Source organism: Emys orbicularis, chromosome 1, assembly GCF_028017835.1.
Source record: "Emys orbicularis isolate rEmyOrb1 chromosome 1, rEmyOrb1.hap1, whole genome shotgun sequence".
NCBI lineage: Eukaryota > Metazoa > Chordata > Testudines > Emydidae > Emys > Emys orbicularis.
The window spans coordinates 96,751,907-96,812,993 of NC_088683.1; the positions used below are offsets into that span (position 1 = coordinate 96,751,907).

General features: G+C 45.0%; 1 protein-coding gene across 1 annotated transcript; it reads right to left on the reverse strand.

Moving 5' to 3' along the window:
• Positions 1-8,385: 8,385 nt before the first annotated feature.
• Positions 8,386-53,513, reverse strand: ADSL (adenylosuccinate lyase). The gene is made up of 13 exons (XM_065408252.1): positions 53,294-53,513; positions 38,555-38,758; positions 37,173-37,217; positions 36,507-36,586; positions 16,445-16,616; positions 16,075-16,121; positions 15,474-15,564; positions 14,416-14,485; positions 13,091-13,238; positions 12,139-12,229; positions 11,488-11,577; positions 8,890-9,066; positions 8,386-8,518 (listed from the first exon to the last, which is right to left on the reverse strand). The coding sequence occupies exons 1-13, from the start codon at positions 53,447-53,449 to the stop codon at positions 8,432-8,434; spliced, it is 1,458 nt and encodes a 485-aa protein (XP_065264324.1). The 5' UTR covers positions 53,450-53,513; the 3' UTR covers positions 8,386-8,431.
• Between the last annotated feature and the right edge of the window lie 7,574 nt (positions 53,514-61,087).

Below are 61,087 nucleotides of genomic sequence, written 5' to 3' on the forward strand. Positions count from 1 at the left end.
TTGCTGTAAATACAGTATAAGGACAGGAATGATGCAATGACAGTGGATTAGCCCTCTGACTTTATCTCTAGTGACCAAGTGATTTAGAGCAACAGTTAAAGGAGTTTAAATGGCTTCATCCTCGTTCCCCCTACGCATCACATCAGACCTCACAAAAGTCTGCTGATGATCGGGTAGTTACTGCTCCAAAGGGATCCTTGGACTGGAATAGCAGGAGGTGTGCCAGGTCAAAATTGGGGTTTCATGGCAGAGCTATGTGGGTGAGTGGGCACAGCAGGATGGTGGCTTGCCAGGATCTAGAATGTAGGGAAAACACTCAGTACTTAAATGGTCCCCAATCACTGAAATCATTGTGAATTAAGGAGACTGATTGTATGTTTGCCGCAGGAGGAAAGTAAAGAGAAGACAAGACCTCTCCTTTGCCTCTTGCAGTGTCTCCTATCACACAAATCCAGAGCTCTATAGCTGGTACAATGAATCAAGATCTAGAATTAACAACCAAAGAAAAGCAAACTGGAACTCCCTGTCTCTTCCCAGCATGAGTCTACTATAGAAGTTTGCAAGAGACTTTTATGCACCTCTTTGAAAGTGTAATTATGGTCAGAAATGTAATTAATTTAAAATGCCATCTTCTTATGCAACAAATCTGCTCCCTATGTGCAGCAGTTGTCTCATTATAACAGCAAGAAAAATAAAGGTTTTATGAGCCCTGCAGGCTCATCACTCAGCCCATCCTGGCTCATGCAAAAGCAACAGAATGATTAATTACATTTCTAATTGCAAGGCCACATTCAAACTTCTGATTCACTTTGAAGATAACGCACGAGAGGACAGAATCTTGTTGCCTGGTGATAATGAATAAGCCAGGAAGAACCTAGCTTGACTTTCAGATCACAGTTTGACATGGTAGGGCTGGCACAGAAAAAAAAAAATTATACACTGTGCACATCTGATTATGGATCCATTGAGATGGAATGAACATGGAAGTCCAGGATGCCAACATAGAGTCATTTTTCAGAGCAGAACTGCACTTTAACATTCATTTTAAAATACAAAAAAAGGAGTGATATTTTATCTACTGGGCTCCAAAGCAGACAAATGACTCTGTGCAGGAGAGACATGCTGGCCAGGTAGAATCATGAGAGGCTCTAGCATCTGCCTAAATCATTTATTACACCCTAAACCTGGAGATTGAAAAGCCCACCCATTCATCACAATGACAGCTCTGCGAAAGGAAACCTCAGGCCAGGGATTTGCAGACTACAAGATTTTTTCTTCTGCCAGCCCTGCAAACTCACCCTGAGACACCAGGGTCAAGCTGTGTTTTATTTTGCTCACCCAACATCACCAGTAATAAAAAGCCCTGCAAGTCAAATTACGGCCTTAGTGACACTTGTACCTTCCAAGGCCTCTGATGGATTTGAACAGATTTAACTGACTGGACCTGTAAGTCTGTTGACAACGCACAAGGAAGAACAGATTCCAGTTCACTCTCTCGTAGCTTTGTTGGCTCTGTGGGGCTAACAAGAGCAAAAGGCAGCACTAGATTCAGCAGATGTGACTCTGAATAAACCCAGGCAGCAGATCTGCTGAACATCACTCTGCTGAGTGGAGCTGCAATTTAAGAGATGTATTCAGGGCCACAGTCAGATGACTCCTTTCAGAACTCTGCTTTTCTAAAATCTAAAAACATGACATCCCTCACTATAAGGTTAGTCCCACCCAGACCACTGTCCAGGATCTGCTAGAAATGCTCCTTTATAACACATGCCACATGTTAAACTACTTAGGCCCAGAACTTTATATGCATGTTCTCAAAGAAGCTGGACTATATTAGGACTATTAACAGCTATCGTGGTATGAGATAAGAATGATGTAAGAGTGATCATATTTCATGCCTGTGGGAATGAGAAAGGATCTTTTTCCTTACTACAACTTTGTACGTTTGGCCTGCTACATTCTCATTGTTTTCTCCACTCATTTTTCAAGCATCAGGAACTAGACGCTGCCAAGGGGAAGACTTGGGATTGACTGACCCAATAATGCTGTCGTAGGAAGTGATGAACCAGACCAGTTATACTCATGGTATCTCCTTTGTTTGTAAGTCTCAGAAGTCAAGTCTATTTTCACCTTTCCTAGGGGTATTGTTGGCAAACCCTACTCTCTAAATAGCCAGATTGCTGCATTACCAACATCAACTGCTGTGTTTCCATTTTGAATGAGCAGACAAGCCACTTCAGAGGGTTTGCATTACACCCATTCATGCCCAAAACCTGGAGGCTATTGCCATGTTGCTGGTCTTCCTCTTCCCTCACCCCCCAGCTTTACACCAGACAGAACAGGAGTCAGTCTCTCCTCTCAGCATATCTGAACAGAAACTGAGAACAAGGGGAAATATAAGGCAGGCAAGCTCTGATTAGTGGCAAAAAGGCCAAGAAATTGACCAATGGGGATTAGCGACAACCAAGGGAAAAGTAATTCATGAGCAGCCTCTAGGCAAGTCTGAATAAAATCAAATAGAAGAGGGACAAGGGCACCGAGGGGGAGCAAGAAAGGACCAAAAGAAAAGATGGACAGAGAGAAGGCAGGAGAAGATGCCCCATCAAACCTAATTAAATCCAGTCATGAATCATTGTATAAAATGAGTCAGAAAGTTGCAGTGCAGCCCCTGAGTCACCAGATCAGGTGAAATGGAACCTTCCTAGGGACTTTAGAGGAGGGACCACCCTGAAGTCACCTCAGTGGCGAGGGAAGGGATATGAATACAGAGGCAGGACAGAAGCCTACCCTACCAGCAGACCAGGATCCAGCCCTCCCCTTGCTGCTAGAAATTATAAGTATGGTTTTGGTCATCCAGAAACATAGGACGGGAGCTATTTTGTTAACATTTCCGCTCCTGGCAAGGTGGCTGTATTCAAACAGACCCATTTGGTAGGATTCGTACCTTCCGGGTCCAATTCTCTTAACTGCGAACCACAGCTGAAATCTGGAGGAAGCATACCGAAGTGGAATGTGGGTGTGTACGAAAAGGAAAACACCCCTGTATATGAAGGGTGCCCATCTGAGCCAAGAGACACACAGGTCTCTGTGAATAAGCCACCTCTGTGTGTGGAGGGCTCCCAGATAAGAGGGTATTCCTGCCCACTGCCCAGCCCTCAGGGTTACAGGCATTAGGGGACAAGCTGCGGAGCAGCAGCGTGGCTAGAGGGAGAGACTACGTGCCCCATTCCCAGAGGGCTCCTTATCGAGGCTGCGTGGCCCATCTGGCCCCTCTTTCCCCGGCCCACGCCAGAGAACCGCTTTCTATGCGACTGGGCGCTCTCAGCCAGGCATCCCCGCCGGGCCCGTGGTGCCTGGCCAGCCGCGCTGCTCTCAGTCCCTCAGGCGCCGGCCCCGCTCACAGAGCCCAGGGCGCTGCCCGGTCCCTCTGTGCCCGGCGCTGCCCTTCCCCGGCTGCCCCCGCCCCTGGCTGGGCTGTTCTCGAGGTCCAGCCCGCCCTGCTCCGCGGCCGGTCCCTCGCCTGCTGCCCCCCGTCCCGCTCCGCGCGTTCCTCCCGCTCTCCTGTCCGTCCGTCTGTCCGCCCCTCGGACCTCGCCTCAGGCACCTCTGTCTCGATCGGTCGGTCTGTCTGTCCATCTGCCTCCCCCCCCCTCCGGCTCACCTGCTCCGCGTGCCGCTCCCCCCGGCCGGGAGGGGGGCGCCCCCCAGTCCGCAGCCGCCTCAGCCCCCTCCCTGCGGCAGCCGCCAGAGACCGACCGCTTCAATCGCCGACAGCAGCACCGAGTCTCCCCGCCGCTGCGCATGCGCGGCATCCGGGCGGCGCCATGGGGCATTGTGGGGAATGTAGTCTTTGATGGCGGCGCGCCGGAGCTCTCCCTCCGGCGGCGCGCCATGTCGCCCGTCACAGCCCCAGCGCTTCCCCCATCGCCGGCACGCGCGAGACTGCAGAGCCTGTCCCTGCAGCGCGCTCTGCTGCTGAGCTTCCTGAGGGTGGCAGGGGGAGCCCCCTTTGGCATACGTGCCTGCACCCCCTCTCCCCAGCCCCCAAAGGCAGGGTACCCCACCATGACTGAAACTAGGGCCCGATTCGCCCCCTGCCGACTTAGGTCACTCAGGCATGTGAATGTAAAAACCCCCCACTGAATCTTCACCCACTGGTAAACCGATGTTTTGGGAGACAGGTGGTTACCTCTTCCCTCTGCTTGACAGTAATTAGGTACATTGCGCTAGTTCTGTTTCTTTGCAGAGCTAAGAGATAAATCTTGGAAAAAATGCTGTCCATCCTGGTGTAGCTACTGTCAACAAATTATACATATGCAAGCAAAGACAGCCTTACAAAGGGGGGGACCAAGGGATAGAGATTGGGTGATAACAGAGTGAAGGACAAGAAGATAGAGAGGAGCCAGAGAGCAGCACAGTTGCAGGAACACACACTCCTTTTCAGGAGTCAATGGTGGCCATTTGCAGGGGGTCAGTGCGCTCCAGAGCATGGTGATGGGCGGTAAATCGCTCTCTACTGTTGTCACACTCCAGCCAGCCAGTGAATGGAGTCAGGTATAAAGGTCATATGGAGAGAGAATAGTGAACAGTATGCACGAAGAACAAACATTTTACATTTATACAAAAACAACAAGGAGTCTGGTGGCACCTTAAAGACTAACAGATTTATTTGGGCATAAGTTTTTGTGGGTAAAAACCTCACTTCTTCGGATGCACCGAAGTGCAGGTTTTTACCCACAAAAGCTTATGCCCAAATAAATCTGTTAGTCTTCAAGGTGCCACCAGACTCCTTGTTGTTTTTGTAGATACAGACTAACACGGCTACCCCAATACTTGACTACATTTATACAGCACCTTTCATCTGAAAATCCTTTTAATCTGTGTTTGACACACACCAGTCACTTTACCCCACTACTAATATGCAGCCTTCACCTCCTCTACACAACAGTACCAAACAATATGAAACTGAACACTAGCCCCAGTTTTAGGTCTGCAGCATGTAATTTACCCACATTGGAAATTGAGGCTAATATGTCCCCTCCATTCCTACCCTTAGCTATTGTGAAAAGTACCATGACTCCTTTAATGGCCCCCATAACACAACTTAGCACTTTAATCTTCCAAGCACTGCAGAAATACTAATTAAGTCTCATACCACCTGTAAGGTACATATTAAGCCAGTTTTTACAGGTGGGTAAAATGAGGAACATAGTGGACAAGACCTGGACTGGGTCACACAGAAAGTGGCAGAACCAGGATTAAAACACACGATTTCCTGGTACCCAGTCCCACATGAACAGCATTGTCTCTCTACAAGATGTCAGGCCCCTGGCTTTATGCTTCATCCGAAAATATATGATTTTGTTAAGTATCACAGGGAGTTATCTTAAACCTCAAATATATTGACTTTCACCCCCTATTGCTTGGACTATGGAACTGGGTATATTTTGTCCATTCACACAGAGACTTCAGATGACTGTAACTGTGGCCATCTTATGTTTAGGTCCATCATCATTTAAACATGGTCTACCTAGGTGAAACACAACAGTATACAGTATTTTCAAGGTATGCAGCTCCAAGGAGTCTGACTATTGAAAAACACTAAAAGATAACAGTTTCCAATATCTGACATAAAAGAACTATACTGGAAAGCTGGCCGTGTGTCGACTAGTCTTGCATGTGTATATAAAGGGTAAGAGGGGAGATGGTGGGTTCAGGCAAGCAGAGGTGAATTGGAGGACAGCCTGTAGTTATGTCAAAGTCAACTACACAATGGATAGGTGGTACATTTCTAGTACTGTATTGGACAATCTGGTATTCACTCTATAAGCCTCATGCCCCTCTCCCCTGCCAAGCCCATGATGCATAGTCATAAAGTGGCTTAATTTTGAAAGGTAAATTGGCAAGGATAGAAAGGCAGAATTAAGGGTGTGTTAAGTTTTGCATTTCTATAATTGCAATTTTTTGTTTGAAAGAGCAAAGCTCCAACAGATTTTCCTTATTGTAGTAATGTGCATTTACACACATTACTACAGTAATATCAGTTACTTTGTTTAGTTTAATCCTAATAGCAATAGGATGAAATTAAGAAAATAAAAATATAGGCTGAATAGTCTCTCAAACAAAGTATTAGAAGACTCATTGCTCAGGACATTTAAAGTTAGATTGGACAAACCAACAGTCAGGGAAGAATGAATAATCCAGTATTTGTAATTGTAACAGATTAGTTGAGCTAATAAGTCTTTTCTACCTTTCATTTCTGTGATTATTCTGGTTACATATAGTGATCAGACCCATCCCTGCTTAGCTTGGGATATCTGCTGAATATAGATTATCGAGATGTAACAGGATAAATCCCTCCAAAATATAATTCATTTTATGAGCTGTTGGAAGAGCTGCTTCTGCAGCACTGTATTGGACCTACTGCTATAATGGCCAAGGGGTATAATTCCCTGACAGGTATAGCAGAGCCACATAATGCAGAGGACTCTGTTAATTTAGTTGGGTAAAGGAGAAAAATCTTGAACCAGGTTCTTCTAAACTCTGTAATAGATTCAAGTAGAAGCCCCAGGTGAGACCCAGAAAAAGATTTGTGTGTATCACACAAAGCTTCCAAGGAGGGTGGCTTTGTTCCGTGTGTTGTATTTGTTTTCCAGAAAAAATACAATAGGATTTAATCGGAGACCCATTCAAACATCCCACAGCTGGGTTTCCCCAACTGGCATCAAATCTAGTTTCCAGATAAGGACAAATCTGTGCGCTCTCTCTTCCCTTTCTCTTTGAGGGATTCTTTCCACTAACACTCTCCCCTCATCTCTGGAGGAAATACATTTGAAAACTCCAAATCTACATGTGCTCTTAGGCATCCATTTGAATAAACAGTCTGAAAGTTACTGATGTTCAAATTAAACTTCTTCTAAACAGATGGCCAATTAAAGTTTAATATAGTAGGAGCAGGAAAAATATATAACACCACAAAATCACAACTGTTTGAGAGAGATTCTGCATCTCAGCCCAGCAGCAAAGTAATTAGAGGAGTGGTGGGGTCATGGCCTGAGATTTCCAATTTCCCGGAATACATAATATAGTAGTATCCAATTAAACACTAGATCTTATGTTGGGAAGTCTAGAAAGTCCTTTAAATCACAAAGACCTCCAGGAGAACAGGTTGTTTCTTAAAATAGCCGTGCCTCCACCTCTCACATGAGACTGCCAGGACACAATCAGATTCCCAAATAAAAACAAAAAAAATCTGAGCTCTCCTGATCACGTCTTCTGTGGGACTGCATATATTAGAGAAAAAGGGGAGGCTTTCCCTGTGCTGAAAGATAAGACTAGGAATGAAGTGGCAGAGAAAGGAGAGGGCTGCAGAATCATGTTTCAGGAATTGGTGGAGGGTCAGACAGCTTTTCTGAAATCAAGGAGAGTTTAGTTTATAAAAAACACACACGTTACAAACAGGAAAACATACAGATTCAGAAAAAACTAGCAAACCCCTGAAATTCTTTTGCATCTATGAGCTCTATGAGAATCCCTACCCTCTCTTTCCTCACCATAAGGGAACACAATCTTGGTAGACAAATGATTTTTGTATCCTTGTATGTTCCCTTGGCTGCATTTCAACAACAGCTCCTATCTATAACCAGTGATTCTAAGCAGCATTGCTCAGCCTTAAAGCCAATAGCCACTGGGCCTGGAAGTAAGGATCACCTTGGTTGGTCCCACTCCACATCTTTCACGTATGATTATTGTGCACTACAGCCAGAGATTTTGGTACAGCACAGACATGTTATGGCTGGGTTGTATCACAGGTATTGTCAAGGACTGCTAGCTATGATGAAAAGTAATCAGGCCCAGGCTCTCTCTCTTCACTACTCCTAATCATCTGGCCAAAGCAGGTGTTAAGTGTGATTAAATCATAATCATAGTCCTCCCACAGCCATTTTCAAGGAAACAGCTCCTACCAACACTTTGGCACCACTATGGACAATAGTTTAACAGCAGACAAATGGGACAACAAAGCTGGTTTCCCTTTGCCCATGCCCTTCAACTGATGATCAATTTGTAGATGCAACCGAGTCCCTAGGGCTGCCTACTTAATCCGCTTGAAACATATCATAAGAGGAGAGGAGAATGTGTGTGATGGAATTGTCACCCTAGTTTGGTCATTGCAAAACCAGAACAAATGTGGGCATTATGCCAACCTCCTCCCAGCAACCCCAGCACAAAGGAGAGGGAGGCTGTCTGGCTGGCTATACAGCAGACCCAGAACAAGCAGTGCCACCACACATCTGGGGAGCGCGAGTGTGAGCCCTGGGATGGCTATGTCACACCGAGGGTACAGACACCGACAAGTATAGACACAGTAAATAGATTTGGTTTATTAAGGCTTTTAATATCACTCACACCCCTATACATCCACAAGCCCAGCCTAAAGTGCCAGCTCCATTTTCACACCCATCTTGCTTTGGTACGGGGTCAGCATTGGGCGAGCTTCCTCCTTCAGGAACCTCGCCACCTGCTCAAGGGGAAAGAGGAAGGGAAGGTTAGAAAAATAAATGGGTTCCTCTCTGTGCTTCATTCAGCTCCAACTTGTGGCCCCAGGGTCTCAGTCTCACAGATGCACCCAGTCACCCAGCACATCAAGGATCAAAGACTATGGGGGAGATAGAAGGCAATTGAGATGGACAGAAAAGGGAAGGAATGCCTTATGTAGCTAAGAAAATGGTAACCCTTCCTTCCTTTAGAAGAATGGGCAGAGATCCAATCCTGTAATGGAAAGGGCAGAGATACAGAAAGCGGATTGTCTCAGACACATAAAGGGACATGGTTTGGATAATTTATGGCATGATGCCCCATAACATCTTAAGCTGCTTCCCGCAACCTCACCTGCTGGGAAGCACGTCCAGTGAAGGAGGTGGGCTCCAAGAGGCTCTCCAGTTGTCCCTGGATGGGGCTGAAGTAGGGGTCAGCACGGATCCGAGCAATGAGGTCATTATCCCCCCCTTCCTGTTTCACAACAGCAGCTGCCTGCTGGGAAAGAATGCGTATCTTCTCATGGCAATCCTAGGGGGAAGAGAGGCATCATCACATTACTGACAGCACACCTCAAGCCAGCTGACTCACTGGTGCATGGAGGGTAGAGGTGGGTCAAAGGCTGTTGTATCGCATAGCATAGGAATGAAACAGCTAAAGTTTGTATCATAGCTATTTGAGGCCAATCACCATATCATCACAGCACAGTGTGCGCACGCATGCGCTGCATGGTGCATCCTTTAAATTTTCCCCCCTGAGGTTAAGGGTCTGAATTATAAATACATTCCTTGTTTAATTACACTACACCCACAAAATAAGATGGTGGAACTCTTTCCACTTCCTCAAGCCCTTCCTTGGGGACACACTGTGGGATACTTTTAGTAATTCTAACCCATCTATGGTCTGTTGCTGGAAAATCATCATGACTGTTCCCAAAGCATTCTATAAACTGGGCATGCAGGAATTCCTTATCCACCACTAATTGCCCCTGAGGTGCAGGGTACATTGCAGGAGTTGAACAGCACAAAACATTCACAAGTTTGGAAAGGAAGAGAAGAAAACTGTCCGTCTTAGCAAGCAGGGAGAACGTAGTTACCCGAAGTGAGTTAAGGTTTATTTGGAAAAAAACAAGGGCCCAAAATATCCCCTCCCAAGGAAAATCCTACAGGATTGGGCACTGGGGGAGGTAACAGCCATAAGGATTTCCTTAAAGAGATGCCCCTGAATGGAAAAGGCTGTGCCAGCCAGTCTCCAAACCTAGGGAAACCAATGGCAGGCAGGGGTGTCTGCATAAAGACCCTGTACCTCCACACTGATCCCTGATCCCCACCCATGTAGCTCCACTGGAGCCATGTCAACAGAGACTCCACCGGCTGTGCTTTCCCAGAACCCTAAAATGCATTATTTTTTATTAATGCCCTTCCCACCCCCATGCTGCCAATGGCCCACTTGCTCCTCCAGTGGACCGCTCAGTTCCCCACCGCAGATCTATAGAGCACTCTCTATGGGGTCCAGAGGTGAGGGTGATGTTGCCAGCACCATGTAAGCAAATGAGTCCCCATCCCCTAGCTTGGAAAGAGAAGATCACCCTTGGTAGGATCTGTGGGAGACCATTTGGATTAAAGATAGCACAAAAGCAGAACAAGTTAAAGTTAGTCAAAGGAGTTAATGGGAACAACAGGAGATTTTATTATAACTGTATCTAACTATAACTAACTAAATAGTACTAGAGAGAAGGAAGGCTCACTAATAAATAAGAATAAAGTTAACTCCAAGGGTATGTCTACACTGCAATTAAAAACCCAGGGCTGGCTCATGTCAGTTGACTCAGGCTTGCAGGGCTGTCTAATTGCAGTGTAGATGTTTGGACTTCGCCTGGAACCTGGGTTCTAGGACCCTGCCGGGAGGGAGGGTCCCAGAGCCCGGGTTCTAGCCAGAGCCCAGACGTCTACATTGCAATTAAACAGCCTCTTAAGGGAATTAAGTTACCAAATTTAAGTTACAAAAAGCAAGTACACTGGCCCAAGCTATACTGGAGGGGAGGAGTGTTCAGGAGTGTCTAAGTGAGTTAGGAACACAAGTTCCATTGAAAGCTCCGAACTCACTTAAACAACCTGAAAATCCCACCCATTGTTACCAACCTGCAAGTCTAATTTCTGTCAATAATAAAACGATGAAACTAATATTTAGGGGGAAATTACTGTCTATAGGCAAGTGGAAATATAGGCAGCATGAATTTATTAAGAATGAATCCTGCCAAGCAAGCTGATTACCTGATTTAGACTGAACTACCAAAGCTAGTGATGATGGGAATACACAGTCCTGGTGCTTGGATTGTATTAGAATATTCAGTAACACTCGCTGTGAGACAGAGACTCAAATCAAATGGGTCTGATATGAAGCCTGTCTCCTAGATTAAAACTGGAGGAAGGATCATAATGAGTAATGAAAAAAGCACATATTGATTTTGTGGGGCAGGTAGCTAGTGAGGTGTCACCTGGATGGGCATTCAGTACAGCCTTATTTAGCATCTTCATTATAGCAGTGATTTCCCCCAGTGTTTTCATATACAAAAGATATTCAATTTGTCAAACTTGTTCCATTAACAATCATCCATCCTGCACTAGGTGCCTTTGCAACAAACAATTAAGAATTACAATCTGCTGTCATAATCTAATGTAATAAATAATGGACAGCTCGCTATATCGTAGGTGGATAGATATCTCCCCCACAGAGCTTCTAACAATGAATAAGAATTCCCCCAAGCTGCTCCCTTCCCAAACGACTGGGAGAAGACTGGCCCTGCAGCATAATCATAAGATTAACAGCTCTGGTAGACCAAGGAGTTGACAAGGGAGAGAGGGAAAATAATTCCGAACTTTTATATACCCCCATTCCTCAAGAGTATGATGCCTGGCAGTGAGCATCAGACCCTCCTAATTGGATACATACCTGGCGATTACCCCCTGCTTTCACCATGGCCATGATGATATTCTCTGTGGCCATGAAGGGCAGCTCCTGTCGTATCCGCCTCTCAATCACCTAAAAAAACGAAAAGAAACAGGCACTACCACACTGGAGTGGACAATCAGTAGATCTGATCAGGTATTTCCTGCCGTACCCCTGCCCCATGATGCCCCAAATTGTACAATGGGGAAAAACAAAACAAAAGCCACCTTTTCCAGACCCAGTCTAGAAATAAACATAGTAAGACTGAAATGTTGAAATTTTATCCTAGCTAATGTTACTGCAGGTGTGAGTCACATTCATGTAATTGCCTACACTTTCTTGAATCTTAGTAAGGGCTGGTTCAACCATATCCCGTGGCAGCAAGTTCCACAAGTTAGTCGTATACCTCAGAAAACAGTATTTTCTTTGATCTGTTTTAAGTTTGTGGCATTTTAATTTCTTCAAGAGCCCTCTGATTTTTGTATTGCAAAGAAAAGTGCCATGGTGAGAAACTGGACAGCTTGGCTCTGCAGCCCTTAGGAATATTCACTGAGCCCGCAGATAAGAATTCAATGCTCTGAGTGGGATGGCTTCTTCTGCAGGCCCGCAGTGCTAACGGGGATTCAGGACTGCATGCAAGTTCTGTTACTTTACCTTGGGATACACCACAAATCCTTCGGAGATATTCTGCAGCGTGCTCAGTATGATGTCAGCTGTGAGGAAAGCCTCAGCCAGACACACACGCCTGTGAAACAGATGTAACCAGGGTGTCTGGGTGAGCAAAAAAGGATGAGGCAGCCTAACTCAACCCCTAGTACCTGCACATGTCTCTCTAGATGGCAACTCCCCTTCCCAACAGCCAGAACTATTCCTTATAGGCACTTCCTGCTGGGATAGGCCAGAACTGGGGAAGCTAGGAGCAACCTACAGCATGTGCTGCTGGGACAGGCCAGGACAAGAAGAGCAGTGTGTTACCCTTACCCATGGCTACTGCACCATTCCCAAGTACTGCTGTTCTCCTTTTCAGAGGACCTTTACTGTGTAAAACTTTGATTATTGCAGGTTTCAGAGTAGCAGCCGTGATAGTCTGTATCCGCAAAAAGAACAGGAGTACTTGTGGCACCTTAGAGACTAACAAATTTATTAGAGCATAAGCTTTCGTGGGCTACAGCCCACTTCTTCGGATGCATCCGAAGAAGTGGGCTGTAGCCCACAAAAGCTTATGCTCTAATAAATTTGTTAGTCTCTAAGGTGCCACAAGTACTCCTGTTCTTTCTGATTATTGCCTCACTCAAAGAGAGAAGCCAGTCTACAGCCTCTGTTGCTGGGCTCCCAATGTCCTCTAATGATGTTGTTTTTCATAAAGTGGTGTCTGCCAGCATGAGATTCAGAATTGAGGGGTGTAAATTAAAAATACCATATTCTAAATATGTCAGTGTGCTGTTCCCTACAAGCACTTTCTAACCACTGCATTGAGTGAGAGGAGAACATTTACCCCAAACCAGTTTAACCCTCTAGAGTCAGCCTCTTCCTTTATTTCATCAATAACTAGGGTTTCTCTGCTCACTACCCTCCCCCTGGCCAGCTGTGGAGCACGTGAATGGACCTGTTTGCGCTGTCATCCAAGGTGCGCTCAAACCACTGCACGGAGGCTGTATGGAGTGGATTCAGGACCAGAGTCATCAGGTGGCGAGCCAGGCTGCAGCAGCGCTCTGAACGCATTGGATTCCTCTTGTAAGGCATGGCGCTGGAACCTGCAGGCAAGAAAAATATGGGGTGGTAAAAGAGAAGATGATAAAAAGAGGGCAGGAGACAAAACACACAGAAGAGGAGAAATCAAAGATACTGGCCTTCCCAAGAGAGAAAAAAATCCATTGTTCACTTTTCAGACTGATTCATACTATGCAGAGACACAAGGTGGGAGAGGTAATATCTTTTATTGGACCAATTTGTGTGGTGAAAGAGAGACGCTTTCGAGCTTATACTGAGCTCTTCAAGCTCAAAAACTTGTCTCTCTCTCACCAATAGAAGTTGGTCCAATAAAAGATATTGCTTCACCCACCTTGTCTCTCTAATATTCTGGGACCAGCACTGCATCATACTATGCAGGTCTTTTCGAAACCACCTCCCCGCCCACCGAACCAGAACTATATCTGTACTTGCAGGGAAGAAAGTGGGGGCCTTAACTCCTAACTCTGCAAGATTACTTTATCAATATAAAAGAAAGAAATGAGGCTGAGCTACTTTAGTGTGCTGTATTTCGCACTTCTGCTCAATGGCCTACCCATGAAAGTTAGCAACCTGCAGCGACAGTGACTGAAAGTCTGAGGGTTCAATATTTAAAAAGTGACCTGTCAATATTTAAAAAGCCTGTCACTCTAGTATGGCTGAGGTAACTGACATGGGTGAGGATCAAAAATGCTGACTCATCCTACAACACCAACTTGGGTGACTGGGCCTTCTCAGTTCTGGCTTCACAGGTCTGGAATTCTCTCCCCTTCTCTATATACATCACAGCTACATCAGGGACCTCTTTCAGTACAAGGCTCCAGCCTGGTTTTACTCTTCCAAGTTTGTTAATATACAAATGACAGCAATACTGAGCCAATTAACTTTAATGGGAGTGGACAGTGCACCACTCCTTTCAGAATCAGTCCCTTATCTATGCTGGGGTGGGGAGCAAGGGCATTATTATTTCTGCACTTTGACTTATTTGGGACAAAATTGGATTTTGTTTGTTAATGAATCGTTAGACCTAAAGTGTGCAGGCAAAGATAGATTAAAAAAATTAAACTTTTTAATTAAAAGCAATTTATGCCAGTGACATCACTATTGTTGCTGGGAAGAAGGTGCTGGTGAGGCGATCACAAGGCCAATGAAAAGATAAGCTAACTGGAACACGCATCATGAACCAATGTCTGCCACCCTTACCAATCTGGTCTGTCTCGAAAGGCTCCTCTATCTCCTTGAGGTTGGCCAGAAGGCGGATGTCAGTACAGATCTAAGAAAAAGCAACAAGAGCAAATGAACAAAGCTGTTCTCACAGGTACTAGGTAGTGTGCCTGGGGACACTGTGTGTCTATGTCCATGGAGTAGCTTGGGGGAAGAGAGAATAATTCCCTTCAAAAAGTGAGCAACTCCAAAATTAAGGCTTTAGCCTTCTTATGAAAAAATTAAGGTTCAATCTATATTACAAATTAATCACATCTGTATCCACATTACACAACCAGAGAGCTGCAATCAGGTTTCTGGACAGGGTAGCACCTCAGAAATGATAGAGGCCAATTTCCACAGGGGTTGCAATTTTTCTGAAACTTCCTAATTTATACTTAAAAAGCTCAAGTCAAAAGAATGGGGAAGAGGGAAGGGATGTTTGTCCTACTGAGATATGACAGGATTCCATGAACAGCCAAGGGAGAGAAGATAAATTAGTAAACTTTGATACACCATTTAAGTCTACATTGTGCTTAAACACTGAAACGTTCACTGACCAGAGAACATACAGTCTAAATAAGACCACAGGTTGGAAGTGCAGGCAAGGGAGGGTGTGGGGATAATCAAAGAAAGGAAAAATCCCACAAGGACTTATCTTCATGAGGAACGTACTGGGGGAGGAAATGGTGAGATTTTAAAATATGTTCCATTAGGGAGGGCATTTATTCTAACTGGATTAGCTTTAACACAAATTTGATTGCTATCTTGCTTGGGATCTCCCCCCATAGGGTCTTTCTACGTGAATTCATTTTAATCGCCCTTTGCACCACCCTCAAGTAAGAAATCAGGTATGGGATCTCTCCTGGTGCTCTGATATCTGAGACAAAACATCCAGTGAAGAATTAGTCTGGTAGAGCAGAGAACAGTTAAGCACTCAACTCCAACTCATGTTTCCTGCGGAAAGTGTTCTGCACCAGGATCTCCCTCCCCAACCTCCTCAGATTGACAATGTTTCCCTTCCCCTTCCATACTGAGTTTGGAGACAGGGACCTCACCTTGTGTATGGATGCCCCTAGACTGGCTAGCACAGATAGGACTTCAACATCCACTTTGCGGCTGTAGGTCTGCCCTGTGACAAGATAAGCTCTGGAAACAAAAACAAAGATAAAGCCCTCCAGACACAAGCACCATTAAAATAGGACTGAGTGAGTATGCGCTCTGCAGGGGCACCATGCTGCAGAGCTCTGCCTGGCTAACACCTGCAATACTTCACTTGACTTCCTGGCTTCTCATTCACACTAGTGGGACACTTGATTCACGCTCCTGTGCTCCTTGGGCTGGCATGCAGGCAGGTAGAGACAGGGGAGGAAGAACAGTAGCCCATACTTTGACAGAGTGAAAAAAGTGTAAGGGAGAGAAGTAGAAACAGAGACCTAGCCGAGAGGTGGAGTTTCCTTCACAGAGCTGCATTGTGGAGTGTGGGTTGGAAAGGAACAGAACCAGGTGAAAGTGCTTTCTAAATGTGAGCCCAACTGAATGGAAATTAGTTAGCTGGATAGAAGAACTTGTGTTGCTGCGGACAGTGGGAGAAGGTGTCAGGCTATTAATTCTCCTCAGCATATTTTAGAGTTCAAGGTAAGCAAGCTTTTTACTTACCGCTTAAATCCCGCCTTCACAGTCACCAGCCTGTCCAGCTCCTCCACCTCAGGAGAAAACAGATAGGAACCTCAGAACGTAGTGACTGAAGTGTCAAACATGCAGGGCTAAGGGATACTGACAGAGGACCAAAATGTAAAGGCTTCAACTCCCCCTCCCTTCTGAACACACTAAGAGCTCTGCAAGCACACCTCAACCCTGTCCTGAAGCACCCCCACTATTACAATTCTGCTCTCCCAGAGCTCTGCCAATGAACCTTCATAGTGACCCACAGTGTCCATGCTTATTCGACCCCAGACCCTCTCCTCCCCCACAAGTCATCTTCTCAACCCGCTTACTGGGAATTTTGATCACTGGATTGATGACTCACTTTATCATGATCTCCCTCAAACAGCTGCAAGAAGCTGGCCTGGGTGCCAGTGGTGCCTTTCACACCACGAAATCGCAAGTCGTCTCGAGCCCGCTCCAGGTTCCGCAGGTCCATGCACAGGTCCTGGATCCACAGGCAGCAGCGTTTCCCCACTGTGGTTAGCTGTGCAGGCCTGAGAGTAAGCAAGGCAGATTGTCATTGTGTCACCACCTGCACACAGACTTTGCACAGCCTCGCTAGGAAGGCAGGCACTCAAGATACCACTGTAACGAGAACCATCATGACTCCTTCCTTTCGAATCTGAAGGGTCGGAGAGAAGAGACGGTAACGAAGGAGCTGAAAGGCCCAGTTTATGGAGAAGAGATTTAAAAGCTAAATATACGGACATCTGGGAGCCACTAGGGGAAAGGAGCTGCAAAACTATGCCACACCATGCCCCACCTCCTGAAACACACAACCATCAGCAAGTGAATAGCTTCTTTAAATCTAATATTCATTAGATCTTTTTTTAAATTAATGGAGATATTCTATCTCCTAGAACTGGAAGGGACCTTGAGAGGTCATCAAGTCCAGCCCCCTGCCTTCACTAGCAGGACCAAGTACTGATTTTGCCCCAGATCCCTAAGTGGCCCCCTCAAGGATTGAACTCACAACCCTGGGTTTAGCAGGCCAATGCTCAAACCACTGAGCTATCCCTCCCCCTCCCTTATTCCACAACTCTTTAAATTTAATACCATTAAGGATGCTGGTCCACCTCCAGACTTCCTGTAACATCCTAAAAAGCAGAAGTGGTCAGACAGTCCTCTTGCAGCCAAAATGGCTGACCAGGGAGAGACCACCCCTCTGAGACAAGATGAAATTGTGGACTAGCTAAAACAAATTGAGTGAACAGACTATTTTAAGAAACCTATCTGAAGATATAAGTGAGATCAAATATGTTACTAGCACACATCAAGCTAATTTGCAAAGCTTGGCATTAAGACTAGAGGAAGCTAGAATCTCCTTGCTAGAAGACACAGTCTGCACAACTATAACCCAAAGCAACAGGAAAAAACTATTAACACACTGCAAGTAAGGTTAATTATCTCAAGGGAAGATCAAGGAGAAAATCCTGAGAATTGTAGGTTTCCCACAAGGGCTGGAAAAGGGAGACCTGTGGAATTTTTACCCACCATGATGCCAGTGCTTCTCTCTCTTCTCCCTGATCAGAACTTAGATACTGAGAGCCCACCTCTCCTTTGCATCCAAACCCTCTCCAAATGCAAAGCCCCAAGCCAGAATTGTAAGATTTTAAACATGCAATATTAAGGAACTCATTCTTAAAAAAGCCTCTGAACTGAAAAACCTAATATGAAAGTGACACAGGCTGATGATCTTCCTGGATTACACCAAGGACATGGTGGAAAAGAGGACTACATTCAATAGATCAAGGGCACTAGCCAAAGGATTGGGTTTGGACTACTTCATCTTCTTCCAGGCTACTTTCAACATTAAAAGGGAAGATAAGATAAGATGCTTAGTTTTGTGACAGCAGAAGCAGCTGACAGGTATCTGATCCCACTATACGCCATAGAAGATACAGCCAGGATGCAATAAAACAACATTACCAGATCAGTTACTGCAGTGGTGGAATTCAGTTCTCAATCTAACAAACTGTACAGGGCAAATCCACCATTTTATCTCCTCCTTCCCTGGTGTCACTTCTTTGATGTTCCCTGGTTTCACAGGGAAACAGCTGGGGAGCAAGATGGTGCGAACAAGGATCTCATCTTTGACTGAATTATGCCCCTGCTGGCCCTCCAGCTGGATTCAGGAAGCAGCTGGGTTCCAGCTGCTGCTGTTGGGAAGTTGGAGTGCTACAATAGGGACACACCTGTTTTGCCTGCATCTACCCTACCCCCCTGTCCCTCATGATTCCAGTGCACTGGGGTACACCCACCTTTGAGACCCTGACTCCAAGTAAACGACTTCACCAGATGCAGGGACTCTTTACACTTGTGGATTGGCAAGGCTCAACAGAGACATGTGATTTTGTTTCCCTCCCCCTGGAACTTTTTCCAACCCCCGCCTTCCCTCAACGATTTTACTTTCTTTCATCCCCATCTAATTTTCTGTATTTCAAGTTTATAGTAAATCTGGAAATATTCAATCCATTTCCCCTAAACCTACACTTGTGAGAGATTCCAGATCTAAACAATGTAATGAAGATTTCAGTTTAATGATGAATCTTTTCAATTCCCCTACTATAAAGAAATGTGATCTTCTAAAATGCTATCCAAGAATAGTTATTATTGCTGGGTATGATTTACCAAATTATTGATAATGTGTTAGTATGAGTGTCAGTTTTTTCAGTAATATTAGTTCAGGTTCTTTTCTTTAGTTTTTATTTTTGGAAAATGAGTTGAAATACATGTTATGCTGATTTACATTGCTGATGTAATTAACTATTGGGCAATGGAATTCACACTATAATCCAACATGGACAAAGCTATAGTGGGAAAAGCTTAAGCAGAACTGTCCTGCTACTGAACTCATGTGCAGATAATCCAGATATGTCAGAATATGATTATTTAAACAATTTGTATAACTTTCTTATATATCTACTATAGACTTGTTAAGTTTAGATGCTAACCTTCTTCCCCCAGAAACCATGCCCTCCCTTGAGATGAAATATTTCTTCTTTAAAAGAATTAGAGAGAATCCAATTATATCCTGAGTGTTTTGTTTTGTTTTGTTGGGGGCAGGGAGGGTTAAGTGAGTGACAAGGCCACCCCCTTGTAATCCTCCTGGACTTATTCAAACTGAAACAGGACCTAAGTTACGTATTTTTTTAAGTGAACCTTGGAAAACATTGATCACTTCATTTCTTTTTCTCAATTTTTCTATCTTTTAGCTTTCCTGATCTGTCTCACCCTGTCCCCTTTCCATTCCCTTTCATGTCCCTGGTGCGGTGAGGGGAACTCAGATATAACTTTCCTAGATCTGGAATTAACAATAGCCCAAGCAATGACACTATTCGGGCCCCTGATAGAGAGATATTTGACCTAAAAGCATTCTTTGTGGCTAATATTATATATTGTGTTTCTTGGAACATCAAAAGGGTCAATCATCCATTAAAAAGAAAAAGAATTATCACTCATCCAAAAACAATGAAAGCAGATATTATCTTCCTATAGAAAACCCACCTTAATGGCTTGGAGGCAAAGAAATTTAGGAGAGAATGGATGTTTAACAATTTCTCCTCCACAGTCAAAGGCCTAGCAATAGTGTTTCACAAAAGACTCGATTTACAAATTCTAGATGTAAATAAAGATGAGGAAGTTAGATTTTTGGTGGTGAAGGCTATGATCTCTGACTGTCTATATATACCCTAATTATTGTATGATTATTTATATGGACCAAATAAAGATGATCCAAATGTTTTTAAACAAGTTTTTTTCCAAAATTAATTAATATCCCACTAGAATCAATCATCATAGCAGGAGATTTTAATGAGCTGTCGGACACTTTTTTAGATAAGTGAGGCCAGCCCGAGCATATACAATCACATACTAGAAACATTACAGAAGATTATATGGAAGAATTGGGGTTAAAAGATGTATGTTGGTTGCAGAATGCCAAAACGAAGGATTTTGCTTTTTTTTCCCTCCCCACATTCCACATATTCACACACAGATTTCTTAATAATTTCTATGATTCTGGTGTACTCACTGCTTAATAACGAAATCAAGTCTATCATGATCTCTGATCATGCACCAGGGTTACTACAATCTTCCCCTCCCAACACAAACTGGACTTGTAGAAGATGGAGACTGTACTTTTGTCTTTTGAAAGATAAACATTTTCAGAACTATGTCACTGAAGAAATTTTATTTTTCAAAACAAATAACACGCCACAGAGATCCTGATCTACCCTAAGGCCTTGGCTACACTTGCGAGTTACAGCGCTGTAAAGGCTCCCCCAGAGCTGTAACTCACTCCCCGTCCACACTGGCAAGGCATTTGCAGCGCTGTATCTCCGTGGTTGCAGCACTGCATGTACTCCACCTCTCCGAGAGGAACAGCGAGTATTGCGCTGCTTCTGCCGCGCTGCGGCGCCAGCGTGGCCGCCCAATGCACTGTGAATGGCCTCCAGAATTATTCGGCAGTATCCCACAATGCCTGTTCTAGCCACTCTGGTCATCAGTTCAAACTCTACTGCCCTGGCCTCAGGTAACCAACCATGTGACCCACCCTTTACATTCCCCAGGAATTTTAAAAATCCCCTTCCTGTTTGCTCAGCCTGGCATGGTGTGGAGTGCTATCAGCGAATCTTTCCAGGTGACCATGCCTCCACGCGCCAAGCGAGCCCCAGCATGGAGCAATGGCGAGTTGCTGGACCTCATCAGTGTTTGGGGGGAGGAAGCTGTACAGTCCCAGCTGCGCTCCAGCCATAGGAATTACGATACCTTCGGGAAGGTATCAAAGGACATGATGGAAAGAGGCCATGACCGGGACCCCCTGCAGTGCAGGATTAAAGTGAAGGAGCAGCGGAGTGCCTACCGCAAAGCCCGCAACGCAAACGGCCGCTCGGGTGCTCCCCCCGCGACCTGACGATTGTACAAAGAGCTGGATGTGATACTTGAGGTTAACCCCACCTCCACTCCGAGCACCACCATAGACACTTCAGAGCTGGGGGGGGGGAGGAGGAGGAGGAAAACGGGAGTGATGGTGGTGGGCCAGATGGAGACATCCCGGAATCCCTGGAGCCATGCAGCCAGGAGCTCTTCTCGAGCCAGGAGGAAGGTAGCCAGTCGCAGCGGCCGGTACTTGGTGGAGGACAAACAGAAGAGCAGGTTCCCGGTAAGCGGGTTTTTTTTTTTTCCAGGAAGGAATTTTTTCGGTGCGGGCTCTTTGGGAGAGGAGGGTTAGGCATGCATGCCTAGATGCGGAATAGTGCATTGATGTGGTTTATCACATCGCGGTAATCGGCCTCGGTAATCTCCTCGAATGTCTCATCCAGAACGTGTGCAATGCACTTGCGCAGGTTTATCGGGAGAGCCACCGTGGTCCTTGTCCCAGCCAGGCTAACGTGTCTGCGCCACTGTGCGGTGAGGGGACCATTGCTGCACACAGGCAAGCTGCATATGGGCCAGGGCGGAAGCCGCATTGCAGTAGAAGACCCTCCCTTGCTTCCCAGGTCACCCTCAGCAGCGAGATATCGTCCAGGACGAACTCCTGTGGAAAATGTTGGGACAGTGTTCAGTGTAGGTGCCCCCTGAAGCTGTTGGCTCTCCCCAAGGCACAGAAACCCAGAGGACAGCGCAGCCCTGAAACAATCAGTCCCCCTTACTCACCATTTTGAGGCTCCCATGGGATGTGTGCTCTGTTTCGGACGGGAAAATTATGTTATTGTGTAGACCCTGTGTGTTTTCTACTCCTTAAGTGCGGGGGGAATCATTACTCTGTCTGGTATAAACAATGCTGCCTCTGTTAAATGTTGCATTTTGCCTATACAGCTGCATCAACCTTGAGACCTCAGCCGTCCCTCTTATCGCCTGCTCAGAGACTGCAAAGACTCAGGAAAAGACCGCGAAAAAGCAAAGAAGACATGCTGCAAGAAGTGATGCGGCAATGTATTAAAGAGAATGAGAAAGCACAGAACTGGAGGGAGAGAGAAAGCAGGATCCGCCAGGAAAATGCAGCGCACCGGCGGCAAAGCACCACGCACCGGCAGCGAAGCACCGATAGGCTCATAAGCATCCTGGAGCGCCAAGCAGACGCTATCCAGGAGCTGGTAGCCATGCAGAAAGAGGAGCAGTACCGCAAACGCCCCCCCCCCCCACAGCCCTTGTCCCAAAACTCTTTCCGTTGTGCCCCACTGTCACCTCCAACCCACTTTCTCCAACTTCCGTGTTCTTCACGCCACCCACTGCCTCCAACACCAGTATCTTCACCACCCAGCCCTGAAAACCATGACCCTTACCCTCTGCACTCAGCCCCCATCACCATGCAGTATAGCTATCCTGAAGTGCAGCACTCACTGCACAGCACACCAGACAGGACATACGCGAATCTGTGATTGTACCGTTCCCCACTCCACCCCCTTGTTTCTTTTCAATAAATGGATTTTTTGGCTTTGAAAACATTCTTTATTATTGCATAAAGTAAAAGACTCCTTAGCCCAGGAAATAAACAGGCACTGCAAGTCTGCTTAGCAAACACTGATTCCTAAAGATTGGAACTACTGCACTTCACTCCCGTGCAGGGCACCAGATATCACTGCTGGTTTTCAGCCTCAAATTGCTCCCTCAAGGCATCCCTAATCCTTGCAGCCCCGCGCTGGGCCCCTGTAATAGCCCTGCTCTCTGGCTGTGCAAATTCAGCCTCCAGGTGTTGAACCTCGGAGGTCCATGCCTGAGTGAAGCTTTCACCCTTCCCTTCACAAATATTATGGAGGGCACAGCACGCGGTTATAACTGCGGGGATGCTGTTTTCGGCCAAGTCCAGGTTCCCATACAGAGATCGCCAGCGGGCCTTTAAACGGCCAAAGGCACACTCCACAGTCATTCGGCACTGGCTCAGCCTGTAGTTGAACCGTTCCTTGCTGCTGTCAAGGCTCCCTGTGTAGGGTTTCATGAGCCACGGCATTAACGGGTAAGCGGGATCTCCAAGGATCACAATGGGCATTTCAACTTCCCCTACCGTGATCTTCCGCTCTGGGAAAAAAGTCCCGGCCTGCATCTTCCTGAACAGCCAAGTGTTCCGAAAGATGCGTGCGTCATGCACCTTTCCGGGCCAGCCTGTGTTAATGTCACTGAAACGCCCACTGTGATCCACAAGCGCCTGGAGAACCATAGAGAAATACCCCTTCCGATTAACGTACTCGGATCCTAGGTGGGGTGGTGCCAGAATAGAAATGAGCGTCCTATCTATCGCCCCTCCACAGTTAGGGAACCCCATTTGTGCAAAGCCATCCACTATTTCCTGCACGTTACCCAGAGTCACGGTTCTTCTGAGTAGGATGCGATTAATGGCCTTGCAAACTTGCATCAACACGATTCCAGTGGTCGACTTTCCCACTCCAAACTGGTTTGTGACCGACTGGTAGCTGTTTGGAGTTGCCAGCTTCCAGATTGCAATAGCCACCCGCTTCTCCACTGGCAGGGCAGCTCTCAATCTCGTGTCCTTGCACCGCAGGGTGGGGGCAAGCTCCTAACATAGTCCCATGAAAGTGGCTTTTCTCATCCGAAAGTAGATTTTTTTTGTTACATAAAATTGCACTAAAAAACAAAACAATGCAAAACTTTAGAGCCTATAAGTCCACTCAGTCCTACTTCTTGTTCAGCCAATCACTAAGACAAATAAGTTTGTTTACATTTACGGGAGATAATGCTGCCCCCTTCTTATTTACATTGTCACCAGAAAGTGAGAACAGGCATTCGCATGGCACTTTTGTAACCGGCATTGCAAGGTATTTACGTGCCAGATATGCTAAACATTCATATGCCTCTTCATGCTTCGGCACCATTCCAGAGGACAGGCTTCCATGCTGATGACGCTCGTTAAAAAAATAATGCGTTAATTAAATTTGTGACTGAACTCCTTGGGGGAGAATTGCATATCTGCGGCTCTGTTTTACGCGCATTCTGCCATATATTTCATGTTATACTAGTCTCGGATGATGACCCACCACATGTTCATTTTAAGAACACTTTTGCAGATTTGACAAAACTCAAAGAAGGTACCAATGTGAGATTTCTAAAGATAACTACAGCACTTGACCCAAGGTTTAAGAATCTGAAGTGCCTTCCAAAATCTGAGAGGGATGAGGTGTGGAGCATGATTTCAGAAGTCTTAAAAGAGCAATACTCGGATGCAGAAACTACAGAACCCAAACCACGAAAAAAGAAAATCAACCTTCTGCTAGTGGCATCTGACTCTGATGATGAAAATGAACATGCATCGGTCCACACTGCTTTGGATTGTTATCATCAGCATGGACGCATGTCCTCTGGAATGGTGGATGAAGCATGAAGGGACATGTGCATCTGGCATGTAAATATCTTGAGACGCCGGCTGCAACAGTGCCATGTGAACGAACGCCTGTTCTCACTTTCAGGTGACATTGTGAACAAGAAACATGCAGCATTATCTCCTGCAAACATAAACAAACTTGTTTGTCTGAGCAATTGTCTGAACAAGCAATAGGACTGAGTGGACTTGTAGGCACTAAAGTTTGATATTGTTTTATTTTTGAATGCAGTTTTTTTTTTACATAATTCTATATTTGAAAGTTCAACTTTCATGATAAAGAGATTGCACTACAGTACTTGTATTAGGTGAATTGAAAAATAGTATTTCTTTTGTTTTTTACAGTGCAAATATTTGTAATAAAAAATAAATATAAAGTGAGTTCTATACACTTAGTATTCTGTGTTGTAATTGAAATCAATATATTTGAAAATGTAGAAAACATCCACAAATATTTAAATAAATTATATTCTATTATTATTTAATGGTGCAATTAATCACAATTAATTTTTTTAATCGCTTGGCAGCCCTAGCATAAAGTAAATAGACTGACTTCAGCAGAAGCCAAATTTGCTCTTTTTAGACTCAAACAAACATCGGGAGAGAGAGTAGGAAAAATTCTTACATAGAGATTAAAAGTGAGAGGTCAAAGTCCCAAATAGTATCAATCAAATCAGAACAAGGGTGGGTTATTGCTAATCACAAAGAGATCAATGATCAATTTTTGAAATTCCACCAGGCTCTTTTCAATAATGATTTACCACCTGACTCAGAAGAACTGAATAATGTTGTTAAAACTCTTAACCTCCCACAAATCTCAGAAGAGCAGCAGGCCAGGCTGGCCTCTCCCTTGCAATCAGAGGAAATAATCAAGGCCAGGAAAGAAATGGGTCTCAGCAAGACCCTGAGCCCTGATTGTCTACTGATAGAATTCGATCAAAGTCTCAAAGAAATTCTGGTCCCTCAGCTGTTCTACATTTACAAAGATACCTTAAAGAAATGTACATTACCTCCTACTATGAGGGAAGCACTAAATACTGTACTAATTAAACCGGGTAAGGAAGCGCAAAAGCTATAGACTCATCTCTTTAGTCAATACTGATATATAAAAATACTTTCAAAAATATTGCCCAAGAGGCTTGAAAAAGTAACAAGTGATAAGGTTCACCCCAAATCAGGTGGGATTTATTAAAAAAGGCATGGTTCAGATAACACATCAGTTGATTTATATTATGGCATTCCATTAACATGCTAGAAATTCCGATGCAATCATTTCACTCAATGCAGAGAAAGCCTTTGACAGAATGAACTAGCAATATCTGTTTCTTACCCTGGATAAATTTGGCTTGGGAAAATCCTTTATTTCATGGGTATAGCTGTTATGTTTCAATCCCAACTCTCGTACCCTAACAAACAGTGTAATATTTCCCACCTTTGATCTGTTTCAGGGAAGTAGACAGAGATGCCCCCTCTCCCCACTCCCATTCAATCTAGCATTAGAACCACTTGCAGTACTAATTAGGGAACACCAAGATATTCAATGGATCAAATCAGGAACTCTGGCCAAACAAAAATCCTTCTATATGCAGATGTCATCCTCCTATTTATTAAAAACCCAGGTCAATCTATTCCAAATATTACAAACAATAGATAACTGTGGTAAATTCTCTGGCTACAGGATTAATTGGGTAAGTCAGAAGCAATGAAGATCTCATTAGATCTAGCTGGAAGTAGCTCTCCTATAGGGACATTTAGATGGCATCAGACAAACCTCAGATAGCTTGGCATCTTGTTCCCTAAGGAAATTAAAAACATACTCAAGGTTAACCTAGCCCCATTAATCATGCAGTCAAACGATTTAAACAGATGGAAGGCACTACCCCCTCCCTTCGGGTGGGCGGGCGAGGGGGGGGAGGGATGAATGCCCTTCCCAAGATACTTTTTATTCTGAATTCTCCCCTCCCTCCATATTCCTTTTATTTTACTGAAATCGACAACATGTTCAGGTCTTTCTTGTAGGTGCTGGTAACAAACCCAGAACATCCTTACAAAGATTACAGCCCCGTCAATACAGGTTGGTTTAGATTTCCCAACTTCACACTTTATGATAAGGCAATAATTTTTAGCCAAGCAGCACAGTGGCTTGTTCTTCGTGCTGTACAGCCCAAGATTGGCTCCAGCTGGAGGCAGAATTGGTTGCTCCTTTACCCCTTTCCAATGCGGTGCACTTGGATTACTACAAATTCCCTAAAGAGCAATTACCAACGGTTGTGGCAGCCAGAAATACTTGGCATGCTATTTTGAAATTTAAAGACTACCCTCCTTCTACATACCAAGGCCTCTATGTGAAGTAACTTGAAACTCTGTATAAAAAGGAAACCCCATCATTTGGCCAGATAGGATTAGGAAAGGGATTTTGACCATCAATCAACTTATTGAAAATGATACTTTCCTCCATTTTACAATATTAAAAGGAAGTTTTGGTCTAGAGATTAAGAAGTGGCAATGTAGCCAACTCAAAAATGCCATCTCCCACCTGTTTGGCCCCAATGCCTGAGCTACCCTGGCCCACCTGAACTGCTTTAATTTCTCCAAATATTATCCAGATTACCAAGACCTATGGCAACATTATATATACACTTGGCCAGTAAATTTGAATTAAACATGGATTCCCTAAAAAAGAAATGGAAGGAGGAACCAGACCAGTTATTCTCTGCTAATGGAAACAAATTTTAGCCAATGCTCTGAATTACTCTTTGAACCTGCATTTAAGATTAATCCAGCAGAAAATGGTGGCAGCATTGGACCTCTCTCTCTGTTCAAAACAGGTGCTGCTAAATCAGACAAATGCTGGCACTGTAATTCATCAGATGCTAACTTAAGCCATATACTCTGGGAATGCTCCTATCCATGTATGTTTTGGGAAGAACTTAACTGCAGAGTTAATTTTTTCCTATTAAATACAATTGTGTTACAAGCTAAACATGTAGTACTACAAAAATGGAAATCCAAAAAGCAGCCAATAATTGAAGACTAGCGCACAGACATAATAAGCTTGGCGACCACAAAAAGGATTGTATACTGTAACAGAAATACCCAAGAAAAAATTCTCAGATATGGGATGCTTTCCTGTAAGTATCTGAATGATCCTATTAACTACACGGGTCCCCTCCTCACCATCTCTATCCCCGTCCTCTGAATTTTGCTTCTACTCTTTACCTTATTTTAATAATTTTACTTTGACTAGTTGGATTTTTATAAACAAAGTTGTTTTTGTAAATTGTGTAATACAAATGATTTATAATTTAATTGTTCAGATTATATATAATTAAATATTTCAGGTAATAGTTAAGATTAGGTAGCAAATGGTTAATATATTACGAGAAATTTTTTTTATAGTTTGTATGTTTTTCTGTGTGTGGATATTTTAAAAATTTAATAGAGTTAATATAAAAAAACTAAAAATGTACATCTTGACTAAGTGACAACTAAGAATATGATCACTGCCAACAGGAATTTGAAGGGAGCAGACAGCAAGGAAGAAGAATGGTTCACTGTAAGCACAAGAGGGCATGAATTGGATTAATTGAATTCAGCTGACCCAAGAGGAAATTCAGGATGGCTATCAGGAGACATTTCCTAACTGCAAGGCCTATTAGATCACTCTTTGGAAATTACTGAAACTCCACTGCTTGTGACATTTAAAACTAGCCAGGGCAGTGGTATGGAGAATAAACTGTATGGAAAAATCTTGCATTAGCTGAGGAAGAAGGCAGACAAGATGTAACTTAATAGATTTCCTCCCCAGCCCTCCCAAGAATCTTCTCAGTTCCATGATTCTGTCTTCCATTCACAATAAGTTACTTGAACACAGAAATTTGATCTACTTTTAAATACTGTTGTACTGATGGTGATATATACTTAAGTCCACCTATCCAGTGAATTCTCCATTTCTTGTGACAATTTCCAGAAGATTAAAAAACAAACAAACCCAAGATTGAGTGCTCCCCCTGCTGGATCTGTGGCAATGGTTCAGTAACTATTCCCAGGACTATGCTTGATCACACACACACACACACACACACACACACCCTTTAAGCTGAGCAAAAACAAGAGACCGGGGGTTGATAGGAGAGGGGGATGAAGTCACACTGGCACTTTCGTAGTTCTGATGTTCAAGGACACCGATGACATACAGGCTACTGCAGAGCTCAGTGATCTTCCAAACAGAGCAATTAAATGATTAGCTTCTTTTAATCAAGAAGGGTTAGGGTACACACAAAATTTGGGTTGGAATGGATTACCATGATTAAATACTTGTTTAATGTGTATATAAAACACACTCATCAGTCTCTGAGCACATATACAATACTTAAGTGACCCACATCTCTTGTTAACTAATGCGAACATTAAGACTCCCATGAAATAAGCCAAGTATATGCATCCTCCAGTCACATTTTTTCCAGGCAAAAGCTCTTTCACAACAGCTTGGGGAAAAAATAATCCAAGTTTCAAATCTGTCATAATCAAGAACAAAAATAGAGATCAGTCTGAAAATAACACATGTCCTATTGCAGCATCTGAGACATCTCTTCATTCACCCGTTTCCTCGACAGCAGTAAAGAATACACAGCTTTTTGTGCTCCTCTGACAATATGCAAGGCAGACAGAGGCGGCACTAGGATTTTAGTTAAATAAATTCTGCTGACTGGCCTCACTGGCTTGTTTATTTCCATCTATGTACCCTGACTGAGACTTGGTGTGAGAAGTTCTCCTCAGGGCATCCTAAACCTCTCCCTTACTGAGGCAGAGAAATAACACAATAGCAGTTTAAACTGTGTCAGCTCCCGGCCACACCAATCTGCCCCCCTCACCAGCAGACTCCAGGAGACTCTGCCAGTCTTAATCTCTTTGCAGGTAACATTCAGTGAACCCCAGTTCCCCAGAGATCTGTCTCTGCAGTGTCCAGTCCATTCTCACTAGCCACTCACAGAAATGATTTAGTTTGCTTCCTTCAAAGAGATAGCTTACACACCAGCACTCACCAAACACACACTCTTTACCTTAATATGACAGCACTGAGATATTCTTAGTTTTACTATAAACTAAGTTTATTAATAAATAGAACAGAGATTTAAGTGATACTAAGCAGAGAAAACAAGGAAATGGTTACAAACAAAACAAACTTTTCAGTGTCCAAGACTCAATTTTAGCAAGCTATAATCTTTGTCTAAACAGCTTTCTCACTTACATCAAGCTACCAGCATCTCCAGCCCTTTCGGCAGGAGGAAGCAAAGTTAACAGAATCAGAGACTGTTATCCCCTTTGTTCCCTATGTGATGGATAAATATGTCTTTTTGCTCTCCTTATATTTCCCAAAGTCTATGGTCGTTACCTGAAGAGCCAAGAAACCTTCCTGGGGGTTCAGACTCATGTGTCCCTTGATGTGCTCACCACGCTGTGTCCTCCACCACTTGTTAGCTTGATTGCTTTGTTTACCTTATATGTAAATGTACTTGCATTGTCATCTGCCTGTAATCAAGCCAGGCAGAACCACATTCCTTTGTCTAAAGCAGATTTGTTTATTCATTGCTTCCAAAACATATTTCAATAACTTATTTCCAGCATACATACATAACACTCTATGCACAAACCGTACGTACGTTGCCCAATTATATTCATGACCAGTGTGTCACCAGTTTTTATATGATACCTTAAAAGACACTGTGGCTAAATATTCTGACCACAGTGTGTTGAGTGTGCCCTTTGCCAGTTAGCATAAAGGGACTCTTAGGGTCACACTTGGATTGATGCTTTCTTCACTCTTCTTCAGGAGTGATTTCCTATGCAACAAGGACATTAGATCTGGGTACGAAGTGTCAGAACCTTCCCAGTCTCGGCTGTCCCACACCACTTCCACTAGTGGAAAAATAAGATTTAAATCAAGGTCCATAGTGTAAAGTCCTGAGAGTTAACTGCCATCCCTGGCAGCAGCAAATTAACCCACATCTCCAGCAACATTCTTGTCCAGGTCTTGATTCCTTTTCAATGAACCATATTCTCAAGAGCAACAGAGAGATACTGCCATTATAGAACAATCCAGTCTCCTGACAGTAGCCAATGCCAGATGTACCACAGAAAAGGCATAAGCCTTCCATGATACAGAATGTTGTGCAAACTTATAACATGGGAGAAATATTTCCTGATTCCTGCTAGTGATCTGCTTATGCCCTAAAACAGGGTGCATTGATTTAAATCAGCAATTTAAGTCACCAAATAGAAAGCCTCAATTTAAATTATCAACTTTAATCAACTTTTTTGTTTGTACTTCTGTTATTTTCTAAAGAAAGGTGCATTCTCACTGGTTGATACAGCCATTAAAACACGTTGATTTACAACTAAATAGAGACTTTACACTATGTTCAGTACATCTTTTTGCTACCTAGGAGGGCGCACTATAGCTATGTGTGTTTATTTAAGCAAAACTTAAATATTTTCAGATTCTTATTATACATTTTTAGTATGTTAGAAAATAGTAAATGATACATTGCTTATTTACTAGATGCTTAACTTTTTGCTCATGATTTGTGTCAAGCTGCATTAGGATGCTAACTGGTTTAATTAAACAAACAGCATATACAATTTAAATAAATAAAACCTTAAATGTTTTGGATACATAATCTTCTCTTATCAAAACAAGTTTCACATTTACAAACAAATGAGGTATTAAAGGAATAGAGGGATTAATTGTAGCCAGTGAATTAAGCTGGAGTATTTCAAGTCAGCCTGGGGAAATTTTCAAATATACCGAAGTGTAAGTGACTGGAGATTAAATTACTATTTGCCTTAGGCCTTGTCTACACTACACAGTTTTGTTGAGAAAAGTCAGCTTTTTGTTGACAAAACAGTGGATGTGTACTCACCAAAATGCTCCTCCTGCCAATGTAATTCCCCTGCTATGCTGACATAATAAAACCACCTCAACTAGAGGCTTATGTAGGTGTAGTTAAGTCAGTGTGGCTAAGGCGATGCAGTGTCTGCATTCCTTAGATCAGCTGTTAGCTGTCATTCTTGTCAATTTCATGGCGGAGCCCCAGGGGGCTTCCCCCCTGCTCCCAGCGGGGAATGGGGAGGTGAGAAGTCCCCAGCAGCTTTCCTCCCACTCCTGGTGAGGAACGGGGAGGCGGCGGCAACCTGTCCGGAGCCTGTGGGGTGGCCAGGCTCTCAGATCCCCACACTGCCCCTCTTATGTCGGTGGAAGTGCTCCTGGTGAAGACGCGCACCACCCATCCGAGAAGGGTAGTGTGGACATCAGCTATCACAGTAATTAATGCGGTGGCTGTACGTCGACCTAACATAGGTCGACTTATCTTTGTAGTGTAGAGATAGCCTAAGTCTCTTGAAAATGAGACAATCTGCTAAGTTACTTAGGCTGTCCTTCAAACTTTTTTTAAAACTAGTAAATTTTATGTCCCTCCATCTTCATTTTTATTCCTAGACTGGAAGAGAAAGACCATTTTTTCTGCTTTTTCAACTCCCAATCAATTTCAACGTTGAATGAATTAGTCCAAATGAAGAACATATTCTCTCTGTGCCTGCAAAAAAGGCTACTGGTGTCAAAAGCTGGTTTAGCACTTCAACAAACGCTGGCTCCAGGTGCTTAGCTAGTGCCTTCCACCAGTTCAGTGGTGTGACTTTCTTTAAAACATCATTGAACGTGTACTGCTTGAATGGTTCACTTCCAGCCCTGAAATTTATTACGGTTGGCAAGATTGATGGGTGATTATTCAATGCTCATGTCATAGCAGCATCTTCTTCAGCAGCTTGGCATCTACCTGGTACTTTCGGTTGAGAATACTGGCAAGAAAACGAGGTGGAGTAAGTGCTTGATCCATCCGATTATTTTACTGCCTAAAATTTAATTTTGGTGCTGGGTATTTCTTTTTTCAATATCTCAAAGTTCTTTCCAAATTTTAACAGCATTACCAATTCAGCAGCAATCTTTCTGTAGTTCATCCAAGGCTATGAAAATAGGTTTCAGTATATTTATCATATCTTCTACATTTCCGTTTAGTCCGATGTTGAATACTCTGGCTGTGAGAGTTCCATTTATTTTGTCTCAATTTTCTTCACAAATTATCTTCAGAATAGGCTAGTTCTAAATAAACAGCTCAAAACAGTCAACCACTGACTTCCATCATACATCTTGAGTGAGAATTAGTTTAAATACATCTATTCTCTTCAGTGAAGCTGGAGGAAAGTGGTTGTTATGGAAGCATTTCGCAACTTTAACTACTTTTTCCTTTATTCCTGCAGTTGTACTCAACTCTTTAGATAAAAGATGCATCAAATGAGCACTGCACACCCATATGTTATAAGTTTCAGGTTCCCATCACTATTTTCTAGATTTCTTCTCATCTTTGCTACATTTGCCTCATTGCCTGTGACAAAGCTACATACCGGACACTTGAATTTTTGTTCATAGTTTGTTATAGCTTTTACTGCCAGTTCTTTTAAGTATTCCGCAGCGTGGGCATTTCCTGTTATATCAATTGTTTCTGTAAGAGACAACCCTATCTCTGTTATCACACAAGTACATATTATTGGAGCACTGTGTACGCTGTTCCACACATCAGGACTCAGATTAACGAATTTCCCCATCAATGTTTTTTGCACACTGTTCAATTTTCTTCTCCCAACAACCTTTCAGCAATGTCTGCTCTGCTAGATGGAGTGTACCATATTTGTAATGATTGAACCATGTCAATGAAATATTTGTTCTGAACAACATGAAAGGAAGAACTGTGCAATCTTTTCATTTATGGAGTCTTCCTGGAATTTGCTGGTCCTGATTGCAATTCATGCCTTTCCTAACTGGATTATGATGAAGAAAGCTTGTTTTGATGCAGTTAATTTACAGTCTGAAGTATGTTTAGTTGCAGTACTGCTGGTGGTATCAGCAGATGACTCTGATGTTGTGGACATTGCAGATGATGGACATTCACAACTCCTTATGTCTAAGCAGGGACCCTGCAACAACAGGTAAAAAAGTCCCCCTCAGTCACTGGTTATTACTCAGGGCACTGCTTTAAAAAGATTGTAAATGAAAGATTTTCTCCTACTGCAGCTGACTGTACCACTGTTTAAATGGTATTTATTTCTAAACTCAGTTTTATAGGGCAAACAATTAGTAAATTATAAGGATAATCTTAATCTACTGTGACAAAGTTTCTCCTCTATCTTGGTGGGTCCTGCGCTTTTTGGCGGATTTCCTTGCCTCAGAGATTCACCATGTGGGTTGGGGAACAGCCCAGAGACCTTCCCCTCTGGTAGAACCCACAGTCCAGGTCAATTGGGAGGTTTGGGGGAACCCTCTACTCTGGGTTCCAGCTCAGGGCCCTGTGGACTGCAGCTGTCTAGAGTGCCTCCTGGAACAGCTGCACGACAGCTACAACTCCCTGGGCTACTTCCCCATGGCCTCCTCCCAACACCTTTAGCCTCACCACAGGACCTTCCTCCTGATGTCTGTTAATGCTTATACTCCTCAGTCCTCCAGCAGCACGTCCTCTCACTCCCAGCTCCTTACACCCACACCTCACTAACTGGGGCTAGGTCTACACTACCCGCCTGAATCGGCGGGTAGAAATCGATCTCTTGGGGATCGACTTATCGCGTCTCGTCAGGACGCGACAATCGATCCCCGAATCGACGCGCTTACTCCACCAGCGGAGGTGGGAGTAAGCGCCGTCGACTGGGAGCCGTGGCAGTCGATTTTGCCGCCGTCCTCACAACAGGGTAAGTCGGATCTGATACGTCGAATTCAGCTACGCTATTCGCGTAGCTGAATTTGCGTATCTTAAATCGACCCCCCCAGTAGTGTAGATGTAGCCTGGAGTGAGAGCCTTTTTATACCAGGTGTCCTGATTAGACAGTCTGTCCTAACTGATTCTAGCAGCTTCTTTTTAATTGGCTCCAGGTGTCCTAATTAGCCTGCCTGCCTTAACTGGTTCCAGCAAGTTCCTGCTTGTTCTGGAACTGCCCCTGTTACCGTACCCAGGGAAAAGGGATCTACTTAATCTGGGACTAATATATCTGCCTTCTACCACTCTTCTGTAGCCATCTGGCCTGACCCTGTCACACTATTTAAACCCTTATCTCTAGCAACATACCAAACAACTTAGGGAAAAAACATATTTTAAATGTTAAAATTCATAAATGCCTAATAAAACTTTACTTTTAAAGAGGAAATCTTCACCTAGGATATTTGATTATACAGAGCAATAAAAATCCTTTCTAAAGTCCAGTAGTAATAGTAAAAATGTAATTGACACACTCCCACAACAAACTAACATATCAGTTACATTTTGAACAAACATTTTGAAATTCATAAGTAATTCACCAAAACCACAAATTTATGACAATAATCTAAGTTATCATTATTAGCAAAGTGAGACATGGAAGACAGCCCATAAAAATGGTGCAAAAATAAGTTTACTAACCAGCTGATCCAGATTGTTCAGGCACATCATCTTCAAAGTCACTGTCTTCTGAGGAGCAATTTTCATAATGTTGTTTCATTCTGGCAACCAGGCCTTGCATCTCTGTTGCACCATTCAGAGTTGCCATGAGTTACTTTTTTACCCAGAAGTACAGGAATTTCTTGAATATATTCCCAAATAGATTCTTTTTTACAACTTGCAGCCATGGCAGTTTTTTCCCTTCCAGTTCCTAGGTGTTGAAGTCAACACTAGAAGCTACATTCTAAAGAATGTTGCCCTTTCTTCCCAGTGTCCTGCTTTGACAAATGTTGCGCCTTTCTGGCTGCATATTCTGCTTCTTGTCTCTTGTTACATATCTCCTCTACCCCACTCCTACCCCAGAAAAACAAAAGAACTAACACCAATCCAAGACTTCTGGTAACATAACCTGTTGCACTGCAGTATTTTATTTGTTTAGAGACAGACAGGGAGGCAGTTGAGAAGTTAATGGATTTCTGTTTGTATCTGTCCATGTGCACATGTAAGAAGAGAGAGCAAGGCCATTTACCCGAAGTGCCCAGAACTGTCTAGAAGCAAGGGCTGGTAGTTATTGGGCAGATCAGAGTATAAAATATTCATAGTTTGAGAACAGAGCTCAGGTGGGGAGAAGCTATAAAGTAGGAGCTTGAAACCACTCAGATAGGTTCAGTGGATGGGCCTGATGAGATACATGATGGTGTCTCCTGGAGTCAGAGGCTGGGACCAATGCCTGTGATAACTTTGTCAGTCTCTTCACTCAGTAGCACAGCCCCCGGATCCCCCACAGGATCAAGCCCTTAATACATTACATGACTTACTTTGCCATATTAACCTCAAAAGTTAAATCCCCCCCCCCCAATTCTTTCTTTATATAGAGAAGCAGTCTTTAACTCAAAGCTTTTGATAGAGGCTCATGGATTCAGCATATTAAATCTTCTATATTAAAAAGAAAAATAATTTAAACAAAAATCAAAAAATTAGATTTAAATAATTTAAAAAACCTTTAAGAAGAAGAAGGAAAAAAAAAAAAAAAAAGGCATTGATTTTTATCAACCCTGCCTTGAAACATGAGACAGGGCTTGCAGCCTCATTCCTATGAAGTCCTCTCTACATTAAGGAATTGAACAGCTGCCAGCAATAGGTTTTTCTGAACTGTTGTTGAAAACAGATTAAGTGACAGTATAGACAGAAAGTGTCACAGGAACTTGGCATCCAAGCACAAGTTTGGTACAAGTCCCAACCATGCTTTCTGTAACAGTGGTTTTGTACCATTTACATTAGCAGTTACATTGTTACTAGCACAGGTTCAAATGGAGCAATTGCTGACAGCTGCAGTTCAGTTGCCCAGTGTAAAAGGAGACTTAAGCATCTATCCCTTTTTTCAAACTCACTGCTGCTGGATCTTGAGACATTGGGTAGTGAGCTCAACTGATCAGAGGGGGGAGAAAATGTGAGACAGACCTAGCAGCAGTAGCACCCTCCATCTAATGAGTAGACTCGGAAATTAAAGGAAAAGCTCTTGGGCTACTTACTGGTAGTGAGTGAAACCCAGGGTAGGTAAGTCAGCGTACTGCTCAGCAAAATCAGCCAGCCGGCTAATCACCGTGGCGAGCTGATGAGAGTGGGGGATGGGAGAAAACAGGCAGAGAGTTAGAAAAGGAATTGCAGTGTAGAGAGAAGTTACAAGCTAACCTTGAACTGTCTTGGTACAGTGCTGACCCATGCTTAAGCATGATAGCGGTGGGGTACGGATTAAAAAGCATATAACACCTTAACTGGATCAATTTCTACAGCCACTAGGAGGCTTCATGTTTATTTGTCACTTGAGGTTCTATGCACAAGTTTTGCTCCCTATAAAACTTAGAGACACAGGAATGGTCCATTTAGTTCTATCTTTTTCAGGACTGGGACAAGTAAAACGAAGCCACTTATGGCACAACAGACCCTCCCACTTCCATACAGCCCCTCAGGAAGCAAGAGGCCTTGGGGGAGGCTGGGGAGAGACAAGAGATCACATGGAGCTAAGGACTGCTCACCCACTCCACAGCAGTCAGCCACTTTTTCCTGGGTGTCTAAGTCCCAGAGGAACTCCACCTCACCAGCATCCACCCAGAGACCAACTAGGATAAACATCATTCACCCAGAGGCCATCAGCTGTGTCCTCCTGCAGGATGCTGCGCACACGACCTCTCTCTCACCTTGGGCAGCAGCAGGTTGAACCCATCGCGGAGAACAATCAGGTCCTGGAAGGAACGAGTAAAGAAAGTTCAGTTCAACTCTACTTGAGAGCCACCTGCTCACTCCCCTTTCTCGTTTGTGGGGGGGAGAAGTTCTAGCCTCTCTGAACACACAGCTGCCATGGATAATTAAACTGCTCTTCCCTCCCAAGGAATCTCTAAGAAAGAGCCTCTCCATTTCTCATCCTAAAACTCACACTTTCCTGAATCAAAATGCTGTATCAGAGGGACCTTCTTTAAGCCAAGGAGGACTGGATATTTGTCAGGGCCCATCAATGTCATTGCTTCTATATCAGCCAGAAAGGGTCCTGCAAAGCAACATGAATCCTGTTCAAACCCTCTTGGGTGGAAATCATGCTTTTGTAGAATTCCTAGTGCCCCAAGGGAATGAGACTAAATCCTAATCGCCCCACATGAAAGTGCAGGCACTACTTGCCACAGATCTACAGGGCTGTTTCAAGACTTCATTTCAAAAAGGCTGGCTGGCCCGGTAGAGCTTTCCTTTACCCTTCTCTGGTGCAATCAAATAGAGCTGAGTCCAAATGGTATGGGAAAAGCAGCTACCAAGCTGCTAAAGTCCAGGCAAAATGCAGGACTGCCACAGGAGAAGAGCAAAAGTGCACTACGGGGTCTCGTCGAACAAAAGGAACAACAGTGGTTATGATGAGTTTGGGAGGAGTCAGGGAAGACAGCAACATGCTGGGGAATAACACTATTTTGTATTAGATTTGTACAGGCCACCCCGCAACCCTTGACAGAAGCAAATACTGAAGAGCAGGACATTATGTGGGGGAGGTTTATACAAGATTCTTATCCATTCTATTGACCCTGAATAGCTTTTCTCCTATTGGAACAATCCAGATTTTCCATACAACAATTGAAAGCTCATGATCTGCATATGTCAAAAGTGGCATTGATTTCTCAAATCAGTGAACTGGTGACCAACTGGCATGACCAACAGGTCTCTCAGACTTTTTTTCTTTGCGCAACACACAGGATTGTGAATTTCCCTAGTTTAAAGCAACAGATGACACACAAGTGGGGCTTAGTAAGTGCTGCTGTTTGAGGATGGATCTTGCTTCATGCCAAAAAGAGTGCAGCATTGCTCTGCAGCTGTCAGTGTGTTTAGGAGAACTAGAACTCCAGCCAGCACTGACTAAAATAGTCTCTAGTGGGATTGGGACGGGGGAATTAGCTCCAGAAGTAAAATTAAATCAAAAACTTTCAAAAAATTCTATTTGGAGATTTTATTTTTAAAAGTAAGTTTATTTTAAATGATCAAGAGAGCAGCATTTGGTGGGTTCGGTGCAGCTCTCTAGAGAACAAACTCAGTATTATTTTACCGTGTTATCGCCCACATAGCAGGAAGTGGCTCCAAGATGAATGATAGCAGCAGCTTTTGGACAACAGTGGGCAAAAGTATGCACGTGAGCCATCACATCGTGACGCAACCTCTTCTCCTCCTCAGCTGCCATCTTAAAGTCTATGTTATCCAGGTTTGCTTCCATCTCTTGGATTTGCTCATCTGTGATAGGCAGTCCCAGTGACTGAAGGGGAAAAAGAAAGCAAACACAAAAAAAGCTATCTCCCTCTGACAGAAAGAGCCCAAACCAGATGGAGACAGAAGCAACACACACTTTAGCCCCATATAACTCCTCTTGGATTATTGTCAATTAGAGATTCTTGTGAGTAAAAGGCCACATTATGGGACTGTTGTAGCAAATGATTTAGTTCAGGGGTTCTAAAACTTTTTCAATAGGGTAGCCTATATATTAGCGTCTCTTGGTCACCATTCCCCTCCGAAACACAATTACATAACATCCTTGTGACAATAGCAGCAATTGCTTTCATGGAAAGGCACTTTCAGGAAAGTAATGTATTAGAGCTTCTCTTAACGCAGTTTAGTGGCTGGAAAGGAGAAGCACCACCATGTGAACTTGCCAGCAAAACTCTGCAGACCATCAGTTGTCCACAGTTTGGGAACCTTTGCTTTAAGTAAGTACCAAACCCTCTATTTTCTGTTGCTTGTAAATTTCTGAAATTTTTTCCTTCATAGACCTCATCTTAGCTCAAAACTAAAATGTCTCGGAAGTTGGGGTAAATCAATTCAGTCACTTCGCTTAGACAAGTGAGGTAAACAGCACACATTTTCCACTTGAAAAAAATATTGCTACACTTCCCTGTCCCCCCGCCCCCCGCCCTTAATTTACGTAAAACTGGAGTAGCAGATTTCAGACTGGCAAACTGTTAGTATTCCATGCGGAACAGCCACTAGGCTGTGCTTAAAAAAATATGGAAGTCATTTTAGAGGGACAGCTACTTAAAAAAATTACACTTGTTTGAAAAGTTATTTTACCTACTATGTTTTACGAGTAATACCTTAGAATACTATAGTTTAAAGTTGTATAATTATGCAGTTGGATTCCCATTCTGTTTGTGTGCATCTTTCATACAACAACAGGGGAAAATTAAAATGGGAAAATGTAATAAACCACAAGAGAGTTAGCAGGAACCCACAAAACTCACTAGCTGGCAAGTTGATACCATTCCTTTAAAGTTAAAGGTTTAAAGCTAGGTATTTGAACATGCGCATAAGTAACTGTGTGTTTCAATTGTGCAAAAGTGCATGTCCCACAGTCTGAACTGGCAGATGGTATTTTGCTATATTCCTTATTGTCTGGTCTACACAATTATGCTTTTGTACAAATCTCACAAACATGGAATTGTGTAAGTTATCAAGGTCAAGAAGATACCGTATATACTCGATCATAAGCCGGTTCGTTTATAAGCTGACCCCCGCAAGATGGATAAGTAAAAATGGAAATTTTTTATGACCCATTCATAAGCCGACCCTGTAATTTAGGGGTCGGCAAACTTTGGCTCCCAGCCCATCAGGATAAGCTGCTGGTGGTCCGAGATGGTTTGTTTACCTCGAGCGTCCGCAGGCCCCAGAGCTGCAGCTGCTTTGGAGGCAGTGGGGAGAGCAGCATGGCCAGAAGTGGAGAGACTCTGGCCCCGCCTCTTCCCTTCTGTCTCTGTGCTGCCTCTCCTTGCTCCCTCTGTTGGGGGAAGGGACTGTGTCCCACTCTCCCTCTCTATACCCGTTCATAAACCAACCCCCGTCTCTGGTGCTTCCCTTTTTTACTAAAAAAATTCAGCTTATGAATGAGTATATATGGTAGTTTCTCCTAATTTAACAGTACTTCCATTTTTATGCAAAATGGCACCTGCTGGCACTGTCCTGCAGCCCTCTCCTTTTGGTGAGAAAATTAATGCAACAAAATACACTGAATTCTCAACGTCAGTGCTGGATTAAACACATCTCAGGATAATCAAAAGATAAGGATTTGAGACCAACAATAACTCAGCCCCACTGCTCAGGCACTGTATTTTTAGTTCAGTGGTTTTCAACCTTTCCCATCTGGGACCCAAAATCCATCCACAGATTGGAACTCAGCCAAATCCCACAACTCTTTGGGGCAGCAAAAGATTGTGGACCTGGAATCACAGCAAGAACTCACAGCTGGTTTGCATGGAGGCACTAAACAGAGACGTCTGAGTGTTAGGAGGAGTTGCTGGTAGTGGATGATGCTCTGCCTGAGGATGCATCAAGCTCTGCACCTGGTGAAGGACTGAGAGGAAGGAAAGGACTGCAGTGGGAGAGCTGGGACAGGACAGAAATGGATCTGTGGCAGGGAAGCAGCAGGGAAGGAAGGAAATAACTTGGCATTACTTTAAGTCAAAGTTGCAGAAACTGTCGGAAGCCTGCATCGCAAAAAAAGGGAAAAAATTCATAAGGAAGGGATGCAAACCAAGCTGGATGAGCAAGGATCTCAAACAGGTTATTAGGAGAAAGCAGAAGCCTACAAAGAATGGAAGATGGGATGGATCAGCAGGGAAAGATACCTGCTGAAGGTCAGAAAGTATAGAGAAAAAGTGAGAACTACCAAAAGCCAAGCAAAGGAAATTAAACCTACAGTAAAAGGTTCTATAGCCATATAAATAAAAAGAAAACAAAGAAAGAAGTGGGACTGGCTAAACACTGAGGATGGGGTGGAGATTACAGATAATCTAGGCATGGCCCAACACAATACTTTGCCTCAGTTTTTAATAAGGGTAATGAGGATTTTAGGAGTAGTAGCAGGGTGACTAATGGAAATGAGGATATGGAAGTAGAAATTGCCACATCTGAGGTGGAAGTCAAACTCAAACAATTTAATGGGACTTGTCATAACTATAAAGGGAAGGGTAACAACCCTCCTGTATACAATACTATAAAATCCCTCCTGGCCAGAGGCACCAAAATCCTTTTACCTGTAAAGGGTTAAGAAGCTCAGGTAACCTGGCTGACACCTGACCCAAAGGACCAATAAGGGGACAAGATACTTTCAAATCTTGTTTGTGCTCTTCGTTTTCGTGCGTGTTCGCTCTTGGGACTAAGAGGGACCAGACATCAATCCATGCTCTCCAAATCTTTCTGAACAAGACTCTCATATTTCAAACTTGTAAGTAATAGCCAGGCAAGGTGTATTAGTTTATCTTGTTTTTCTTAGGCATTTCAGCCACCACCTCTGCTAAGTGTCCACTGAGCTGTGGCCTCAGCTCTACCATGTACTGGTCAGTAGATGCTGTACCCGAGGCAGGCCCTTTCGAAATTTTCTAAGAAGGCCTCGGTATCATCACCTGCCTTGTAGGTGGGGAATTTTCTGGGATGGGAAGCGGTATCTGGAGGGGGTTGCTAGGGTTGTCTGGTATATCCTGCTTAGCCCTTGCCCTCTCTAACTCCAGTTCATGCTTCCTCTCTCTTTCCCTCTCCTCCATCGCTCTCTTGTGGGCAGCCTCTTTGGCTTTCTCTTCTCTTTCAGCAGCTTCCTTCTCGAAATCTAGGGTACAGATGTGGGGACCCGCATGAAAGCCCCCTAAGCTTATTTCTACCAGCTTAGGTTAAAACCAGGTACGCAGCCACCACCAAGTGATTTAACAAGAAACAGGGAAAGGACCACTTGGAGTTCCTCTTCCCCCAAAATATCCCCCCAAGCCCTTACACCCCCTTTCCTGGGGAGGCTTGAGAATAATATCCTAACCAATTGGTTACAAAGTGATCAAAGACCCAAACCCCTGGGTCTTTGGACAATGGAAAAGTCAGTCAGGTTCTTAAAAGAAGGATTTTATTAAAAAGAAAAGGTAAAAATCATCTCTGTAAGATCAGGATGGAAAATAACTTTACAGGGTAATCAGATTCAAAGAGCCCAGAGGAACCCCCTCTAGCCTTAGTTTCAAAGTTACAGCAAAACAGGGATAAACCTCCCTCTAGCAAAGGGAACATTCACAAGTTGAGAAAAAACAAACAAACTAATACGCCTTGCCTGGCTATTACTTACAAGTTTGAAATATGAGAGACTTGTTCAGAAAGATTTGGCGAGCATGGATTGATATCTGGTCCCTTTTAGTCCCAAGAGCGAACACCCACGAAAACAAAGAGCACAAACAAGATTTGAAAGTATCTTGTCCCCTTATTGGTCCTTTGGGTCAGGTGTCAGCCAGGTTACCTGAGCTTCTTAACCCTTTACAGGTAAAAGGATTTTGGTGCCTCTGGCCAGGAGGGATTTTATAGTATTGTATACAGAAGGGTTGTTACCCTTCCCTTTATAGTTATGACACACTAAACCGGGGGGCCTGGATAATCTCCATCCAAGAATATTTAAGGAACTGGCACACAAAATTACAAACCCAATAGCAAGAATTTGTAATGAATCTATAAACTCGGGGGTCGTACCCTGTGACTCGAGAACTGCTAATACAGTACCTATTTTTAAGAAAGGGGGGAAATATGACCAGGAAACTACCAGCCTGTTAGTTTGGCCTCAATTGTATGCAAGGTTTTGGAACAAATTTTGAAAGACAAAGTAGCTAAGGACATAGCGGTAAATGGCAGTTGGGATAAAATACAACATGATTTTACAAAAGGTAGATCATGCCAGACCAACCTGATCTCCCAGAAGATAATTGATTTTTTTTTTTTCGACAAAGGAAATGCAATAGTTCTAATCTATCTGGATTTCAGTAAATTTTCACATGGGAAATTATTAGTTAAACTGGAGAAGATGGGGATTAATATGAGAATTGAAAGGTGGATAAGGAACTAGCTAAATAGGGAACTACAACAGGTCATACGAAAGGTGAACTGTCAGGCTGGAGTGGAGCTCTTCAGGGATCGGTCTTGGGAGCAATCTTATTTAACATTTTTATTAACCTTGGCACAAAAAATGGAAGTGTGCTAATAAAATTTGCAGATAACACAAAGTTTGAAGGAATTGCCAATATGGAGGAGGACCAGAATATCATACAAGAAGATCTGGACGACCTTGAATATTGGAGTAATAGAAATGGGATGAAACAGGGCCGCCGAGAGGATTCAGGGGGCCTGGGGTCTTCGGCGGCAGGGGGCCCCTGCTGCCGAATTGCTGCCGAAGACCTGGCACTTCGGCGGCGGGTCCCGGCGCGGAAGGACCCCCCGCCGCCGCCGCAGACCCGGAGCAGAAGCAGCTCCGGGGGCCCGGGCCCCACGAGAGTTTTCTGGGGCCCCCGGAGCGAGTGACGGACCCCGCTCCAGGGGCCCCGAAAAACTCTCGTGGGGCCGGGGCAAATTGCCCCACTTGCGCCACCCCCCCTCCCCCCCCCGGGCGGCCCTGGGATGAAATTTAACAGTGGAAAGTACAAGTTCGTGGCACTTGGGACTAACAAGAATTTTTGCTATAAGCTGGGCATTTATCAATTGGAAGTGACAGAGGAGGAGAAAGACTTGGGCGTACTGGTTGATCAAAGGATGACTATGAGCCACCAATGTGATGCAGCCGGCTGTGTAAAAGGCTAATGCAGTCCTAGGATGCATCAGGCAAAGTATTTCCAGTAGAGACAGGGAAGTGTTAGTACCATTATAGAAAGCACTGAGACATCATCTGGAATACTGTGTACAATTCTGGTCTCCTGTGCTTAAGAAAGATGAATTCAAACTGGAACAGGTACAGAGAAGAGTTACTAGGATGATCAGAGAAATGGAAATCTACCTTATGAGACGAGACTCAAAGACCTTGGCTTGTTTAAGCTAACCAAAAGAAGGCCGAGGGGAGATATAGTTGCTCTCTCTAAATACATCAGAGGGATAAATACCAGGGAGGGAAAGGAGTTATTTAAATACCAATGTTGACACAAGAACAAATGGATATAAACTGGCCATTGACAAGTTTAAGTTTGAAATTAGATGAAAGTTTCTAACCATCAGAAGAGTAAACTTCTGGGACAGGCTTCCACGGGCATCAGTGGGGGCAAAAAACCTAACTGGCTTCAAGGCTGTGCTTGATGATGGTATGCTGAGACTGCCTACAATGGCACGAAGCTGACCTGCGACTGCTAGATGCAAGTATCTCCAGTGGCCAGTGATGGGACACTAGATGGGGAGGACTCAGTTACTACAGAGAATTCTTTCCCAGGTGTCTGGCTGGTGGGTCTTGCCCACATGCTCAGGGTCTAACTGATTGCCATATTTGGGGTCAGGAAGGAATTTTCCTCCAGGTCAGATTGGCTGAGATCCTTGGAGGGGGAGGGGTTGCCTTCCTCTGCATCAAGGGGCACAGATCACTTGCAGGCTTAAACTAATGTAACTGGTGGATTCTCTGTAACTTGAAGTCTTTAAATCATGATTTGAGGACTTCAATAAATTAACCAGATGTTCTGAGTCTATTACAGGAGTGGGTGGGTGAGGGTCTGTGGCCTGCAATGTGCAGGAGGTCAAATTAATTAACATGAAGGTCCCTTCTGGCCTTAAAGTCTATGAAAGAGGTTCTTCAGCCCTGCTTGGTTTCTAGAACTCCTGATTTTGTTAAGTATTTGTTGTTTCTCAACCCGAGGGTGTAACCTAGAGGACTCAAGCTTGCAATGCACTTTTGAGCCATTTCCCATGGATTGTGAAACTATATTTGACATAACAGATTATGCCCTTAACTTTCTATCTTGTGTGACAAAGTTCCTCCTCTATCTTGGTGGGTCCTGCGCTTTTTGGCGGATTTTCTTGCTGCAGAGATTCACCATGTGGGTTGGGGAACAGCCCAGAGACCTTCCCCTCTGGAAGAACCCACAGTCCAGGTCAATTGGGAGGTTTGGGGGGAACCCGGGCCCGCCCTCTACTCCGGGTTCCAGCCCAGGACCCTGTGAACTGCAGCTGTCTATAGTGCCTCCTGTAACAGCTGCATGACAGCTACAACTCCCTGGGCTACTTCCCCATGGCCTCCTCCAAACACCTTCCTTATTCTCACCACAGGACCTTCCTCCTGGTGTCTGATAACGCTTGTGCTCCTCAGTCCTCCAGCAGCACACCCTCTCACTCTCAGCTCCTTGCGCCTCTTGCTCCCAGCTCCTCACACTCGCACCACAAACTGAAGTGAGCTCCTTTTAAAACCCAGGTGCCTTGATTAGCCTGCCTTAATTGATTCTAGCAGCTTCTTCTTAATTGGCTCCAGGTGTCCTAATTAGCCTGCCTGCCTTAACTGGTTCTAGCAGGTTCCTGATTACTCTAGTGCAGCCCCTGCTCTGGTCACTCAGGGAAACAGAAAACTACTCATCCAGTGACCAGTATATTTGCCCTCTACCAGACTCCTGTACCCCACTGGTCTGGGTCTGTCACACTTGTTACACATAGTACCTTATTTGCAACGTAGCAGATGTAACTCAGATGTAGAAGCCTTAATTTTTGAATCAACTGACTTTTGTTCATTGAAAATCTCAAGATTAATGTAATTTTTTTGCATTTAACAAATATGAATGTCAGAAAGCTCCAATGGCACACAGCATTTTAAAAGCGGTTTTCTTTCCAGGAGGAGGAATCCAACTGGCTGAAGTGTTTTGAAATATGGGGATCTATTATTATTGCACCCAGAGGGGAGAGCTGGTGAGACAGAGGGATTTCCTGGAGAACCCATTAGCTAATTACTACCAAAATGGAACTAAAAACAATATGCTTCAGGAAGGGCAATAGCACCTTGAGTATCCAGACCCAACAAGAAAGTCACTTGGCCACACAGTGCTGTCACCAAGACATATGGCTACATGGCCATAACTCCGCATAGCACACAGATAATTCTGTAAGCAATATGATGTAATAATAAGCTAATATCACTGGTGTATTTTACTCTACTAGGGAAGGAACACTGCTATTCAAGTCTCATCTCCAGAAATAGTTATAGGAAAGCTCCATCCAACAGACTCTTGTGCTCATAAATGTCTGACCCATGTGGAAAAGCCAGTCATGGCATGAGAGCAGAGACAGCCCCACAGAGAGGAGAGAACCGAACCTCAGGAAACAGTTACAATTGCTACAAAAAAGCACTCAAGGGCAGTGCCATGCCAAACACTGCTGTTGCACACCCACAAACATCATGATACCTCTCCCCCATGGCTCTGCAGCAGTACAGATGGTGTCATGGGGAGGTGGACACATGGCAGCTTACGTCGACCTAGCTGTGCATGTGTCTATATTTAAATTTTGCTCCCACCAGTGTAATTGCTCCGCTATGCCAACTTAACACCACCTCTCCAACCGGTGTAGAGTCAAGATCGATGTAGTTTGGTCAATGCAGTGTCAGTGCAGACACTGTATTACTTACATCAACTGTTACTGGCCTCCAGGAGCTGTCCCATAATGCCCCCCAGGGACTGCTCTGGTCACTGTTGTGAACTCTGCTGCCCAGGGGCTCAATGGACAGGAAGCCACCCATGGCCTTTAAAGCCCTGCCAATTTTTGAAATTCCTTTTCCTGGTTGCCTGGCTTGGTGAGCACACCTAGCAGCTCTCCATTGTTGTGTGCAACCACCCATGCCGGCTATACGCTGCAGATGCACTCCTGGCTGGAGTACACAAGTGGTGTTGAATCTCCTGGGTCCATGGGGAGAAGAGGCTGTGCAGACACAGCTCCAATCTAGCTGTAGAAACGTCGACATCTATGAGCAGATTGCTCAAGGCATGGAGAAGGGCTACAAGAGGGACCACCAGTAGTGTTGCATGAAAGCCAAGGAGCTGCAGCAGGCATACCAGAAGACAAGGGAGGCTAACAATTGATCTGGTGCGGAGCCACAGAGCTGATTCTTTTACAAAGAGCTGCATGCCTTCCTTGGTGGAGACCCCAAGAGCTCCATGGATACTTTGGAGGAGCCTAAGTCAGAGGCCCCCCTGCTATGAACAGTGAGGAGGAGGAGGTGGTTGAGGGAGAGAAGGAGTCTGGGAGACACGCAACTGGAGGTCCCAACTGCGCAGCAAGCCAGGACATGTTTTTGATTCCAGCCAGTCCCAACAGTTGAGCACGGGCAAGATTGATACAGGGGAAGGAGCCTCTGGTAAGTATGCAATTCGCTTTGAAATTACAGGGATGGAACCTGCAAAGTAGCAGGACACAACTGTTGATTTACTCTTTTTTACTTGTGGTAGAAGAGTTAGTGAAACAACCAAGAGAGTTGTGTTGTTATCTGCTTTTCATTCCCCTCTAGAGTTAGGTGGTGGTGGTGGGCGGGGGCCACGCAGAGCAGTTTTTTTATGTGCAGTGGGATGTTCCATGAATCCTATGTAGGTATCTCGATTAAACTTTCATGGAGGTACTCTGCAATCCTCTGCTGAAGGTTTCCGGGGAGGGATGACTTATTTCTTCCGCTGAGGTAGGACACTTTCCCACCCACTCAGCGATTACTTCAGCAGGCACCATGGTAGTACACAGGCTACCAGCATATAGGCCCAGGTGGCACTGAGACACCAGCAGCAGCTGTTGCTCTCTCTGCCTCTGTTATCCTCAGGAATGAGATATCAGCTAAAATCACCCCTGCTGGTGGAAAATGGTGCCAGTATTCAGTTCCATTGCCCTATACAACCCCACCCCCTCCCTCCTGAGGGCCATACTCACCTGGCTGGTGCTGTGATTGGAGAAGTGAGAATGCAGTGCTTACAACTTGTGGGGATCAAAGGGTGTGAGTTCAGTATCATAAGGTTTGATTTCTGTTGTGAATATACTGACAAAGGTACCCTGGTGTGTTGTGTCTGCAGCTGCTGATATTGTGGCCTTCAGAGGCTTTGTCTACACTGGAATTTCACTGTCATTCAGGGGTGTTAAAAAACAACACTCCCCCCCCCGAACGACAAAAGTTTGCCGATGAAAAGTGCCGGTGTGAACAGCACTTTGTTGGCAGAAGAGCGACAAAGCTGCTGCCATTCGTGGGGGATGGAAGTTTTTTGTTGGCAGGAGAGCTTTCTCCTGCCGACAAACAGCAGCTACACTGCGTGCCTTTTAAAAGCACGGCTGTGGCGGCACAACCGTGTCACTAAAAGTGAGGTAGTGTAGACAAAGCCAGAGTCTCCCCCTCCACACCTACAGAACATCTAAGCCAGATAAGGAGGAAAAAGAAGAGGACTCAGGATGACATGTTCCAGAAGATGCTGCAAGCCTGTGCTGCATCAGAGAACGAGACCAGGGCCTGGAGGATGACAGCATGGAGAAGGAAAGAGTGGAGAGGAGGAAGGCCCAGGAGTCCAAGCAGGACAAGGAGAGGGAGATGCATCGGGACATAATGGGGCTTCACAGGCAGCAAACAGACCTGCTGCAGATGCTGGTAGACCTGCTGCAATCTCTGGTAGACCTGCAGGTCCAAGAATCCCAGGTTCACCTCCATCTGCAACCCATACACAACTCAATGTTGGGACCACCTTACAATACCCCTCAACATTCCACATGGCATCAGGGACACTGCACTACCCCTACCAATCCAATTTGGGGGACATTAAAGACAATCACAGCTGCACATGCACCGAACTGTGAAAGACACGGCTGGTGTATGTGTACCTGACTGTTCTTTCCCCTTCCTAAGTTGTGTTCCCTTAATTTATTAAGTTCTATAAAGTTCTACTTTTTTTTTTTTCCTGGTTCATGCTGCAGAATAAAATTCTGTTTTCTGGAACATAAATCAACTTTATTAGTTCACAACATATGCTGGCATGTGCTGAACATGTCTGACACCCACCAATTTACTGTTACTTCATTTTGTCACAGAACCCACAACATCATTCTCAGACAATATTAATAGGTGCATTGGCAATGTTCTACTACTACACACACAGCACTCACTACAAGATTCATACCGGGCTGCAAAAGAGCAAGGCCAGGTAGAGCAACACACACTACTCTGGCCCCCATTAAAATGGTCTTTCAAAGCCTCCCTGAGCCATACAGCTCTGTGCTGAGCTCTTCTTATAACCCTTGTATCTGGCTGTTCAAATTCAGCAGACAGCCATTCACTCCACCTCCGCCCTCCACCCTGGGGTAAACTTTTCCCCCTTTGCTTCACAGATATTATGCAGCACACAGCTGGAAGCTATAACCATTGGGATATTTTTTCCCACTGAGGTCTAATCTTTTAAGTAGACAATGCCTGCGACCCTTCAAACGACTAAAGACACGTTCAACTGTCATTCTGCAGCTGCTGAGCCTGAAGCTGAAGCGCTCCTAGGTGCTGACGAGGTGGCTGGTGTATGGTTTCATGAGCCATGTTAGCAAAGGGTAGGCTGGGCCCCTGGAATCATTATTGGCATTTTAACATTCCCAACGGTAGTCTGCTGGTGGGGAAAAAGTCCTTGCTTGGAGCTTTCTGAACAGGCCTGTATTCTTAAAGATCCACGTTTCCCACACTTCACTTCCGCATCAGTTGTCTCCTGTTATAGGCACCTAACTAGAAATACTGCACATCTCCCATGATGGAGTGCAGAGGAAATTGCTTGTGATTGTGTCTAACAGTCTGCGACTGACAAATGACCGAGCTAACAAGTGCTGAGTGTAGCTTACTCCCACGCCACTTCCAGTCCAGGACTGACATCATAAGGCTGTAACTCCTCAGGAATGTGAACACATGGATAAAAATAACAGTCTCCCTCCTCCCAGTGGGGCCAGAATACTCAAGATATCACACGACAGAACTCCTACTCACTGGAAACAAAATTCTATTTTGAGAGGGCAGAAGAAAAAGGGAGAGCTGGCAGAGAGAAAGGAAGACAGGGAAACCCATAAGCACAAGGTTTGGGAGTCCTCCAATTTAAACAAAACATCCTGCAGATATACACTACACAGTAAAAGTAACATATTTTAAATCACTTCACACCCTTCCAGTAAGCACAAAGATCCAGTGGATCTGGGATGGGCTCATTTTCAGTGTTGCACAGAAACAGAAGCCATTGGTTCACACAGTTCTGGTGAGGAGTGGGCAAAAGGTGGTAGCTTGCTGTACTGATCAATGTTTTGTTGCATGGCTGGAATCTGCCTGTCAATACACATCTTTTGCTGCATGGACATCCAGAGGGGAGCGACAAAAATGGTTAAAAGTCTAGAAAACATGACCCATGCGGAGACTGAAAAAATTGGGTTTGTGTAGTCTGGAGAAAAGAAGACTAAGGGGGACACACATGAAAACAGTCTTAAAGTACGTAAAAGGTTGTTATAAAGAGGAAGGTGATAAATTGTTCTCCTTAACCACCGAGGACAGGTCAAGAAGTAATGGGCTTAAATTGAAGCAAGGGAGATTTAGGTTAGACGTTAGGAAAAACTTCCTAATTGTAAGGGTAGTTAAGCACTGGAACAAATTATGTAGGGAGATTGTGGAATCTCAGTCATTTAAGGTTTTTAAGAACCGATTAGACAAATACCTGTCAGGGATGGTCTAGATCAGGGGTTCTCAAACTGTGGGTCGGGACGCCAAACTGAGTCGGAACCCCATTTAAATGGGGTTGCCAAGGCTGGTGTTAGACTTGCTGGGGCCTAGGGCCGAAGCCAAAGCCTGGGCCCCACCGCCCTGGGAAGGGGGGCTAAGGTTACATGCCCCCTGCCCAGGACAGACGCCCCTGGGCTTCAGCTTTGTCCCCCCCCTCCTGCCCAGGGTGGCAGGGCTACAGTGGGCTTGGGTTTCAGTCCCCCATCCTGGGGTCATGTAGTAATTTTTGTCAGAAGGGGGGGGCATGGTGCAATGAAGTTTGAGAACTGCTGGTCTAGATAATACTTAGTCCTGCCTCAGTGCAGAGAACTGGAATAGGTGACCTACTGAAGTCCCTTTCGGTCCTACATTTTTATGATTATTTAATGTCTTGGCTCTCTGCAAATCCATTCAGCACAGTCTGTCTTTTCCAACCACTCCCACTCATGGTTACTAGGAAAAAGCCTGGAGTAAGTCTCCTCTTCCTTCAATTTCTACATTCTAAGTGCTTGTTTGTTCTTTCAATTTCACTGTACTACTGTGTATGTATCAGGCAATGTGGCAAGCACTCCTGGAATGAGCATTCTGTTCAATCTGCCCAAGATTAGTCTAATCCCAGAAATATGGGCTCCATAAGAGCCATTGGCTGAGGATCACTTTCATGACTGCAGATGGCACAGATTTACACCAAGGTGAGGACACTTTAAACATTAGAATATTCCAGGTCAGCCAAGTCCCCCGGCAGGCAAGCAGCTCACTAATGGAAGAAGGGCTCAGAAGATAAAACCCTTTCTTTCTTCCATAAGAACTGTTTACAGTAGCTTTATGAAACTCACTTCACAGAGGAATGGAGAGTTCAGGGGGAGTGTAGGTAAAACAAAAAGTTACAGCTTAGTAGCCTGGTCAATAACCTCTTTTCTGAAACGGCACCATGCTGCATTACAGAGGATGACCTGCACAGAACTACATATGAATTTAGGCTTGTGCCCTTTTTTGCTTTTTTTAAATTATGTATATAGGTAAAAAGATGGTTTTTTTTTTGCTTATGTTTTTCTCTGCTTAGCTTAGAAACGTCAAGAATAATCAGGTCTCCCTGCTCTTGCTGGAGAGCCCATGAGAGGTCGCAAGGATGTTTATTGTGAGCTCTAACATAATCACTGATACAGTGAAGATGCTGCATCTTTGATAAAGGCTTCCTTTAAACTAAAATGCTAGTCATCAAAATTAAGTAGATGTTAAAAATATGTTAAACAGTCCAAATAAAAATCTCTTCTCCCTTGCTCAAGTAATGTCATTGTTCACTAGCTCTTCGGTTATCAAAGACTCTCCCTGCCTAGATTTCTAATGAAAAATATCAGCAGAAAAAAAACTTTCAGGCCTTCTTTATACAGCATAAAGATGCAAAATGGGGCACAAATCCATTTCTCCCCCTTCTCACTTTGCAGATCACCTTAGCAGCAGACTGTACAGTGAAGAGCAAAAGAACGGAGGAGTGTAAGGATCAATCTTGGGTTTTAATCTGGGTGGGCAATGTACTTTAACTGAGACACATATGATGTACATTAACTTTCGCCAATACCTCTGTTTATTATTATTACAAAGAAGGATTTGAACTTCAGCCACTAGCTTCCTGCATGAGTTTTGTGCACAATCAGACCTTGCAGGAAAGTTGTAGTGAAGGTGAAGAAAGCAACCTCTGGAAACCAGAATCTGTCTTCTCTCCTTGCACCCTTCCCAGTCAGCCAAGGTCTCCTTTGTGGTACCTTCTCTTTTCCTCAGGTTGGGATCCCATTTCCCCCCTTGCCAAAATCAGCTACAGCGTTAGCATCCCCCCCCATTTCCTCTTTCTTAATCCCATCCCTCAAGATTAGGAGATTCTGCCCTCTTTGCCTCTAACCCAGCTCCAAAGCATGGGACAAGCAGACACCCCCTACCACCCCGGTTAGGAGTGTGGCTGGGCTTTCCCCCTTCCTCGCCCCCCTTTCAGGGAACTCCAACCGCGCTGCTGCTGCTGCTGCTAAAGGGCGAGGGCAGCCAGGAGCCCTCCACGTGCCGCATGGCCCCGCCCCCGGCAGCAGGGTCTGGCGAGCAGTCAGCAGCGCCGGCTCCGCCACAGGGCCCCCGGGGCAGTCCCCGAACCGCCGCGTGCCTCAGTTTCCCCCTGTCAAACGCGCATCCCTCCCCCGACGAGGACCTGGCAGGTGCTTCTGCACCCTCAGCAGTGGGGCTGGGCCCGTGGGATCCCCCCACACGCACCCCACAGCGCGCGGGGCAGAGGTCCCGGGGCCGGTCTCGGTCTCACCCCACCGGTACCTTCTCCGCCTGGGCCAGGTAGAGCCAGAGCCGCCGCCACGTGCCGAACTTCCTCCTCTCGCTGAAGTTGAAGCCCATCTCGGGGCTGGCGTAGCGCGACACCAGCGGCGAGCGGTAGCGGCCAAACACGTCCTCCTCCGCGCCGGGCGCCGCCATGGCCCGAGCGAGCAGCGCGCGGCAGGACAACCTCCGCGGGAATCGCACGCGCCGGCCGCACGTCAGGCTCGTGAAAGAGCGCGAGAGCCCCCCCCCCCCGGTGTGGAATTCGGCAGGAGGTCGGGAGGATAGAGCGTAGCCGCACTGACCGTCGTAAAACAGCCTCGTCCTCCTCCGAGCGTGAAATACGGCAGGAGGTAAGTGCGGCAGAGGAGGGCGTAGCGCCCCGTGTTCGAGGGAGGCGCGTTCCATTTTATTAACCAGACGGCCCGGTTGAGGGTGGGTCCTGGGGCGCGGCAGGAGAGGGGAGACAGGCCCCGCTGCTGGCTCTGGGCGAGGCTACCTCTGCTCCCTATAGCCTTCCCTGGAGGTTCCTGCTGGGCTTTGCCCGCCCCTAGCAGCGGCTCCTCTCCCTGCCTGATACCAGCTACCACCGAGGGGTCCGACCCCGCTACGGCTTGTCTACACGGGGGCGGTGTTAAATCCAATTTCCAGATCCTCTCACCGTTCCTCCCTACCTCCACTTGACCCAGTCAGTGCAAACTGGGTGGCTACAGCTTCTGCATCTTGAGCTAAATGGCCCAAGGCCTAGAGCTTTCGGAGCAATGTTAGAAAACAATTCCATAGCGAACTAGTTTTCCCTTTCCACAGCTGGCGCTTTACGCCGAATGCCACTAACGTGGACAGCCTTGAACAATCACATCTTAACGCTTAATTCCATTCACATTCATCCCTCCAACCCCGTGAGTTGAAGGATTCAGCTCTTATAACTCCGCTTTAGTGCATTCGTTGGTATTGAGCTGCCTATAGTGTCAGAGAGAGCTGCTCAGAGCCAGGTTAGACACACTTAGTAAGCTGTTGTTGTTGTTGTTGTTTTTTAATTGTGACAGTATTGATTTTTGTTTTTGTTTTTAAATCAGTTTTATCAGTTGCATGAAATTATGGGTTTTCAGCTTTTTTTGTTTATCTATTGCCTTTTCACAGTTGGAAGAAATTAGTGTGATACTGGATTGGTGCAAGAGGAAGGGTGTGCTCACAGACTGCTATTGATGTGTGTCAAGTGAAATACATGTTTATCAATGACTAACAATTTAAGTTGAATCCTACCAAGCTTAGTAAGTTGACAGCAGCTTCTCTCTAGTTGGGTTCCTAGCAATGTTAACACTGGTAGAACTAAACTAGAAATGTTGGTAAGCTCCTATCTTCTATGCAAAAAAAAAAACTGTGTACGATATACTACTGTGTATGGCTGCTTGGCAATAATTATTTTGCTCTTGGAGTCAGACAGTATAAAAGCAATAAGTGAGAAATGGAGAAGAATACTTGAAACCTCAGCCTGGAATAAAACCACATGTTACATGTTCATACAATTCTTCACAATACAAGAGCAGTTACAGCAATGGGATTCTTACAGGGAGAGAGGATGTGCAAACAGGGATGAAAAATCAAAAGCAGTACACATTGTATAGGGACCTGTCCACTGATTTACTAGTTAGAGGAAACAGTGGGCACAGGGGTAGATTGTGAGCTATGTTTTTAAGCAGGATGGAGAGATTCCCTTGAGTGCTAGAGTAACAGGCATAGTGAAGATGGATGTCCTCCAGCACAGGAGAGAGCCTGAATTAGCAGAAGAGGAGGAGTATAGAACTTCAGGAAAAAAATGAGACTGAAGAGGCACTGTACTAGTCAGGGTAGTGACTGGCTCAGCTAATAGATTTTTTTTTTCCCCTTCTAATTTCTGTTGTCATAGATGGATGATGTAAAGTTGGGAAGGGCCTTGCAGACAAGGAGAGCAATCACAACACTCTATTTCTAAAAAGTATTACAACCCAAGTCAGCTTGAATTTGAATCTCAAGCCTTTCCAAAATGGCAGCCGGGAAATGAAATCACTTATGAGAATTAATTCTGACATTCAGATAAATACAGTAATTTCTCTACCAGTCTATAGCTGTTATAGCACATTTGGTTAATGTACATTTTGAACATTTATCACAGTGGGAAAAGGGAACTCAAGGTGAGGGCAAATGCAGTTAGGCTTTCCACGTCTATAAGTTTAACTTCCCCTCCCCAAATGCTAGCGGGAGGGGCTGGCAATTCAGACCAGAGGGGATCTAGAAACCTGGAGCTGCAGAGTAAGGACAAACACACTGTGCGGGAGCACAGCATCACACTGATGTGAAGCAGCAAACTCTGGGGCTGACCTGCTGGCTTACTGCAGTCCTAGAGAGCATAAACTGAGGACTCAGCTGGGGTTTGTAGGATCTTGGGCAGCAGGTCTTTATTGGAACAGATGTGGCCATGGCATTGGAGCAAGAGGAGTCAATGGAGCAATGGCAAATGTCCAGGGTACAGTGTGGGGTTGCAATACCCAGAAGCTGACCAGCCCGTGAGGTGCTTTGTGTAAGCCCCTCAGTGTGTTGCCAGGATGAGAGACATACCCGTGTTGTTATGTAAATATTTGTATTATGGTAGCAACCCTGAAGCCTTAACTGAGATTTGGGTCCCATTGTACTAGGCACTGTCTACATGCAAAGTATGAGATTGCTTCTAAGGCAGGAACTGTCTAAAAAATCCTACAGCAACAGCTAAAGGAAGTGTGCTGAAGCCTAGCAGACAGGCTCATGGAAAAAATCTGCCTCCCAGAAACTAAGTTTTACTGAGACTTTAAAAAAGGTAGATTTCCCCTGGAGGACACAAGAAATCCAATCAATTCTTTGAAAAACAGTTAAAAAGCAGCTTCCTAATTTTTGTGGTTTTACAAATCACCTAAAATGCTTTTCACTCCCCACTGATATGTAACTGATCTAGCCCAAAAACACCCCCCCACACACACACACACACAAAAGCCAGGGGAAACAGTGAACTGATTACACAAGAGATGCTGCACAACCCATAAAATATGAGGAAAAAAATCTCCTCCTTTCCTTCTAATCTCTGTTATATTACTCTTAGGTGTTATTACTAATGACAAGAGGAAGTTACTCCCCTTGTGCAGTAACGATGCTTCTTCTAGATGTGTGTCCCTACGGGTGCTCCACTTTAGGTGTCTGTGTGCCCCCGCACCTCTAATCGGCAGTGTCCTGTTGAGCCCGCGCATGTGCTCTCCCTCCCTCGTGGTCTGCCTCAAGGCTATTTAGCACTGCAGGGGCAAACCTCCCTCACTTCCTTCTCTACCACAGAGCCTATAGAGAACTCCGAAGTAGTGGGGAGGAGGGTGGGTTGTGGAGCACCCATAGGGGGGACACATCTCAAAGAACCATTGTTACTGCACAAGGTGAGTAACTTTCTCTTCGAGCAGTGTCCCTATGGGTGCTCCATTTTAGGTGACTCCAGAGCAGTACCCACCACTGGAGGCTGGGACTTCGGAGTGGAGTCTTTTATTACAGAGAGTACTGTGGAGTCGAAGTTGGTGTCATCGGCAAAATCTTCAGTGATCGCATAATGTTCTGCGGAAGTATGGGCAGAGGCCCAAGTCGTTGCTCTATAGATTGCTGAGATTGAGGTAGAAACTGACCTCGTTGAGTGCGTATGGACTCTGGACGGAAGCAAGTTGCGTCCTTGATAAGTGATTAATGCAACTAGTGACCCATTTGGATAGTCTTTGAGGCGATATCACAGAGCTTTTGAATCTTTCTGTGGACGAAAGGAAGAGTTATGGGGATTTCCTGAAGTCCTTAGTCCTGTCCAAGTAGAATGCTAATGTCCATCTAATATCTAGCATATGCACAATTTTCTCCCAGTTGTCACAATGTGGTTTTGGGAAAAGACAGGGAGATGGATCTGTTGATTCATATGGAAAGTGCAGAAAAAGTAGGGAGAAACTTGGCATATGACCTTAGAATTACTTTGTCTTTTAAAAAAAAAAAAAAAAAAAAAAGGCTGTGAATGATGGATGTGCTATCAGGGCTGCTATTTCTCCTATGTGCCTAGCTGAGGTGATGGCAATTAGAAATGCTGTCTTCATGGACAGGTGTAAGAGAAAACAAGTTGCCCTGGACTCGGAGGGAGGTCTAGTCAAAGCCTTGAGAACTAGGTTAAAGTCCCAGGCTGGAGTGGGTGGTGTCACACGGGGGAAGAGATTCCCAATGCCCTTAAAGAATCTACGCATTAGTGAGTGAGCAAACACCAAGTGGGAAGCCGTTTTTGTCACGAGATGTACCTTAAGGGAGCTGAGTGAGAGTTTAAAATGTAGTGCAAAATCAGAGGGAGGAAAGATAAGGTTGGGTCTGTGTGTTTGGAATGACAGAAACTTGGAGTCGTTTCCATTTTGTAGATAAGTATGTCAAATGGTCAGCTTGTGGTTGTGTTGCAACACGTCTTTAAGCTTGTCAGAGCATTCTGCCTCTGAGCCTTGGAACTAAGAAGGAGCCAAGCTTGGAGGCAGAGGACCCATGGGTTGGGGTGAAGGGTCAGCCCATTGTTTTGAGAGAGCGGGTGAGGAATGGGCGAAGAGAAACAGGAGGGCATATTGCCATCTGTATCAGGTAAGGGAGCCAGACTTGTCATGGTCAAGAGGGACAATCAGAATAACTCTCGCTTTGTCTCGTTGAATTTTCAACAGAATCTTGGATAGAGTAGGAAACTGGGAAAAGACATACAAGTGGGACCTGTCTCATGGGAAGATGAGGGCAACTGCCAGTGAATGTTTCCCCAGGCCAGCCCTGGAGCAGTAACAAGGACCTTTCTTGTTCCGTTAAGTAGCAAAGAGATCCATAGGCAGAGTTCCCCAAAGGGCGGATATATCTTGAAGCACCTCTGAATTCAGTACACACTCATTGTTGTGAGAAAATTCCAACTGAGACTGTTGGTTGTCACGTTCTGTATCCCTGGTAGATAGACAGCTGAGCTGAGCACATTGTGATGGGTGCATCAATTCCAAAGTTTGAGTGCTGTCTTGTAGAGGGAGGGAGATCTGGCAGCTCCTTGGCGGTTTATATAAAACATATAGGTCACATTAAGTCCATCATGACCTTTGTGTGTTGTTTTTGATGAAAGGCAGAGAGTGTGCACAGGCACTCCTGACAGCCCTTAGCCCCAAAAGAGTGATATGGAAGGTCATTTCTGTGGAAGGCCATTTGTCCTAAACTTTGTTGTTGTGTAGGTGAGCTTCCCAGTGTATTAGGGAGACATGTGTCCCAGGATGGTGAATGTGGGTAGTTAGAGGAGCGCTCTCGTTCGTACTGCATCAGGTTGGTGCTGATAAAGTCCAGTCACTGTACCGGGGTTAGTATACCACTACAATGAAGAGAACCTTGGAGAATACCCTGTGTGGAGCAGTCTGTACTGATAATGATCCTGCCCCAAAGGTAAGCAGTAGGAAATCATCTGTATGGTGGTTGTATTGAGATATGGAAGTAGTCACCATGTAGGTTCAGGGCTAGAAATCAATCTCTTTGCTCTAAAGCTGGTCCTAACTGCTGTGAAGTAGGGTAAGGTGACTTCTGAGTGGCGTGACAGATGTATAGATGGCAGCTGATGCTGTAAGGTATCATCGTTCAGGCCCTCGACCAGCTCATCAAAAGTGCTTATAAGAGGCAGTTTGAGCGGTCGCAGACTGGGGTGCAGACTGTTCCCCCACTTTTCAGCCCTGGGCCTCTTACACTGTGGCTCATAACAGCACTGAGATGGTGGGTATTGAGAAGATTGTGACCTGTGGTGTGGTTGAGAGGTATATCTTCTCTTCTGTCCCACAGTGTAGATTCCTAAGGAGTGTAATGTGGTCTGAGAATCCTTCAGGATGTGGAGAGCAAATCTGTCTTCTCCGCAAAGAGTTTGGCCCTTCAAACTGGAAGTCTGTAGCTCTTTGGGCAATCTAGAGAGGTGTAGCCAACAAAAAAAAACCCACCTCAGTACCACTGGGCGGGCAGCTGTAACAGCTACATCCAGTGGTGTCTCTAGGACCAGTCTGGCCATTAACTGATGATCTCTAAGAATGGTCTGAATCTGTTCTTTTTGTGTTTCCAGTAATGTTCCAGAAACATATTGGGTTTCCCATAATTAATAAAATTGTATTTGGCCATGACAGTTTGGTAATTTGACTCGACAACATTACTGTTTAGATGAATACCCCGTCTTGCCAAGCCTGATCGTATGGAGTTGACTTGACATTATGTTGCTTGCTTCGTGCATTAACCACATCCACTATGATGGAGTTGGGTTGCGGATGTTGAAAACAAAGTCTGCCTCTTTGGGTAGAGATGTAGGGTTGTTTTTGTTTACACTCCATTGCAGGTTGGTGCGATGGAGGCTGGTGTCTGCCAGATGACTTTGGTAAGATCTAGAATAACCTCATTAATTGGGAGGACAATTCTAGATGAGAAGGTGGTGTGCAGAATTTCCACCAACTTGTGATGTGTATCTGCCACCTCCTGTAGGGGAATCTGCAGCTCGTCTGCCATCCATCCCCTTGGTAAGATCCAGAAAGTTCTTAAAATCTTCACCTAGTGATGAGGGGTGGGCAGCACAGCCTCATCTGGGAGAGATGGGGAGAAGTGTGCTGGACTGGAGGTAGCTTCCTCTTCGGGTTCTTTTTTCCTGTTCTGAAAAAGCTTTCTCCTGCCCTGGGTCAGGTGCTCTGGACAGCCAGTCTGTAGCAAACCATGTGGTGGACTCTCCCTGAGAGACACCGGGGATGGTCGTGACATGTGTGTGTACATCGCCGAAGAGTTACAATATGGCCTGGGGGGGGGGAAGAGGGAGGAAGGTGGGCCTGGGCGGTGGGCTTACCTCAGAGGGCCCGTACCGCGATTGTAGGTTGGCATGATGGAATTGGGGAGTACCCTTGTAGTGTGATGGTGGGCCAGGGAATGATCTCCTCCTGGCCAGTGTCAGATTTGTCAGTGGGTAAGGGTGCCGCTGACTGGGGTATTGGTACTATACAGCCCGGTATCAAGAGCGATTCTGGGTGCCGGGATGTGCTCGATACCGGGGTCCTGGTACCAAGTAATGGGGATTGCGGTTCTTCCCTAATCATCAGGTTTCCAGGGTACCAGAGCTCATGCAGTACCATGGGTTCATTTGGTACCACAGAGGAGTGTCCGTGGTACGTTGTCAGTACCGATAGTTGGGCAGAGCACTCCCTAAATGAGTTTTGTTGTGCCCAGTACAGAAAGTTTGTGGCTGCCACTATTTTAGAGATGGTACGGTAATTGTCTCTCCCTGGGTACTGAGGCCACAGGTCTCCAGAGTATCAGAGCACGTGTTACCATGGGCTCAGGAGTGTCTAGAATGTTGTCAGTATCCAGGGTTGGGAAGGTGCAGAACACTTCCTTGACTGGAGTTTTGTTGCACCTGGTACCAAAGGGTTTCTCTGTGCCGCTCTTTTAGAGATGGTACGGTAATTGTTCCCTCTCCTTAGGGGGCGGTACCCTTGCCTCCGAGCCCGACTCTGGAGGCCCCCGGGGTCTGTGGAACGTGCCGCAGGGCAGCGCTCACAGCAGGAGCTCGCTCCCTCCCTCCCTCCCTCTGCCTGTATCGCCTACCGAGGTGGCCGCTCTGGGCAGCCCCACTGGCTGGCTAACTACTCGGAGGAGCTCTTTTTAGGAGCCTTTCCGGGGGGAGTCTGCTGGTGGCTCCTCCTCCCCCCTCCCCCCCCGCTTCTCCTCTTCAGGCCTAGACCTCTTTTGACGTGATGATCC

What these genes read in the sequence shown, in the direction of transcription:
- ADSL (XM_065408252.1), bottom strand. Translation starts at nt 53,449, where the DNA reads ATGGCGGCGCCCGGCGCGGAGGAGGACGTGTTTGGCCGCTACCGCTCG. An exon ending in AAGCAGGGGGTAATCGCCAG is followed by an intron (nt 9,067 to 11,487) that starts GTATGTATCCAA and finishes TCTTCCCCCTAG; the next exon opens with GATTGCCATGAGAAGATACG. An exon ending in CTGGACGTGCTTCCCAGCAG is followed by an intron (nt 8,519 to 8,889) that starts GTGAGGTTGCGG and finishes CCCCTTGAGCAG; the next exon opens with GTGGCGAGGTTCCTGAAGGA.